This window comes from Hippopotamus amphibius, chromosome 12, assembly GCF_030028045.1.
Source record: "Hippopotamus amphibius kiboko isolate mHipAmp2 chromosome 12, mHipAmp2.hap2, whole genome shotgun sequence".
Classification (NCBI taxonomy): Eukaryota; Metazoa; Chordata; class Mammalia; order Artiodactyla; family Hippopotamidae; genus Hippopotamus; species Hippopotamus amphibius.
Window position 1 is genome coordinate 73,501,757 of NC_080197.1, and position 72,089 is coordinate 73,573,845.

General features: G+C 41.3%; 1 protein-coding gene across 2 annotated transcripts; it reads right to left on the bottom strand.

Moving 5' to 3' along the window:
* Positions 1 to 9,815: 9,815 nt before the first annotated feature.
* A2ML1 (alpha-2-macroglobulin like 1) lies at positions 9,816 to 50,216 on the bottom strand. Of its 2 annotated transcripts, none has more exons than XM_057702277.1 (36): positions 50,082 to 50,216; positions 49,413 to 49,596; positions 48,943 to 49,125; positions 47,946 to 47,998; positions 43,360 to 43,380; positions 42,476 to 42,635; positions 41,783 to 41,867; positions 41,172 to 41,298; positions 40,577 to 40,691; positions 40,133 to 40,242; positions 38,973 to 39,140; positions 36,717 to 36,944; positions 34,601 to 34,661; positions 34,205 to 34,350; positions 32,936 to 33,085; positions 32,198 to 32,392; positions 31,700 to 31,793; positions 31,198 to 31,306; positions 30,361 to 30,589; positions 30,067 to 30,193; positions 28,796 to 28,917; positions 27,862 to 27,913; positions 27,413 to 27,496; positions 25,844 to 26,020; positions 25,599 to 25,680; positions 25,082 to 25,238; positions 22,730 to 22,804; positions 22,393 to 22,555; positions 20,630 to 20,844; positions 17,851 to 18,066; positions 17,322 to 17,449; positions 17,066 to 17,156; positions 16,693 to 16,761; positions 13,184 to 13,286; positions 12,625 to 12,666; positions 9,816 to 12,118 (listed from the first exon to the last, which is right to left on the bottom strand). In XM_057702277.1, exons 3-35 carry the CDS (start codon positions 49,016 to 49,018, stop codon positions 12,626 to 12,628), a joined length of 4,029 nt encoding a protein of 1,342 aa, XP_057558260.1. In that variant the 5' UTR covers positions 49,019 to 49,125; positions 49,413 to 49,596; positions 50,082 to 50,216; the 3' UTR covers positions 9,816 to 12,118; position 12,625. The 2 variants fall into 2 exon arrangements, with proteins under 2 accessions (XP_057558260.1, XP_057558259.1); XM_057702276.1 differs by having other exon boundaries at positions 48,943 to 49,105; positions 50,082 to 50,210.
* Positions 50,217 to 72,089: the final 21,873 nt, after the last annotated feature.

A 72,089-nucleotide genomic window follows, 5' to 3' on the forward strand; every position in this document is an offset into this window, starting at 1 on the left:
AGGTTCTTGCCCCAAAACTAATAAACAGGCACACAGAGATAAATTTGCTTATAACTTCATTTTACTTTTTCTTAACACTATTTGCAAAAACCAAATTCCTATTATAATTATCTTGAATTTTATGCCTCAAAATTCAGCTTAGAAAAGTATTGGCTTACACAGTGGTAGTTCAGTGGCATTGAGAAGGAGCTCCTCAATATTATCAAGGAGAGAAAGTTCATGAAATCAAGGAATCCTTCAACATTACTGAGAAAGGGGGCTGGGGTAGAGAAGGAAGGAGAGCATCTTGATGGAAACTCTCCTCTCAATGTCTTTTTTTCTACTCTCTAATGTATTTCCTTATATATCCTTTCTACTTTTCAGCTTTTTTTTTTTTTTTGTACTTCTCTTTTTCTTGTATTTCCTTTATCCCGACTAATTTCCTTTCTCAACTATTCCATCAGGGAACTTGAGAGAAGACAAAGAAATATTAAAGTAGCAGCATATATGAAGATAGACCAACCATGGCTATTTCTTGATAGAAGGCAGTACTGCTACACACATAGACTGACGTTATTCTTATCCCTGACTTATTGCACTAATTGCCTAAGGCATTTATAGTCTAAGTCACATGCTTCTAGCTTGAATACACACTAGAGTAGTCCCATAACTTCTTATGGTGGGGGGCAGCTTCATTTTCCTTTTCTATTTTCTCATTTCCCTCCCACCTCAACTTATTTTCCCTTCTATTCACTTTCTCCTTAATGGAAATTCTTCTTAAATCATGACTATCTGAAAAGACACCTCAACTAACCACTTCAGATTTAAGTGTGAAGGGGTAGAGCAGAAAGGGGGATAAAACCTAGAGAGATTAGGTTGAAGTTTAATGGCCATTTCCTATTATTTATATCATAGTTACTGTAGTACATATATTTTGGTACCTCTCATCTGAAAAACACAAATGTTCCCAGTGCTGGTCATTCATATTTGACCTTGGTTAATATGTGGTACACATGTTTCATTCATTAAGTAAATATTACTGAACACATAGCATGTGGTGGAAACTTGTCAGGCACTGAGGGGTCCAAGATGAGTAAACCTGACATGCTTCCTGTCCTGAAGGGTTTGTAGTCTAAAAGGAAGCATCATGAAGGCAAACACAAAGTACAAGAGACATAAACAATGCCAAAGATGTGGTCGAAGCTCTAAGTAGCCTAAGGGAATACTTGTAGTCCTGAAGATCAAGGGTGTCCTGGAGGAGGTGGCTCCTGAGTTGGGTTTTTGGGAAAAAGAAGGCAATAGATGACATTTTAAGATGCATTGGAGGAAAGTTGGGTGACTTCCACTGCTGAACGAACTTGATTGTCTCAATAGGGTTTATTCAACAAATATTTAGTTAGTTAGTTAGTTAGTTGCACCAGGTCTTAGTTGAGGCAGGCGGGCTCCTTAGTTGCAGCTCACTGGCTCCTTGGTTGTGGCATGCGGAACTTTTAGTTGTGGCATGTGGGATCTAGTTCTCTGACCAGGATCAAACCCGGGCTCCATGCATTGGGAGCTCAGAGTGTTATCCACTGCGCCACCAGGGAAGTCCTTCAACAAATACTTATAAAACATCTATTTCAAGTCTGACAATGTGGAAAATGCTGGGAATGAAATGATGACGCAGTCACAATCTGTTTACAGTACAGATGCACATTGGTTTTCTATTGCTGCTGTAACAGATTATCACAAATTTGGCAGCTTAAAACAATACCCATTTATTTTCTCACAGTTCTGTAGGTCAGAAGTCTGAGCTGGGCTTGTCTAGTGCAACTGTTCCAGATTTCACAAGATGGAAATCAAGGTATGGGCCAGTTCTGGAGGACACTCTGCTTCTACATTCATTCAGGTTGTTGGCAGGATGAAGCGCCTTGTAGCTGTAAATGCAGGTCCCTGGTTCCCTGCTGCCTCATCCCTGTCATTTTGCCCCCTCCATCTTCAAAGCCAGCACCAGCTGGTCAAGTCCTGCTCACACTTTGCATCTCTCTGACTTTTTCTGCTGCTGTATCACTGCTGCCCCCAGCTACAGAAAGTTCTGTTTTTAAGGTTCATGTGATTAGACTGAGACTACGTAAGTAATACAGGATAATCTACTTATTTTAAGGTATATAAACTTAATCATATCTGCAAAATCCCTTTTGCCATGAAGCTACCATATTTAGTAGGGATTAGGGCATGACCATCTTTGGGGGCCATTATACCTACCACAAGATAAGGTCAGATAAATACAGAGACACTTACAACACACTGTAATTGGTCCTCTGATACAGGTGAGTATAGCATTTTATGGGACCCATAGCACATCTAATCTTGAAGGGGGATTGGGAAAAACTTCCTCGTATTAATTATCTACTGCTGCATAACAAATTGCCCCAAAATATAGTGACCAAAACAATGTATGCTTATTATTTCACAAGTTTTCTGTGGATCAGGAATTCAGGAGCAGCTTAGCTGTTGCTTCCAGCTCAAGCTCTCTCCTAAGGTTACCATCACGATGTCAGCTGGGGAAATTCCCTGGTGGTCCAGTGGTTAGGACTCCACACTTTCACTGCTGTGGGCAGGTTCAGTCCCCAGTCAGAGAACTAAGACTCCAAAAGCTGCGTGCAGCACAGGCAAAATAAAGCAAAACAAAACAGAACAAAAAAACATGTCAGCTGGTACATTCATTTGAAGTCTTGATTGGAGTTGGATTATCTGCTTAGAGTTTACTCAGATGACTGTTGGTAAGAGTTCCTTAATGGCTGGAGGCCTCATTTTTTCACTATGAGGGCCTCTCCATTCAGCAGTTTGAGTGTTTCCATAACATGGCAGGAAACCATACTGTCTATTATTTCCTGATCTCAGAGGTCATACATCATCACATCTGCCTTATTCTATTCATTAGAGGTGAGTCACTGGGGCTTCCCTGGTAGTGCAGTGGTTAAGAATCCACCTGCCAATGCAGGAGACAGGGGTTCAAGCCCTGGTCTGGGAAGATCCCACATGCCGCAGAGCAACTAAGCCCAAGTGCCACAACCCCTGAGCCTGTGCTCTAGAGCCCTCGAGCCACAACTACTGAAGCCAGAGTGCCTAGAGCCTGAGCTCCACAACAAGAGAAGCTACCACAGTGAGAAGCCCGTGTACCGCAAAAAAAGAGTAGCCCCTGATGTCCTCAACTAGAGAAAGGATGTGCACAGCAACGAAGACCCAACGCAGCCAGTAAATTTAATTAATTAATTAATTAATTAACTAAAAAGAAAAACAAGAAGTGAGTCACTAAGACAGCTGACATTCATGAGGAAGGAAATTAAGGACCACTTTTTAAAAGGCGAGCTCAAGAAAGTTTGGACATATTTTAAACCATCACACCATCTATCCAGTCCCTAGGGATATTGTATCTGTTAATCATTTCCATATCTCCCTATAGGTTAGTGTCCACTAGATTCCATGCTGACTGGCTGTTCTTTTTTTTTTTAAATATTTATTTATTTAGGCCGCACTGGGTCTTAGCTGCGGCATGCGGGATCTTCGTTGCCACATACAGGATCTTTTAGTTGCAGCATGAGGACTTCTTAGTTGTGGGATGCATGCAAGATCTAGTTCTCCAACCAGGGAACCAGGGATTGAATCCGGGCCACCTGCATTGGGAGCATAGAGTCTTACCCACTGAACCACCCAGGAAGTCCCTGACTGGCTGTTCTTTATGATAAATGTACTCACCTTGCTTCTGATGGTGACATGCCAACACCTGGCTTCTATTATTTGAGGAACCCATCTTTCTCAGTGCTATCAGAGGATCCAGTTTTGTACCAGTCGTCTCCTATCTTCAACCCATGCCTGCAACCACAGCCACCACTTCGTTTCTCCGTGATCCTGGTGCCTCACTCAGCAAAGCATTCCTACTGCTTTGCTAAACGAAATGTGCTCTGTGTCTTCCCATGAAACACCATAGCACGGCCACTTCTCTGAACTATCTGATCATTTTTTCAACTATCTACCATAGCAATTCTGTCATTTTTTTATGTAATTTTTTAAAAATAAATTTATTTGCTGCATTGGGTCTTCGCTGCTACACATGGGCTTTCTCTAGTTGCGGCGGTGGGGGGGCTACTCTTCATTGTGGTGCGCAGGCTCTTCACTGCAGTGGCTTCTCTTGTTGTGGCACACAGGCTTCAGTAGTTGTGGCACACAGGCTTCAGTAGTTGTGGCACACAGGCTTCAGTAGTTGTGGCACACAGGCTCATTAGTTGTGGTTCATGGGCTCAATAGTGGTGGCTCACGGGCTCTAGAGCACAGGCTCAGTGGTTGTGGCGCATGGGTTTAGTTGCTCCGCTATGTGTGGGATCTTCCTGGAGAAGGGATCGAACCCATGTCCCCTGCATTGACAGGTGGATTCTTATCCACTGCACCACCTAGGAAGTCCTGTCACTTCTGCTTAGGGTGGGCATCACTTTTCTCAAGCTTCTTAAGAGCCATGCTGGTGGTATTTTTGTACCATCTCTTGGGGTCCTTGCCTGGGTATAAAATCCTGTATCCTCGGAAAGTCCCACCATATTGATAGACTCTCCCTTATTAGACCTATGTTCTAGATCCCTTGATTAAGCACCTCAGAATTTATCTCCTACGCACTCTCCCGGCTCCTGTTGGTGTATGTGGCTAGATCCCATGGCTTCTTCTGGGTGTAAACTTTTTCCTCCCTTAGCAGGCCCAGCACTTTCCCAGTCAAACTGTTATGTGACTTACTCCTAGTTATTGGGCAGAAGAGAAATAAGGGATATAGTATGAGAGGACCACCTGCTGTCTCATAAGGTAGAAGCCTCTGCCTCCTCTTTAAGCAAGGAAGAAATGATAGCATTTAACAGAGAGTAGTAGGGGAACTTCCCTGGTGGTCCAGTGGTAAAGAATCTGCCTTCTGGGCCTTCGTAGGTGGTGCAGTGGTTAAGAATCCACCTGCTTATGCAGGGGAGATGGGTTTGATCCCTGCTCCAGGAAGATCCCACATGCCGCAGAGCAACTAAGCTCGTGTGCCACAACTATTGAGCCTGAGCTGTAGAGCCCGTGAGCCACAACAATTGAGCCCATGTGCCGCAACTACTGAAGCCCCTGCACCTACAGCCCGTGCTCCACAAAAAGAGAAGCCATGGCAATGAGAAGCCCGCGCACCACAAAGAAGAGTAGCCCCCACTCACCACAACTAGAGAAAGCCCATGAGAAGCAACAAAGACCCAACACAGCCAATAAATAAATAAATAAATAAATTTATTAAAAAAAAAAAAAAAGAATCTGCCTTCCAATACAGGGAATGCCCAGGTTTGATCCCTGGTGGGGGAACTGAGATCCCACATGCTGAGGGGCAACTAAGACCATGTGCCACAACCACTGAGCTCAAACACTTCAACGAGAGAGGCCCACGTAACACAAACTACAGAGGCCATGTGCTCTGGAGCCTGTGTGCCTCAACAAAGATCACGTGTACAGCAACTAATCCCTGATGCAGCCAAAAAAGAAAAAATAAAGAAAATAAATTAAGTGAATAAATTTTTTGTTAATTAATTAATTACTATTTTATTTATTTATTGGCTACATCGGGTCTTCGTTGCTGCGCACGGGCTTTCTCTAATTGCGGTGAGTGGGGAGGGCTACTTTTCATTGTGGTGAGCGGGCTCCTCATTGTGGTAGCTTCTCTTGTTGCAGAACATGGGCTCTAGGCGCATGGGCTTCAGTAGTTGTGGTACATAGGCTTCAGTAGTTGCAACACATGGGCTCAATAGTTGTGGTTCACGGGCTCTAGAGAGCAGGATCAGTAGTTATGGAGCATGGGCTTAGTTGCTCCGTGGCATACGGGATCTTCCCGGACCAGGGCTCAAACCCATGTCCGCTGCATTGGCAGGTGTATCCTCAACCACTGTGCCACCTAGGAAGTGCTAATTAAATAAATATAAGAAAAGAAAGAAAGAAAAGCAAACAGAGAGAGTAGGCAATTTTCAGGCCCTGAAAATTCAGGGGCATCTAGAAACTGAAAATTTTTTTGGGCATCAGTTGTGATCTCCCCATTCCAATGTCTCAGGGTCCCAGTCTTTCCCAAACAGTGTTTTGACCTTGGCATACCAGACCTGCAATGGCTGAGAGTTCAACCTTCTCTGGAGCTGTTCAGCCTTCCTCTTGTCACAAAGCCAATATTCAGATTTTCTTGCCCTAGGGCTGCAGAAATTGAGAATTTTTGTATCTTGCCAAGAGGTCTTCTTATTGCGGAAATCGAAATCGGACTGTTGAGAAACCAAGCACCACATTCGGAGGGTTGGAGAACTCAGGTTTATTAAGCCGGCGGTCCCAGAAGAGGTAACACTCTAAAGTTCTGGGGCCCCGAGCTCAGGGTGAGCTTTACTTTTATAAGGGTCAGTGCACATGGTTACAGTTAGCACTGGTTGATTGGTTACCTGGTTACTACAGGTTACGGGCAGTTACAGAGCGCTCTGGAGTTGCTATGGGTTACGTACAGGGGGTTTCCAAACAGAAACTTGCAGGAGCAGGAGCAGAACATTCCATACTTATCAGAACATCTTAAGGTTACAGTTGATTGCTAGGTCATCTTGTTCTTATCTTGGCACAAGCAAGCAGATTTTACAGAAGCAGAGCAAGCATGAAGTTATTTCTAGCTGAGTGCAAACTTGTAATTTTCCTCTTCATTCCGTCTTCATATTTGGCATTTAATTGCTTATTAATCACTCTCAACATGTAATTATCTCTCTCCAAAACATCTATTGCTCCTCATCAAAAACCATCCAATTCCACTGCCCTTGTAAATACTATTTCCACTGTGCTTCTCAGGTCCCTGATACAGTACCAATGCTAAGGCTTGGGTGAACCTTGAAAACACTATGCTACGTGAAAAAAGCCAGTCACAAAAGTCCACATATTATGTGATTGCATTCATATGAAAGTTCAGGATAAGAAAATCTATGGAGACAGAAAGTAGAATAATGATAATTAGAAAAGATATGTACACCCCTATGTTCATTGCAGCATTTTTAAAATAACCGAGAGGGCTTCCTAGGTGGCGCAGTGGTTGAGAGTCTGCCTGCCAATGCAGAGGACAAGGGTTTGATCCCTGCTCCAGGAAGATCCCACATGCCATGGAGAAACTCAGCCTGTGCGCCAAAAAATAAAAAATAAAATAACCGAGATATGGAAGCAACCTAAGTGTCCATCGATAGATGAATGGATAAAGAAGATGTGGAAGGCACAAGCACTGTAGGAACAGAGAAGATTTCTTGGGGACACTTTATTGACTAGAATAGAAAATACAACTTGAAGGCCACAACTTGTAGGACTAGTGGAAGTTCTCCAGGCAGAAGAGATAGAAAGGCTTTCCAACAGCATAATAAAAAGCACATATCATGGGACTTCCCTGGTGGCACCATGGTTAAAACTGTGCTCCCGGTGCAGGGGGCCTGGGTTTGATACATCATCAGGAAACTAGATCCCACATGCATGCCACAACTAAGGAGACTGTGTGCCACAACTAAAACCCAGAGCAACCAAATAAATTAAAAAATTAAAAAAACATATATCAAAATTACCAGAGAGCATAATAAGGGAAATGAAGGTTGTCCGATATTCCTGAAGAAGGAAGTGTTAGGTTGGAAGACCAAAGATGGAGTAGAGGGGCAGGAAGGGAAAGTCTCCTATGCCACAAAAATGAACTAGAACTTTATCCCTAGGAGTCCCTAAAGGATTTTAAGTGAGGGAATGATATAGTCAGATTAGGATTTTAAATAGATATTTCTGGAAGCACATCACCTGAAACAATTAGACACTCAGAAGGCTTGGTTGAATGAATGAGGACAGCCATGTGTATAGAGAACATACAATATGTAATAGTACACTTAGTGGTGGAGGGATGTTTGAAGATGGGAGAGCAGGAACGGGGTTTTTCCCAACAACAGTCTGGGTGATGTGATACAAATTTGAATCAGGGCTATAGGAAGAGGGGTGGAAAGTTCTCTGTACTCCAAATCTGCCTCTTGTATTTTTTGTTTATTAAGTATTAAGTAGGGCCCTTTCCTGATACTGCTTCCTTCTCACTAAATCCGTGATGAAGAGTAAGAATTAAGGGAGGAGAAGGGAAATCCATCCTCAAATAACCGTTGTCAGGAGAAGTGTTGGTGAACCTGGGTTCTGAATTCCTTTCCCTTCCTTTGTCAGTTAAGTGCTGACCCTCCCTTTCCTTCTTTCCCCGACTCTTGTCAGTTCTTGGCTAATCCTTTTTCTTCAGCTGTTGACTTGAGCCTTTATATCCCATGGGACTCATAAATCCTCAAACTCAGTATATGAAACTGAACGGGCAATTTTCCTTTCTTCTATATCTCTGCCTAAATCGGTGGAACCACCCACATAGTTGAAGAGATGCAGAACACACCACCCAAAATATGCCACTTTGGCGTAAGGATTGTTTTGAGCCGAAGGCAGTTAAGAAGCTGCAGGTTCAGGAGGAACTCTCTGCCCTCCCCCTTTCTGCCTAAAAGCAGGGCATGAATTTCCCTTTGTGGAGGTGCCTCCTCTCCCCTCTCTCATACCAGGAGGAGAACAACCTACATCACAGGAGATAGCAAGTGGCACTGACTTGTATCTGCATAAACAAACCTTACTAAAATAATCCTCATCTCCTGTTCCCTTTGCCCATATATTTACTTTCCCACAACTGACAACCCCTGGAAGTCCCAGCCCTTCTCCTTTGTTTTGTCACTTAAATCAGGCTTGACTGCTTCTTTGGGTTTTCCCTTTTTTCCTGTGAAACAATGATGTGCACTTCAAATAAGCCTTTTCTCCTGTTAATCTGTCTTTTGCCAATTTAATTCTCAGGCCCCACTCACTGAATCTAAGAGAGTAGAGGAAAAGGTTTTCCTCTCTTACAGTCTACAGCCTACAGTCTAGAATCCTGACAGTTTCCCAGACTCTTCCTTGACTCTCTTGCTTTACATCCAATTGGTCATTGACAGGAGTGAGCTTTATCTGAGCTCTGGATTCCTGGAGAATAGGCCAATTAAGAAATCATGCCATACCTTTTGTTTTTCAAACCCCCATACCTTTTGTGTCAGGGAAAGCAGCTAACTGCAAAGGATCACACTGCTCTTGTATATTCTATGAAAAGACTCATGTCCGCCCTTGTTCACGACTGCAATAAGATCCAGGCATGACTCCCTAAGTTCTCCTACCTCTGTAAATCCTCAGATCCTTTTTCTTTACCATGAGAAGTTCTTCATTAATGAACATGTTCTCTACTGCAACGGCCTGAGTAAAAACCATCTGCTTAATTGTCTGGTGCATTTTGTCTTTGATATCACTTTGTCTTCCTGAGGCTATCTGCTCAGTAATTCTGAATATGTCGCCTCCTCTTTGTCCCCACTGCCAGTTCACCAGCTCTTACCTGGACTGCTGCAGTGTCTCCTAAACCGCATCAAGGACTTCAGCTTTACTCTTCTCCACTCCTTTCTTCACTCTGTTGCTAAAACGATCTTTTATTTTTAAAATATACTTATTTATTTACTTATTTATTTATTTGGATGCGCTAGATCTTAGTTATGCCACGTGGGATCTTTTAATTGCGGCATGTGGGATCTAGTTCCCTGACCAGGCCCCCTGCATTGGGAGCATGGAGTCTTAACCACTGGACCACCAGGGAATTCCCTAGAATGATCTTCCTAAAAAGCAATTCTTGACCTAACTTCTCTCTACTTACACACACACACACACACACACACACACACACACACACACACACACACCATCCAGGAGTACACTGAACTACTCTGGTGAAATACCGTGCTTCCTTCCACCTCTTTGCTTTTCACATGTAGCTCACTTTGCCAATCTTGCTCCTTCTTTTTCTTGTTGTTGTTCATCCAGCTCGGGGAACAACCTGGAGAGACCGTTCCTGACCACCCCATCACCTCAGTCTGGGAAGGTACATCTCCTATGTACTCCCATAGCTTTGTGTACTTTTTTCTATCATTTTTTTTGTCACACTGTATTGTTACTGTTAATTTCTTTGTGTTTTCCCTCCACTGGTCTGTGAGCTCCTTGAGGATAGAAACCTCATTTTATTTATCTTTATTTTTCCAGGCCTGGCAAAATACCTGGCGTATAATAATTAATTATAAACACTAGGACACTGTCACTTTAATGCTAAATGCCACTTAAACCTTAAAATCACCTTGCTTCTTAAATACCCACAAATGTTTCTATTTCAGTAAGTTGAACAACTTGAATTTTCTCATGAACATTCCTTTATTCAATATAGTTGATAATCTTAAATCATATGATATTCTTTCAACCCAAAAGATACAAGAATAATTTTTGTAATCATTTGATATGTTTTTTGCCCAGATATAACTTATTAAATCTTGAGGACTACCACATCCTTCCATTGCAAGAAAAGGTGAAGTTTTGGCAGGAGCTACAGACCCAAAAGTACAGGGTGGTGGGGCTTTCATTGTGTGGGAGGAGCATTCATGACTGTCCTCTTTTCTCTAGAGTATTCTGCTCTCTTCCCATGATACCAAAGGGTAAGGCAGGCTTAGGGATGGCCTCTTTTGGGTACGTTCTCCATCTTCTCTCACTTTGGGAACTCCTAGGAGGAGCAGGGCAAAGTCCAGGGAGGAAATAAGGAACGAATAGTTTATGCAAGTGTGGCCTTGGGTTTAGGGAAATATCTCTATATCATGAATGTAATTTTCCCCGACTCTTTTGGTCAGTTTCCGATTTAGAGGGGCAAGATCAGAGTGTGGACATCCAGGGTAAAAGGGTGTAATTACCTAGAGGATCTTCTCTGTTTAAATATCACTTATCTCCCCACATCACCCCAGCCCACTGCCTCCAAATTTGTTTCCAAAACAAAAACATTGCCCTGAGGAAGAGTTTATAGCATGACCGGTATCCCAAGTGGGAAAAGGCTGGGGGAATAAGGCTGGAGAACAGCAGAGATGGGGAATTCTGGACAGCCACTTTTCATGTTATCAGTCACTGCTTGCCCTGCAGTGACAGACTGGCTGAACACAGACACTTAATTAGGATTCTCTTCAGACCTCTCTCTGAATACTTAACTTGATTCTTTGCGAAGTCTGGGTCAAAAGGTTTAAGGAAGAAGCCAAAACGTGAGTTTTTGTTAAAGAATGATCATCGTCTTTAAACAGAACCTTTGGTATCCATGGAAATATGCACAGATTTTCTTTTCAAAGAAAAGAAAAAAATCTTTTCATCTATTCCTAAAGCCCTAAATTATGTCTTCCCTTAGAAGATGTAACCTCCAGGAAGACATTTGTATCTTCCCTGGGACACCCTCTACCACCATCTCCTCTCTGGAGAGTCCGCTAAACGGCTCAACAGAATGGTTAAGCCAATGACCCTACCCCAAAGAGCTTTCCCATATAATTCCTCCTTCGTGTGATGCGTCCTAACCCATCTCCCCCAGCCCTTTATTCTGGCACCCATGCGTCTGTGAAGTCACAGGTTCAGGTCTGCCCATCTGTTACCTGCTTACTAGTCAGAGTGTTAAAGGGAAAAACCACAGGCCCAAAATGGTGTCACTTTTGCTAAAGCCCCTGATACCAAACCTAGATTTAATTCCTGACCTAATTGCCATTTTGACCTTCCCCAGGAACGTAATCTTAATCAACCAGTCCGGAGTTTTCTGGTCAGCACCAACGAGGTCATCAGTCATGTGGGCCCTCTCCATGCCCCAGAGGCAGAACAGGCAATCTTCTTCCCTTGGCAAACCCTTGCCATGCCCCTCCCCTTCCCCACCCCTCCCAAAAAAGATGTCCTGACCTAAAAAATAATTCTTTTCTTTTGCTAATAGCTCCCTTGCCCAACCCTTTTTCCTATAAAAACCTTCCCTTTTGTACAACCCTTTGGAGCACCCTTCTGGTTGCCAAATGAAACGCTGCCCAATTTATGAATCACCTAACAGAGTCAATTCAATCTTCAATTTTACTTGGTTGCTTTGTGCTTTTTAACAAGAGAAATCAAATTGTTTGATTGAATGAGTTCTGCTTTCAGAGACAGAAGAATGTTGTCCAATAATGTCATGGAGGATTCATTTAGTCTCTTTCTATCTTCTATCCTGGGGAAAAAAACAAATACAGAAGACATCATGATACTCAGAAAGTCTTCACAGTTATACAGGAGGTTTATTTCTGTCTAGAAAAAAAAATTCACAAAACACATGATGGGATTATGAGTAAGAGCATTATTGCAGGGAAATAGAATCAGGTAATCTTTACTTCTATCTTAGTATTCTTATATAAAAAGATATATAATGTAATAATTAGGAAAATTTTCAGCTAAAAAAATTACTGTTTTTAAAAGTCACACAGAACCCCTCATACAAATGCCACTATTAACTTTTTCTGATGTGAACTATGGAGATGATTATTCTCTCTTCAAGAATTTAGGACATATGTTACAATAACTATGCCTCATTTTTTTTAATGAAAGAGTTCAGGACAAAAAAGGAAAGTGCACTTTATCAAAAACAAGCTTCCAAAAGATAATACCAGTAACTCAGAAGAAGGTCTTCTTAACTGCCACTCTACCCCCAAAGCCCACCCTTCTGTCTTCTGGGCTTACCTCATTCACAGGGATCAGAATACTGAATTGTTGCCTGTTCATCTGTAAAATTAAATGACATATATTATTATATTGCAGGCCTCATACATTCAGAGAGAAAATACTACATAAAAGTTACTGCCTGACGTCTTTGGGCTCTAAAAAACATTCTCCTTCTTCCAAATTAAAATGCAGCTGAATTTATAATTGCATTAAAAAAAAGTTACTGCTTTAACCCTCTTCAAAAGATTTCTACAGGTTATAAACATATTCAGAATTATAGCAAGTTTCCAATGGCTAATATTTGCATGCTTATTGTAAATTATTCAGCACAGCAAAAATATTAAGAATTGTCTTTAGAGAACATTGTTCTTTTGGTCTATGGAACATGTTGTATAAAGTGTGTCTAGTGCAGAAGACTTTTTAAAGTGGCATATAATTAAATTAAAATGTTTTAGGAGATCTGATAATGTAATTATGTGCACTTGGCTTGGAAAGATGTATCTGTAAAATTAAGAGAGATATCATGAAGAATGAGGCAGAAGTATTCTGGGAGATGCAGGTCAATCTCAGCCCTCACCTGGCAGGTAGTAGTCGTAGACTTTGATGGTTGCTGGTTTGAGGTTGGTGACCAACACGCTTTGGCTGATGGTGAAGGTATAGGTCTGAGTCTCCTTACTGAGCTGTGGGGAAGACAGATCAACATCGCATTAATAGATGTAGAGAATGGACTTGAGGACAGGGAGCTGGGGTGGGGGTGGGGGGGAGAAGGGGAAGTTGGGATGAAGTGAGAGAGTAGCATAGACATAGATACACTACCAACTGTAAAATAGATAGCTAGTGGGAAGTTGCTATATAACAAAGGGAGATCAACTCGATGATGGGTGATGCTTTAGAGGGCCAGGAAAGGGAGGGGGGGACGGAGTCACGGGAGGGAGGGGATATGGGGATATATGTATAAATACAGCTGATTCACTCTGGTGTACCTCAAAAGCTGGTACAAGAGTGTAAAGCAATTATATTCCAATAAAGAGCTTAAAAAAATCGCATTAAAACAAAAGTAAAAATAACATCTCTGTAATGTGGAGGTTAAAAGACTCTTGCTGTCGTCACACAGATTTTCTGAAACTCTTCTACCTCTGCTCTGTGCCACTCCTAATATTGCCTCCTGTTGTCTTCCTGGCTTTTTCCTCTTAGCATCTTAAAACTTCCTGGTCCTTCTGTAAAATGGGTCCATTCTTGGTCTAATCTAACCCATGGCTCCTCCACTAAATTAAGTGAAGTGGCCAAAGGAACAGAGGTTTCTGTTTTACTCCAGCAGCTCTGTGTTCCCGATTGGTTTTCTCTCTTCATTCAGGTCTCTGATCCAGTGATATCTCCTCAGAGAGGTCTTTCCTGACCACCTTACTTTAAAACAGTCACATCCTGGGGACTTTCCTGGTGGTTCAGTGGTTCAGAATTTGCTTTCCAATACAAGGGATGAGGGTTTGATTGGGGAACTAAGATCCCAAGTACCTCGGGGCAACTAAGCCTGCATGCCACAACTACCGAGCCCACGTGCTGCAACTAGAGAGAAACCCAAGCACCGCAACTAAGACCCGACGCAGCCAAAGAAAGAAAGAAAGGAAGGAAGGAAGAAAGAAAGAAAGAAAATTAAAAAGAAAACAGACAAACAAACAAAAAAACAGCCAAAGGGGAGATTGGAATTACCATATATACATTACTAATAAGAAAAAAAATATCCAATTGTACACTTTAAATATATGCAGTTTATTGTAAAAAAAAAAAAAGAAAAAGAAAAGAAAAGAAACAACTGACAGAATTGCATAGGTAAATGGATAAAGGACAAATCAACAATTGTAATTAGAAATTTTAACAAGCCCTTTTCAAAAACTGATAGATGGAGGAGAAAAATAAGCAGCGATAACTGAGACATGAACAACAGAAATAATCATCTTGGACTTTTATATCTAGATCAAATCCGCACCCAAAAGAAAGGGAATGGACATTGTTTTGGAGCACACAATGAACATTTCCAAAAAAGACCACACATTAAGTCACAAAAGAAACTTCTGTGCATTTCAGAGGCTCACTATCATGATCTCAGACCATAATGCAGTAAACTTAGAAATTAGTAACAAAAAGATGGCTTTAGGGAGCTCCCTCATGGCCTAGTGGTTAGGATTCTGGGCTTTCACTGCCATGGCCCAGGTTCAAACCCTGGTCAGGGAACTGAAATCCTGCAAGCCATGCAGCCGCAAAAAAAAAAAAAAAAAAAAAAAAGGCTTTAAGTATCCCATGAATTTCCCCCCAAATCAAGATATAGAAGTAAATAGCAATAAAACAATGCTTGTCAAAAATTGTGGGACACAGAATATACTTAGAGGGAAATTTATAGTTCATATTCACCAGAAAATAAGAAAGACTAAAAATAAACAAACTCAGTATTCAACTTAAGAAGTTAGAAAAAGGGACTTCCCTGCTGGTGCAGTGGTTAAGAGTCCACCTGCCAATGCAGGGGACACAAGTTTGATTCCTGGTCCAGGAAGATCCCATATGCCACTGACCAACTAAGCCCATGTGCCACAACTACTGAGCCCATATGCCACAACTACTGAAGCCCAAGTGCTTAAAGCCCATGCTCCGCAACAAGAGAAGCCACCACAATGAGAAGCCCACGCACCTCAACTAGAGAAAGCCTGCACACAGCAACGAAGAAAGCCTGCACACACCAACGCAGCCAAATTAATTAATTAATTAATTTTTTAAAAATTGCTTACTGTTAAAAAAAATTTAGCAAAAGAATGACAAAAAATTTCCTTTCCCCTTCCCTTCAGCCCAAAATAAAGAAAATAAAGGAAGAAATTAATGAAACAAAACCCCCAAACCAAACAAGCAAGTAATGAAAAACAGCAGAGAATAGGAATAAACCTAAAAGTAACTTTTACTAAATGTGACTAAGATTGTCCTCTGGTGATAGTGCTCAAGAGAAAAGGGGAGAAGATACATAGAAAAAAGGAAATAGTCACAGATATAATCATGACTACTGGCTTTTAGACTGTTAGACTTGATGTCTCAAGTTAGAAGCTGACTGACAAAGCTGGCTGGATGCACTGATGGGCCAGCCATTGCCACCTCAGGAATGGTGTCATGGAAATTAGAATCCCCAGGTTCTACTCCCACCTTGGACACTTTCTTCCTTGTGTTAAATAGAGTGTGTTGAAATCAGCATTGTAACAATTTTTAGAATGCTACTAGTCCTTGAGAACTTATTTGGTTGAAATGAAAAGTTACATACAATGTCTAATGAATATTAATTAACATTAATATTACATTATAAAATAATAACAATAATTGCTAATGTTTATTGAGGGCTTACTCCATACCAGGCATAACTCTAAATAGTTTTTCATGTCTTAAATGACTTAATTATTTCAACTGCTCTGTGAGATAGATACCTATTTTTACCACTACCCGCCCTCATTTTACAGATGAGGAAACAGTCATCCAACAACTTGCAGCCAATGCTAGAACCAGGATTTTAGCCCAAATACTCTGACATCAGAGCATCAGCTAGTAACCACTCTGTTATTCTCTAGACCTGTCATGCTGCATGCAGGTATTGAGCACTTGGAATATGGCCAGTCAGAAGTGAGATGTGCTGTCAGTGTGCTAGAGTTCAAAGATGTATTTAATAGTAAGAAGAAAAAAAAGAATGTAGATACCCCATCAATACCTTCGTATATTAATTACATGATGAAATAAAACATTTTGGGTAAATAAATTTGAACAAAATATATAATTAAAATTTAATTTTATCTGTTTCTCTTTAATTTTTTTAATGTGGCTACCAGAAATTTTTAAATGGCACAGATGGCTCCCATTTTGTATCTGTTAGACAGTGCTGCCCTGGCAATGCAAAGAGGTATTTTATGATACACCAGCATGGGGAGTTCACCTCATGCTTGTGAACTCATTCTCTCAGGTTCCTCGTCCTCGTGTATGTGACACTAGTACACGTGCATTAGAAGGGAAGTTGGAAAGACACGTAAGCAATCAAGCTCTTTGCTTCAGCCTGCTGATCCCTACCTCTTCCAAGTAGATGTTGAGTGTGTCAGTTCCAGATTCAACCTTCTTCACCAGTGGTTGCCAGATAAGCTGAATAAGAAAGAAGGAAAAAAAGGAGACTGAGACCCAGAGCCTTCCTTATTCCCTAGGGTAACCTTCCAAAAGCTCTGCCATGGTCACAGAAACAATATACACTGTGGAAAAGGTAAGAAAAAGGAACCAGAACTATAGCAGCTTCCGTATCATATATCTGATGCACATTTGTAGCCCATTTAGATAATACAATCCTGAGTTGTATGTATAAACCTTGATGCCCATCTCACCAGCTTTTTAATGATAATTAAAAGCTATGATAATTAGCCCCCCTCAAAGCTAGAAAACAGAAGCGACTTACTAACTGATTGGTGCCCTCCATAGGACTGAACCCGGAAAGCATCTTTACTTCCACAATAGCCATATTGGAAGAGCTGCGACTCCCCACGTAACTGAGGGCAGATAGAAGCAAACCTGTGTGAGTCCATTATTTTCCCTCTCAGCACACTGTGTATTCACAACAGACACACACAGACAAACACACACACACATTCACTCACTCTCCAGCTCAGCTACCACGTCCTAGGTGCCCCCCACGCCACCTCCACTCTCCTCACCTGGTGTGGATCGTCAGAGTCAAGGATCGAGGTGAAGTAGCTTGCTCACACCCAGCTTTGCCTACTTCCACACTGAGACTAAAGGCCTCCACACTCTTAGGAGGGAGAATATTATATCTCAGCACCATCTAGTTGGAGGAAACAGATAACCAAATCAGAGTTGGGGAGAATTTTAAACATTGTGCTGTTTGATAGATAACTGATGAGAACCTGCTGTATAGTACAGGGAACTCTACTCAGTGCTCTGTGGTGACCTAAATGGGAAGGAAATCCAAAAAAGAGGGGATATATGTATACACATAGCTGATTCACTTTGCTGTACAGTAGAAACTAACACAACATTGTAAAGCAACTATACTCCAATAAAAAAGAAATAAAAAAGAAAAAATTAAAAGTTAAAAAAAAAGATTGTACGGTTTGAATAACTTTCCTTACAAATAAGATAGATGAGAGAAGGTTCTACTGGAGTCAGAGATGCCCTCAGACTCTCCTTCCCAACACACATGAGTCCTCCTGGAGCTCTGCTTACCTGCACATAGACACAGCCCTGGCCCGAGGCCTCCAAGGTGTACACCCCGGGGATATCGGGCAGAGTCTCCTGCTGAAACACCAACCGGTTGGCAGCTTGGACACTGAAAGTGCGCTGGAAATTCTGGGCGGATTTTACAGTCAGGCTGACCTCCTCAGATGCCACATAAGCAGTAGCAGCATACTTGGCAAGAGCTTGGAGAGCAACTACGGTGTCCTGAGGAAAACAATAAGGCATCAGGCATAAGCTTACTGTTTCTTGAGTCATTGGAACTAAGCTCCAACAACCCGGTACCCTACATACATGATTGTTTTTACTAGCTTGGATGAAACCTCCTCTAAGTATCCACATTCACCAATGCCGGGAAAGCTGACACAGAAATCATACTATCATACCTGCACAGTAAATCACCATCAAGTTATTATTGAACATCCATAGGTCATTAGGCTAATCTCATAAATTCATATTCAGCAATGAAACATAGCTTCAGAACAGGCTATTGTCAGAAGTGAGTGGATCAAAGGAAATCCAAAGAAGAGTACATATATCTATACGTATAGTTGATTTGCTTTGCCGTTCAGCAGAAACTAACACAACATTGTAAAGCAACTATACTCCAGTTTTAAAAACTTGATAAAAAAGATTTTTAAAAAAGTGAGTGGATCACTGTTCAATATATATTTTGCACTTTCCTTATTTGGGGAGAAAACAGCCCTAAAATTTGCATATTCTTCAAAGTCATTTAATTGCGTGATGGTCTTCTGTGGCTCAGGCTATCAGGGGATCCTTGGAAAATCCCTCCTTGAAAGACAAGGTTTCTTAGCCATTATGACAAGTGACAATTTTTCTTCATCTGGGAATAAGATAGATAAACTGTCTCTAAGAGAGCATGGCATCACATAGACAGTTTGAGCCTTTCCATTCTGAAAACATGACATAAAAATTACAACTGGGGGAAAGAAAAAAAGAATGGTATATTCAGAAAGATTATCATATCGCACTCTGCGTTATGAGAATTTCTATATGCTCGAAACTTTGTCAAATATCTACTACAGAATAAAGGAACCCCACTTCTTCCTATCTTGAGCAAAAAAGAGCAGTTGTATTTGGATATCGCACTGTCATATAAATATGGGAAGACAGTTCCCTAACCCAGGGGAAGCTGTGAACAAGTTATATCTGTGCAGCTTGGCCATCTACAAACAACTTTTTGTCCATGCTCTGTGACCTGGAGCCAAAGAAGGCTTTATTTCTTGGACATGTGGAAACAATTCAAGGAATGCAACCTCACCATCAGCTGAAAACCAAAGTGAGTGGTATGTGACTTCTTGTAATAGCCAATGAGGATTTTATTGAAAAGCAACTCTGATAAAATATCTGTCACTGAGAGTTCTAAACATTTCATCCACTGCTTTCTAAAATTATATATTAAAATTATTTAGGGCTCAGCAAGAAGAAGAAAATCTTTCCTGATCTTTGGCCAAGAATTTCCCTGAAATAAGGAAGCATCGTATTATAATTTTTAAAAATTCCAATTAAGTCATTGTCATATGCAAGGTCAGCGCTCTTAAAATTTCTACCAGACACTCCATCTATTAAAATCTGTTCTATCTTTCAGGTCTACTTTACATGTTACATCCTCAGTGAAACTGGCCCTAATTTCAACAAGTCAGACTACAATCATTATGAGGACAAAAAATATGTTTTCTTGTTTACTTCTGTATCATCAGCAACTTGGAAAGAGTAGGGATTTAATACTATTTCCAGAACAAATGAATTACTGGCTACTCTCTTTGTGATTATCTAAGATGATTTTTATGAGGTTATTGAATTTATCATACAATTCCACCTCTTTTTTTCCCTACTGCAACCCCTCTAATTCAATTTCTTTTTATCCCAACCTAACCAAGACAAATGAAATAGTCTCCTGATCTCTTCATATTCAGTGTCTTTCCTCTAAATCATCCCATACCTCAAGGGACAGATTAATCTTTCTGAAACAAAGTTTAAAAAATTAATAGCTCCTCAAAATTAGGCAGAAACTGAGTCTGACTTGCAAGGCCCGTCACAATATGAAGCTACCCTCCATTTTCAACTAAGTCCCATTACACTTCAGCTAAACCAGTTTTCCCAATAGCCATTCTATGGTTTTGCAAAGGGGTGTCTCTTCTCAGACTGTTCCCCCTTCTTTTCAATAGTTGCCTACAATTTTACATGTCCTTATAGATCTCCTTCAAGCGTGCCATTCCCCTATGAAGACTTTTCTTGTCCTTCAAGCTGATGTGAGCTCTCTCTCCCGCTTGAAAGTCAATATTTTGTACTTTTTATATCTTTGTTCTGTAACCAGATCCTGCTTAGTAATATATACAACTTTTTCTAGCTTTCCTTCTAGATTGTAAACTTTTTAAAGACTGTATCTTACCAGCTTTCCAATACCTGAAATAGAAGGAGGTATGCCCATGAAATCTTGCTTTTATACTTACAGACCCCATAATTGGCTTTCTAATTTGTGACTATGTAAATTTAGCCATAATTATACATGTCCTCTTTACATGTAAAACATAGATCTCATGATATTTCATACTCTACAAAGAGAGATTTAAATGCATATAGTACTATTTATGTGCTCAAACGACCTAATTTTATGAGTCCTTCTATATATTTTTCACATGATTTTCTCCCTTTCTATAGAATGAGTAGTGCCTGGACCTAGAGGACACTCTCTCTCCACATGGGATCTAATCCTACCTGATGAGTGGCAGGAGAGCAGGCTATTTACCTGAGTGGAAGAGAAGCCTCCATATGCATTTCTCTGCTTGGCCAACCAAGCCACTATGCCAGTGGCCTTGGCCAACTCCTCTTGAGTCAGGTCGGCTTTGGTAAGCCAGGTCAACAATATATATGCTGTAAGTTCCACATCTACAGGCTCAGGCTCAGACCAAGGGCTGGCATCCGATGGCCGATCAGGTTTGTGGCTCCAGTGAATGGACTCTCCTATGGAGAAAAACGCATAATTAGGAAAGTCTTACAAGAAAATGACCCCCCCATATTCACTTTTTAAATAGTACACTTTAACTCAGAGAAAGTACCAACCAAGACTTAATCATGAGTTAGAAAAAAATATTTCTCAAATCTTTTGATTTGTTGGCCATAATGTATATGCAAAGATGTGTGTGTGTGTGTGTGTACCCACACATAAATGCCTCCAGCAATGATATCAAAAGCACCCTTGTTAATTTATAAATTCTTATGTTAATGGAGATAGGTAAGTAGAAACCTCTTTAAGAATTTTATGTGTTTGGGGACTTTTTTTTTTTTGGTTTACAAAATTTTGTTCACTTTCAGCATTTATTGTCCTTAATCAAATGTCTAACATTTTAAGAAGAGTAAAAATAGCAGAACATGCATAAGAATTCTGAGCAACCATAGAAGAAATGCCAATGAGATTGAACAAATAAAATATGAGACCAAATCCCAACTCTATGACAGCCACGATGGCAGATAACTTGAAGACAAAGAACAGTAAGTAGAAATGAAAAGAGTGGAAGCTAGAAGTCTAACTAAATATAAGTTTAGAGATGATAAATACATAGCCCACAGGAAGCAATCTAAGTGGAAGAACAAAAGAAAACGTGAGCTTGCAATGCAAGGTAATGGAGAAGAGATAATCACATTAAACCAATGTACACCTGAGCAGGTAACCACCCACTGTCTGAGATCCCCATTCCATGACTAAAGTTGCTCATACACAGGCCAAAAAACTACCCAGAGCCCATACGAGAGGACAGCTCAGCAATGACATTCATATAAATGAAAGCTGAGGTTAAATTTCTCCCTGGAAGTATAATTTTAAATAAACAGCTAGGTAAATAAAAAGCATTATTTTATTTACAAGATCTGTTAGAATATAAAAAAAATTTTTTTTGGCCACACTACGTGGCTTGTGGGATCTTAGTTCTCTGACTAGGGATTGAACCCGGGCCCACAACACTGAAAGTGCCGAGTCCTAACCACTGGACCACCAGGGAATTCCTAGGCTATGGAATATTATTCTAAATACATCCAAAAGTTTGAAAAGGACCTTCAGAAATCTCTAAGTTCAAGCCTTATCCCATCAACCTCAGTGATTTTACACCAAAGAATCGTTAAATACCTGCCAAAGGGTGATTCTCCAATGCCAATACGTTTTCTGATAGCTTCTACCATTTATTTTCTCTTCAAGTTAAAAATATAACATGCCTTTGAGGATTTTCAGGGGCTTCCCCATAAAATTCCTAGCAATTCTTTTGACTTAACTTTTACTAAAATTAATCCTAGAATTGACTATATGTGGGACTACGGAGACTAGGGAAATTTTTCACGTATGTCAAAAAACTCCTGGGTCTTCCCTGGCAGTCCAGTGTTTAGGACTCAGCGCTTTCACTGTCCTGGGCCTGGGTTCAATCCCTGGTTGGGGAACTAAGATCTTGCAAGCTGCATAGCACAGCCAAAAAATTAAAACAAATAAAACACCACAGACAACTCCTAAGGTGGCCAACATACCTGAGGCAATCGCCTGTTGATCTAGTTTTTCAAGAAGACTATTTCTGATGTCCATTTCCTCAGCCAGAGAGAACGTATAAGCTAGTAGGGCCTGTGTGTAGAGGTTGGTGGTGGAGGAAACAGACTTCTTGAGACACTGCAGACCCTGACTCACCATTGGGTCCTAAAAAGTGAAGATGAACAACTGAATGTGTAAGGCATTCCTTTCAAAAGGGGAAGTGATAAGGAAATCATCCTCTTTTGAGTTTAAAAGGCTGGATAGGGACAAGAATAGGTGACTTTTCTCTAGAAATAGCCATGATCAGGAGTGTCAAGGGGTGGAGCTAGAGAAACTCACATCTGTGGTCTTTCCCATCTCCAGCAACGCAGCTGTGATGTAGGCAGTTAAGGAGACCTCGTCATCAACTCCACCCTGGAGGGAAACAGGGAGACAGGAAGTCAGGGCCTCAGTCAGCATATGAAGAATTGTGTGCATGTTGCAAAAAGGTATCCCCTCTGAACAGATGAATTATTAAAAAAAATAAAAATAAAAAGCGCTCCTGGGACTTCCCTGTTGGTCCAGTGGTTAAGACTCCGCTTTTGCAATGCAGGGGGTCAGGGAACTAGATCCCACATGCATGCCGCAACTAAAGAGCCCTCATGTGGCAATGAAGATCCTGCGTGCCACAACTAAGACCCCGTGCAGCCAAATAAATAAATAAGTAAATATTAAAAAAAAAAAAAGCTCTCCTTTCCACAGGATGACTGCAGCCCCAAGCCTCCAAGACACACAATGGATGGAGAGAACTGGCTGGACTTCAATAACTGCACAGCCATGTAGGGTAACTTGCAAGAAATAACATGAGGTCTTCGTCTCCTAGTGGGTATTTAGGAAACCCAAGAGAGGGTGTTAGGAAGGATAACAGGTTTTAAAAAAAAGAGAGAGGGGGGATAAGAAGAAAATCTCTTAATTCTCAGATTTTTTACTGAATCGGAGCCTCTCCGTGGTGGACGTTCTGCTCAAGTGGCACAAAGCTCAGCTTCTTCTCCGGGGGAGAATAGGTAACACCTTCCGTGATTAATGCCTTTCACAGAAGGATATTAGCAATTTAAAAAAAAAAATGTAATCTTAATTACTATCTTTGTTCTATAGATAAGAGAACAAACACTTAAAAAAGTTAAATAGTTTGTTCAAGAATACACAACTAATAAGCCAAAGGACTGGGATTTAAACGCAGTGAGTTTAACTCTGGAGCTCCCGATAAAAACCCAACCACCAAGCCTGACAACATAAATGATGGGTTTCTTGGGAGAGTGTCTGGCTCTGGGAAGACAGGAGGAGGAAAAACCTCTAAGATTTTGTTCTAGTCACATCCTGGCTTGTACCACTCCCCCGTATGGGGGACACTGGGAAGATCCTTCACAAGGAAAACTAATGAATCATGTAGAGATTTTGTTTTCAATGCTCAAGATTTTTTTTAATTGATTTTTTTTTTTTTTTTTTTGGCTGCAATGCATGACATGCGGGATCTTAGTTCCCTGACCAAGGATCAAACCCGTGTCCCTTGCAGTGGAAGCACAGTCTTAACCACTGGACCACCAGGGAAGTCCCAATGCTGAAGATTTTTAATCCAAGTCTGGAAGAGCAATAACGATTCCTCTAGGAAAGTTGGTACAGTTTTTCTTTCACCCAGTCAGCTCTAAGTTGAACAAGCTGCCTGCATCCCAACATCTTGCCGTGTTTGGGGAAAGGTCAGGCAGTGCAGTGAATGGGCAAGAACCGTGCTTCTGGGGTCCAAGAGCTGTGGTTCAAACTACAGTCCTGCTGCCCACTAGCATTCATCTCAAGCAGTTTACTCAACCCCTGCACTCGTTTCTTCATCTGTAAAATGGAATTAATAATGGTATGCCAGTACTCAGCGTGCTAATTTGTTGTAAACATTAAATATGAATATCAAATACAAGAGTACTGGGACTTCCCTGGAGATCCAGTGGTTAAGACTCCGAGCTCCCAATGCAGGGGGCCTGGGTTTGATCCCTAGTCAGGGAACTAGATCCTGCACACATGCCTTAACTAAGAGTTCACATTCCACAACAAAGGAACCCGTGTGCCACAACCTAGGAGCCTGAGAGCGGCAACTAAGACCTAGCGCAACCAAATAAATAAGTAAATAAATATTAAAAAAAAAAACAAAAACAAAACCAGAGTGCCTGGCAGAGAGTAAACCCCTTACAAAAGACACTAGGCTGCCTAGGAGTTCCCACCAGAGCAAGTGGCTTTGCTTCAGACCTAGGGAGATAGTAAAGGCTCAGAGATCTTCTAGTCCAGCGATTCTCAAACTTTGACAAGTATCGGAATCACCCAGAAGGCTTGTTAAAACACAATTGCTGGTGTATACCCCCAGAGTTCCTCAGTGTAGGTCTGGAGTGAGAGCTGAAATCTGCATTTTAAACAAGTTCTTAGGTGGTGCCCATGCTGCCAATTTGGGGACCACACTTTGAGAACCGTGTTCTAGTACATATTCTTATTTTACAGATGTCGAAGCTGAAACTCCGACTGGTTAAGAATATTGACCAAGGTCACCCAGAGCCAGGCCTGAGACCCAAAGAACCGACTCTCAGGCCAGTGTTCTCTTGATTCTGCTCACTCAGAGGTACAAATTTCTCCCAGACACAGTAGTGGGCTGCGGGCCCCTGGGCAGGTCCACACCTTCATAGCCGTGTGTAAGAGTTTTCCCACGTTGGCATAGCAGCCGCTGGGGAGCTGGTTTCCTGCCATCCACTTGAGAGCATCCTGGACGTTCTTGTCATCAATGAAGATGATTTTCTGAGCCTGGCCAAAGCATTTGGTGACAAAGGCTGTCAGCCTATATGGGGAAACAGGGAAATGTGGCGTGAAGACAGATTTCCAGGTGAGGGTGAAATAGTTCTACAGTTTATTCTGGTGTCTGGTTCCAGAAGGGGAGTTGAGGAAACATAGTGTCATAGGAAGCTTGGAAAGGGGAGGCATTAATAGGCATTAAAGGGGACAAGAACTGGGAGGTACAAGGTCAGGGAGAAGGGTAAGGGGCTTGACCGTACCTGAGGCTGAAATGAACAGTGTTAAAGTGGCAGAGGATAGAAAGCAAGAAGGAAGGGGATTAAGGGGAGAGGTGGAGGAGTAATTCCAGAAGGTTCAGGAATTATGCTCTGGGGTACAGAACTCACGGGGAATTGGGCAACATTACCATGTGTTTCCATTTTCATCCTGTTCCCCAAAGGCACTGTAGGAGCCATTGCTGTGTTTGTACATCAGCTCCCTCTGGTACCCTGGGAAGCCAGATGTGGTTTTAGATGACAGTGACAACTTCAGAAAACACCCCCATGGCTTTTAAGGGTGAGGGACACTTCAGAGACTGAACTTCCCTGGGTCTTATCTACCGATCACAGGCCCTAGACAAGGTCTTCAAGAAGAAAGCATGAACCAACTCACCCAGCTTCAGGAAACCCACTGCTCGAGACCTGATTTCCTCAGTCAGCAGCCCTGTCTTCTCCAGGTACTGCCAGACGTAAATGATGGGAGCAAACAAGACCATGTTCTGCTCCCCACAGCCGCTTGGCATCTGTACCAGACTGTCCAGGTTCTGCAGGGCTGTGCCCATGATGTCCCCTGGGATCCAAAAGAAGAGGGAAAGAAAGTGGCGATAGAAGAAGGAACCCTTAGGAGTTATTACCATTCATTTAACAAACATGTATTCCCTATCATTTAGCGAGCCCCTACTTGTGGCCTTGAGGACAACAGTCTCTACCTTGAAGAGCCCATAGTCAGGGAGGCAAACAATTACAATACACTGCAATTTTAATTTATTATAACCAAGTATAACCTAGTGCTATAACATCGGGTATGTACAAGGTGCTGGAGTACACAGAGAGGTATGTAGGCCACCTGAGGGAGTTCAGGGCTTTTAAGAAGACATGTCACTGGAGCTGATGAGGGATGTAACAAAGCCTACAATACTTAGTCTCGATCTCTAATTGCCTCCACTGCATATAAATACAACCTTCTGCAAATCACCAAGTCTCTCCCAAACACGCATGCACGCCTGATAAACTTTTCCGCCTTACATCTCCTGACCCCTCCATACACTTCACAAGCCAGTAAGCCTGACATAAATGACTCATGAACATTTGCATTTTAGTCATGGAGTTTAGTTCAAATGTATAAATGTGTGCTGAATGTCAACTGCAGGAACTGTACAAAGAACAAAAATGAAAAAGACATGGCCCTTGTCCTCAAGGAGCCCTCAATGCAGGGTGGAAGACAGAGATAGAGAGCTATAATACAGCAAGGTGAGTGCTGTACCAGAGGCATGGATCAGATAGAGCCCAAACAGAGACATTTCAACCTGGAAGGGATCTGTGTAGGGGGTAAGAGTAAAGAAAGAACCTAACATGTATAGGCCTTCTATCTATGTGCTAGATATTGTGCTGGGAAATTTATTATATTTAATCTTGATACCAGTCCTGAAAGGCAGGTTATTATCACTGTCTCACAGAAGGGAAAACTAGGATTGAAATTGTTCATTAACTTATCCAAGGTCACACGGCTATTAAATGGCAGAATTGGGATCCTAACCCAGTTTGATACAATTTTCAAGCTCATATTTTTCTATTTGCTCCCTCTCTTTGCCTAAAGAAGTGGCATGTCCTATGTAAATATGGTTGAATCTTCCCAAAACTAAAATCAAATAGATAAGGTCCTCATTTTTAAATGGTTCCTGCAAACACTTCATCTCCCCTCCAACCAATTTATAGACCTAAACCTAAACACATATCAGACTTCAACGACCTTTAACTTCCTCCTGGCCAGAGTCTTTCCTGTTTTTAACCAGAGTATACCGTCTGTCTAATCCCATCTCCACTTTATGAAATAGGTTCTTCTTCCTCCGTCACTTCTAATCTACCACACCTTCCTCCAGGCTATAGGCCTCAACCCACGCCACACCTTGGCAGACTCTGGCCCCATTTTTCCTTTTTGAGCCAAGAATCTCTGGTTCCTTACCCAGAACAGTAACATAAGCCTTGGTCGAATCAGGAACCACATCGTCAGGGACCTCCAGGGTGATGGATTCTGAGGCCACTTTTCCTGTAAGGGGCAGAGAAAAGTTAAAACAATAGAAAGGTGGAAATAATGGGGATTCTCAAGTCCAAACCATAGAAAAACTTGCTACAATCCAGGGTTTTCTGTACCCAGTGATTTCTGTGGGTTGGAGGTAGATTTTTTTTTCACCCTATTCATAGTGGTCTTTGCTGAAAATAAATTCCAACGAGAGCCATAATTGTGCTGTACATTTTCTCTTCTTCATCCTGCCTCTCAGCTAGTTGGCCCCATTGGGAATGGCACCCTAGACTCTCCTATTTCTTCTTGTCCTGTGTATTCCTCCTTTTGCCTAAGTAGGTCTCCTGCTGCTAAGAGAATTCTCACAGCAACCTCTGTCTGCGTTCACCCACCTTTTGGGCACAACAGTGAGCTGTGTGTCTTCTCCACAAGGACTCCTTCCGGCTGACATGAAGAGAGACAAGAATGGGTGAAAACAACATAGATGAATATCAGGGCAGATGGCACTGAGGAATAGGAAGGGGAAGGGAAATGGGGATATGAGGCCCTGCCTGTGCCCCCAGAGCTTTGCTTAGGACTGGAGAGAACAGAGGTTTCCTTTGACATTCAGAAGGACTCCATTTCAACCCAGGGAGGGGCCTCTCAGGAAAATTCTATTGGGCTAGAGCTAAGGATAAGTTTAGGAAACTTCTGGGGACTTCCCTGATGGCAGAGTGATTAAGAATCCGCCTGCCAATGCAGGGGACATGGGTTCAATGCCTGATCTGGGAAGATCCCACATGCCATGGAGCAACTAAGCCCATGCGCTACAACTGCTTAGCCTGTGCTCTAGAGCCTGCGAGCCACAACTACTGAAGCCTGCGTGCCTAGAGCCCATGCTCCACAACAAGAGAAGCCACCACACTGAGAAGCCCACACACTGCAAAAAGAGTAGCCCCTGCTTGCCACAACTAGAGAAAGCCTGCGTGCAGCAACTAAGACCCAACCCAACCAAAAAAAAAAAAAAATTAGGAAACTTCTAAGAGACAGGATTGACGGTGGAGTTCATGATGACAGGAGGGAGCTAATGATGATATTAGGGATTTTCTTAGGAGAAACTAACACTCATTGAGTGTCTACAAAGTGCAAGGTACTGTCATAGACCATTAGAATGGGTTAAGCAAGTAGTTAAGGGCAGAAAGGGGTCAGGGAAGGATGAAGGTGAGCTGCCTGATTGGAGCTGGAGTAAGACTGCTGCAGGAGACTAACTGACATGGTTAGACACACTGACGGTCCCTGGCTTGGTCGCTGCCTCTACCTCTGAAGCTAAGCCTGCAGAAAACTCACCTTGACCAGAACTGGTTTGATGAGTGTGTCACTCCGGCCCGTTCTTGGAACAAACCCTTTCTGGTCCCCACAGAGCTCATTGCTGTCCAGAATCTTAGTGCTGATAGTGAAGTTTACATGACCTGAGAAGAAAGAGGGAGAAAGGAAGACATCGGCCTTATTGGCAGAGGTACCAATGAGGTCTCCTCCCCCCCTAGACTAGTGCTTCTTAAACTTAACAGCATACAAATCACCTGTGGATCTTGCCTGTTACAATACAAACTCTATTTCAGTAGATCTGGGGTGGGGCCCACATTCTGCGGTAGGTGGCCTCTAAGGGACGCCAACAACCCCTGTATCCTGATATTTACACTGTTGTGTAATCACCTCTCCTTGCATGTGGGCTGGATTTAGTGATTCACTTCTAATGAAGAGGATAGGGCAGAAGCAATGAGATGTCATGTCTAAGATTAGGTTATAAAAAAGACTGCAGTGTCTGTCTCAGGTGCACTCTTCCTCTCGAGCCACTCACTCTGGAGGAAGCCAGCTGTCATGTCACAAGGCAGCCCAGGGGCGAGACTCATGTGGTAGGAAACTGAGGGAGGCCACTAGCCAACACCTAAGACCAAGAACTGCAGCTTTCAGTCTAACGGTCCATGAGGATCAGAGGTTTCGGAATGAGCTTGGACGTGGGTTCTCTCTTGGGCACATCTTTAGATGAGAACACAGCCCTGGCTGATAGCCTGACTATAACTTCATGAGAAACCTTGGTCCAGAGGCACCCAGCTAAAGTGCATCAATCACTGACCCACAGAAACTGTGTGATAATAAATGTTCTTTTAAGCTGCTAAATTTTGGGGTAATTTGTTAAGCAGCAGTAGATAACTGACACATCCAAAGACCGTACTTTGAGTTACAAGGATTTAATCCAGGAGCAAATGACATCTCATAGGACTATTGTGATGATTAAATGACTTAATTCATGTGAAACAGTTAGGACAGTGCCTGGCTCATAGTAAGTGTTTGGTTAATAACATGAACCTATATCCCTTGTCCTGGCATAAATATTAAAAGCTCCCCCTTTAACACTCAAAATAGTCCAATGTGGATAAGGTTTTGGTCATCTATCAAAAAATATTTGCTATTTATTTATAACATAGACTCAGAAGGGAGGAAAAATAGAGGCAGATACAAAGAAGAGGAAAGAGAAAACAAAGCAAACGTAGTTGAGGAAAGGGTAGAGTTCTCAATCTCTGTGCTTTCCTTGCCCATCTGCCACTTCCTTCTCTTACCCAGTTTGACAGCTGTGATAGTCCAGTGATAGGATTTTGATTCATCAGCACAGAGACAGCTGGAGGCCTCAGAGTCTATCTGTGATTCCACCTGGTACTCCTCTGATTTAGCCAGGTTAGTCTGAACCTGAAGAGGACATTTGAGTGATAAAGGGTCTGAATAAAGGAGACAATACACAGAGGTTTAGGAAGACACAGGGGCAGAGACACTGACATCTCATCTCTTTCTCAGGGAGAATTGGTATGCTTCCAGTTTAGGGCCTGACACCTGCTTTTTGTATCCCCAGCTCTTACCCTGATGCACTGCTTCAGATAATTGAAGATGGTGGCAGTAAGACGAAAGGATTCTCCACGAACTACTGAGTAAGGGAGAGTCAGATCAACAAAGAATGGCTTGAAGGCAGTGAGTCCAACAGTGGGTGAAAGACCAAAGCCTCTGGACTGGGAGGTGCAAAAAGTCATGGCCTTCCATGTGGTGATGGTATCAGGAACGGTGACACGGATGGACTCCTTCCCTGAGTTACTGTGAGAACACAAGAACCCAGGTGAAATAGGTAGCAGGAGAAGGGCACTTGGGAATTCAGCTACAAATTTGTCTGCAGAAGTGAATATTTTGTTGCTGTTGTGCGTGGGGGGAAAAGTAAAGAGGGAACTAAACTGGAGGTCCATGTGAGTCTCAGAGTGTGAGTCTTCAGGTGAGGATGTACAAATATGGGAGAAGCGGGGTGTCTGAGGATGTGACAAGGGGGAGTAGGTGTGGGTGGGCACCTGTGTGCAAACATATCTGTAAGAGAGCTCAGCGCCCTCTGAATCTGTGAGAATATGCCTGCTTACGACTTGTCAAAATGAGCAGATAGCGGTGGGCAAGAACCAAACTAATGTCAAGATGTACCTTTTCATTTGTGTGGCCCTGCAGTGAGAATCAAGTTTACACTGTGCAAATGTGAAGATGTGTGAATTTGTTTTGAGTGATTGTATATAACTGTTTAAGAATCTGGGAAAAGAAACACGTTCTCATATCCCCATTAAACTTTCTTGGCTTGAGACTTAGGTTCCTTAGAAATGATCTGAGTTCTCTGCTGACTCCACACTGTACATACAATTTTGTTACACCTTTGAGGCAGCACTTACCCAACAGGAAACAGATCCCAGATCCAAGTCTCAGGGAAGTACTGGCGAACATGAGAATCCTCTGACTGAACTGATGAAGTTGGATTGAAAGCCTTCGGAGAGCCGAAACCTGAGGAGACCAAGCATAAGGGAAAAAGCAGAAGACTTATGTCATGCAATAAACTGAGCTGGAGGGACTACTAACAAGAAATTCAGAGGGAAGCGGAAAACACCCAGTCAGAGATGAGGAGGAAGGACCACTGAGGAACTGACTGGTCACGAGGCCATCAGGTGAAATGACAGACTAGGACATCTGGCCAGGGAATGGACAGATAAGGGTTTCAGACTTCCAAAGCCCTCCCCAGAGAGAGAGATCCTAGGGAAATTGGCTGCATCTATAACCCAGCATCCATTATCATTCTGGCTAGAGGCTCTGTGCCAGAATAGGAGGCAAAGAGGGAGCTTTCAGAGTTCCATGATTCTAAATATCTCAGTGAATCTGCAAGCCACAGAGGCAGCTTACCTTCACCCCGTGCGACGCTGTATTCTAAAGAGCGGTGACTGCAATCTATTGGCTTCTTGATTTTGGCGTTGGACAGTATTTTCAGGCCCACGTCCTGACAGGCAGCAAAGAGACCAGAGAATGAAGTGTTAAGGGGGTCCTCCCCCTTACTACAAGGGCTACTAACTTCCGCGGATAAAACAGGTGCAATATCTTTCATGATAATAAGAGACTTCTGGTCTACATTTCTTCATTTTTTTTTTTTTTCCTTCTTGACTGATCCCGTGGAAGTCAATGTTTGGAGACCCCAGAGAGAGGACTAGTGTATAGCCTTACACAGTGGGTGACTTCTACAAGCATGAGGAACAAGAGAGGCTGCCTTACCCCCCAGGAGTTTCTTTCAAGATTTTGCCCTTGCCAGTGCCCATGTGAGTCTGCCTGCTTTTTTAGAGATGGACTTTCCTTCCCACCTCCCACCTCCATTGTTTCTATGAGAATAAAATGGGTAAGAACATCTACCTGGAAAAAACGGAAAAGGTCTGTGCTTCCAGAGAACCAAGGCCTCCATATGGCAGGACGCCCGCCCCAACGCTCCTCAGGCACTGGAACCATGAGGGGCTGTGGAGAGTTCCATGAGCCAAACGCTGGACACTCATCATATTCAGCCACCTGATAGGGGTAGTGACCATACCAGAATGGGAACATCCCATAGACCTGAGAAAAGACAGAAAAGGAAATAAATATTTTTCTAAAGAAAATAAAATATTGACACAGTGAAATCAGTTGAGAAACTTCTCTTGTATTCTGGTGGCACAGTTTACTGCTCCTGTATTATTTCTCTTCTCTACTCCAGAATTTCTCCCATCATAACCCCTTCCTCTAGTTCATCTTTTTTCATCATCTGTCACCCTTATCTCCTATTTCATCTTTCCTGATCACTCTGTCCATATTAACCATGCCCTACTCATTTCTTTCTTTTTTTTCAGCCGTGCCACGTAGATTGTGGGATCTTAGTTCCCTGACCAGGGACTGAACCCGGGCCCACGGCAGTGAAAGCACCAAGTCCTAACCACTGGACTGCCAGGGAACTCCCCATATCATCCTTTCTACCTTTATTTCCACACCAGCTTTGCTTGTGGTGATACACTATTTCCCTGAGACTCTCTTTCCCACTCCCTGGAATCCATCTCTTAATTCCGATGCAGTCAGTCTGTCTTCTCTGTCGACTCCCTCTTGCCCCATTAGCAGACCACTCACAGAGCTGTTGCTCAGCTCGCTCTCTGGTCTAAGCAGCAAGACACTCTCATCCACGGCCCGGACCGCACACAGGGACCGGGGAGCCGCCTGCAGCTGCAGGTCCACATCTGCTCCTGGAAGCTGCTGGGAAGGTGAGAAGCCAAGGGACACCTGAGGAAGAGAAAAGGATATGTGGGGATCAGGTCAGCCTGGAGAGAAGGAGAAACAGTCATCAGCCATATGCCCTAAGTATGGCCCCTAGCCCACTCCACTTTTATACTGATTTTTCTTTGTGAAGTCTTGCCCTTTAGAAGCAGTGTCTTGTGATACAGTTGGAAAAAATGAGCAGCATGGTAGAATAATATAGAAAGTTTAAAAGGCAGAAAGTAGAAAGAAAGGGAATTTGTGCAATAGTTCTACAGAACATGTGACTTCCCAGCATGACCTTTTAAAAGAAGCTGGAGAGGACTTCCCTGGTGGCACAGTGGTTAAGAATCTGCCTGCCAATGCAGTGGACATGGGTTTGATCTCTGGCCCGGGAAGACCCTGCATACCAAGGAGCAACTAAGCCTGTGAACCACAACTGCTGAGGCCGCATGCCACAACTGCTGAAGTCTGTGAGCCTAGAGCCCGTGCTCGGCAACAATAGAAGCCAACGCTTGCCACAACTAGAGAAAACCCGTGCACAGCAATGAAGACCCAACACAGCCAGTAAATTAAATAAATAAATAAATAAATTTTTAAGAAATAAATTAAGAAAAAAAAAAGAATCCACCTGCCAATGCAGAGGATATGAGTTCGATCCCTGGTCTGGGAAGATTCCACACGCCACGGAGCAGCTAAGCCCGTGTGCCACAACTACTGAGCCTATGCCTTAAAGCCCATGAGCCACAACTATTGAGCCCCATGCCACAACTACTGAAGCCCATGTGCCTAGAGCCCGTGCTTCACAACAAGAAAAGCCACGGCAATGAGAAGCCTGCAAACTGCAACGATGAGCAGCCCCACTGGAGGCAACTAGAGAAAGCCTGTGCGCAGCAGCGAAGACCCAATGCAGCCAATAAATAAATAAGTAAATAAATAAATAAATAAATAAATTTATTAAAAAATTAAATAAAAGAAGCAGGAGAGATAGAGGTCTATAAACCATGCTAAAGATACAGAATATGATATCCAGCTTCAATATTATCTCCTTCTTTCCCCACCCGTGTACTATCTCCAACTCCAGCATACACAGGCTCTCTCTCTATGCCCAGACCTTTCCTTCATCCTCCTCAACTGCCATTTTACCTGATTGTCAAAGCACATCTCCACTGAGAACTGAATTTTGTCCCCTATAACACCTCCACTGGGAAAAATGGCATACATCACCAGGGAAGGGTGAGGGGCTAGTCTGGAGTTGAAGGTCAGTGAAAGAGAGAAGGAGCCTTTCAGTCCTGAAAGGGAAGAGGGGATATATTCAGGAATGGGGAGTACACGTCCACCTACCAATGACATCCAACCCTGTGTTTGCATTCCTCCCTGAGCCAGCTGCAGGCGTCATGGTGCCAGTTGCTTCTCACTTTCCTGTTCTTCTGTGGTTATTGTTATGGTCTGTTCTCATCATTCCTCCTCTTACTTCTAATATAAGAACTATTTCTGGGAAGTTTAAAGTTTAAGTCTTCCAAGAGATGCATGAACACTCACCTTTCTTCTTAGACTTCAGGTGCTTCTGCCCCTCCATCAGCAAATTCCCTTTCCCTATTAACTAAGGAAGAGAAAAAAAATCATCAAAGTCTAGAAGTTAGGGGAGTTTCGCCTTGGCCCAATCCCTACATCTCTGTGTAAGGAGAGGCTCCTTTCATAGTTCCAGAGCCCAGGTCAGTACTTCATGGAGTATCCTTCAGCATGTCAAATGCTAGATGGTACCAAGAGTCCTGATGACTCTCCTCCCGTTGGAGGTCTACTGAGAACCAGGGGGTGGGTGGGAGGAAACAAAAGCGACCACTGCCTCGGAGCCAGACAACATAGAAACCATTCTTCACAACAGATAGCTGACACCATTTCTTGAAGATCTCCAGGCTTTATTCTTTTATAATCCTTGGAACATAAAGTTCACTAAAATCCATCCTTACAACCTTTCTAAAAAATTTTTTGCTAATGAAGTATAGTTGATTTTCAATGTTGTGCCAATCTCTGCTGTACAGCAAAGTGACTCAGTTATACACACATATACATTCCTTTTTAATATTCTTTTCCATTATGGTTTATCCCAGGAGACTGGATATAGTTCCCTGTGCTACACAGTAGGACCTTGTTGTTGACCCATTCTACATGTAATAGTTCGCAGCTACAACCCCAAACTCCCACTCCAACCCTCTCCCTCCCCACCGCCCCCTTGGCAACCACAAGTCTGATCTCTGTGTCTGTGAATCTGTTTCCGTTTCTTACAATCTTTTAAAAATTATCACTCAATTCAAAATTTGGTGGAGAGTAAAGGGGCTGGGGATAAATTAAGAGTTGGGGATTAACATATATACACTACTATATATAAAATAAGTAACCAAAAAGGACTACAATATATATATCACTTTGCTGTACAACTGAAACTAACACAACACTGTAAATCAACTATACATCACTAAAAAAATTTTTTTTTTAATTCAGTGGAAACGAGTATACCTTGAACTGTCTTGTGTCCTTCTGACATTTGGCTTTCTGGAGAAGAAATCTCTTTTTAACTCTACCTTCCTGTTCACTCTCCCTTGAAACTGAATTCAGTGAAACGGTTTCTAAGCATGCAGGCATCTCAGGCTCCACTCAAGGGCTCCATGGCCAGTTCCTCAGACTGTCTTCCACACTGACCAGCCTCAGCTCCACTTTTCTCCTAGGCCTCCCCACACTTCTGTCCTAAAGACAGCATGTGTATTAACATATTAACCCGCAGCCTTATTATTTCCCACCTACCCCTCCTTATTCTGATACTAGGATGACTGTTTTAGCTTTATGAAGACCCTGGAATAATTCAGGGGGACAAAGTCTCTCAGAGACTTTAAGAAGATGATAAGGGAATAAAGAGACTCTGGACCATCCAACCCGAGGTTCACATAAGTCTAATTCCTTACGATTATCAGAGTGACCAGTAACGCTGCTTGTCTATACATTTCTTTCAGGATACAGGTTGTGATTTTATTTCCCCATCAGAGCTGCTACCAATGTTAATTTTTAACCCTGTGTCATCTATTTAAAAATACTGACCAATGAAACAGAATGAAATTTATTCTGAGTCCCCATCCTCTCTCTCACCCATCCACCCGGCTCCCTTTCAGCCCTGGTCAGCAACATTTTCTCATTAACTCCTAGTTTTATTTCCCCACCCAATTTCCCTGGACTTCTACTCAAAATCTCTTTATTCCCCATCTCCCCCCATCTTTTTTACCTATGTAAACACAGTAGCCACTGGCCGCGTGTGACTACTGGAGCCCTAGAAATGTGACTAGTCCAAATTCCTTTAAGTATAAAATACATACGTTGAGTTTCAAAGATTTGCAATGTGGTGGAAACAAAGAATGAAAAACAGCTATTAATGATTTTTTCATGTGGAAATGATCATATGTTGGATATACTGGGTTAGACAAAGTACACTTTAAAAGTTAGTTCCCCCTATTCTTTTAATTTTTTTAATGTGGCTTCTAAAAATTTAGAAATTACCTATGTGGCTTGTATTATATCTCTATCCAGACTGTTCACCCTGTCCAACTCACTGTCCTTATTCCCTTTCCTTCCCGACACACTCTCACCAATCCCCATTTCCCAGTCTCACATAGTAGGAGAAGATGATTTCCTGGTCCTGTTTCACATCAGCTGGATGGATATAGTAATCCACCAGCACCTCCTGGGGCCGGCCGCATTTCAAGATGTCAGTTGGCCTATGGATGCCAAGGAAGCTGCGAGTTGTGTTGTAGAAGGGCTGCAGATGCAGGTAGGCATTGCTGTAGTAACGAGGCACTTGTTCTGGATTATATACCATTTCTTCCATTTGGAACTTGCCCTGAGAAAGAGAAAGAGAAAAAAACAGGCCTTAAAAGACATGTACCCTGAGACTTCCCTGGTGGTTCAGTGGTTAAGAATCTGCCTGCCAATGCAAGGGACACAGGTTTGATCCCTGGTCCAGGAAGATCCCAGATGCCGTGTAGCAACTAAGCCTGTGGGCCACAACTACTGAACCTGCACTCTAGAGCCTGTGAGCCACAACTACTGAGCCCATGTGCCACAGGTACTGAAGCCCGTGAGCCTAGAGCCCGTGCTCCACAAGAGAAGCCACTGCAATGATAAGCCGGCACACCACAACGAAGAGTAGCCCCTGCTCGCCACAACTAGAGAAAGCCCGCACACAGCAATGAAGATCCGATGCAGCCAATAAATAAATACATAAATAAATAACTTTTTTCTTAAAAAAAGGCATGAACCCCAACTGTACTGACCCCTTGGACTTATGATTCTCAAATCTGTACTGCCTAAGAGTGACATGCAGATATTTCACGAGAGGTCCAACGAAGAATGTTTGAGGAGTCCATAATAGTGGTTACATGCAGCAGCATGTTGGTATGTAGGGGAGTAAAATAAGGGCTGAATTATAGTTGTCAGGTAATAGGAAACTGTGGGTAATATACCTTCACAGACTGATGCAGGAGAGAGATAAGTATGACTAAGAAATTAAAGAATATATCTCAGGGGTAACAAAACTAGGTATGGAGGATAATAATCAGGTCTAAGTGGAGTGGCTGAGTGACACCTAGAGTACAGAAATAGGTAAATTAGCCACAACACAAACAGCAGGCATTTGCTTGAGCAGGGTAGCTGAAGGATTGCGTTAAAGGCTCCAATTCTTCATCCCTCCCCATAGCAACATCCTTTACCATGTGATCTTAGTGTGTCCTTATAGTCTAACTGTGGACCCACCATGTGACTTGTTTTGGGGAGTGGGCATTAGCGTATGCGAGATAAGTAGAGGCTTAGAAAAGCCCTCGCACATCTGCTTTTGCTCTTGTCTCTTCGCTGCCATGAGAACACACCTGGGCTGGCTCGGTGGACCATGAGACGTGTGGAGTGCCAGCTTATAGTCAGCTGATCCTCGGGCATAGGAAGCCCACCAAGATCGGCAGATCCGCCTTTCTGACTACTCAGCGACCGGAGCAATAAATGCTTCCTGTCGTGTAACACTACAGGTCTATAGTTTTACGGGGGCGGGGGGGGGGGGTGGTTTTTTGGTTTATCATTTTTTGCCTCACCATGTGGCTTACAGCAGGGGTCCCTGATGCCCCCACCCCCCACCCAGCCAACCAGTACCGGTCCGCAGCCTGTTAGGAATCTGACGCACAACAGGAGGTGAAGCGCGGGCAAGCAAGCAAAGCTTCATCTGCAGCTCTCCATCGCTGGCATTACCACCTGAACCATATTCCCACCATCCGCCGACCCCCCCCACCCCAATGTCTGTGGAAAAATTGTCTTCCATGAAACCGGTCCCTGGTGCCAAAAAGTTTGGGGACCGCTGGCTTACAAGCTTGAATCTGTTGCCCTCCACAGTGAAAGCTCAAAGTCCTAATCAGTGGACTGCCAGGGAACTCCCCTGCAGCGGTTTGTGAAGCAGCAGCGTATGCCAATGGAGAAGTGATACAAGTAACCTTCCCTATACGTTATGCAAAAAAACCTAGAATTCTCTTCTTTGCTATTTCTAAGAGTATAGGAAGAGGGAAAGGGGGCACAGGAAGAAGAAGATGACTCTGAACCACTTTTTCCTCCCTAATTTGATTTCAAATAAAGAATTAGATAGAGATGGAGATAAGTTATAAAATGAATTGGTAGAAATAGCAATTTTTATCCCAAGAGTCATTTATTTGATTGGCACGAAAAATGGGATCTAAGAAAAACTTTTTGTCAACTGAAGGGCAGGACTGGTGAATGGGGGAGATGGAATTCCCCGGGGGGGTGGCGGAGAGGTGGGGAGAAACAAGAACATTTTGAAGTTTTCCTTCAGGGAGGCCTTCCTTGCTGGAAAGCTGGGCCTCCCAGTGCTTACCTCCAGAGAAATGCTTTTCCCGTCCCAATTAACTGTGTCCAGCTTGAAGTGAGCGAGGCCTTCGCTGTCAGTAGTCAGGGTCTTGTGGATGATTCCATTTATCCCATTAATCACCAGGAACACTGAATGATGCTTGAGCGGGGAGCCGTCATGGCCCCTAACTCTTATCTGAGGGGTGAAGGTCATTAGGGCTTTAGAGTCAGGTTTGGAGTAGGTACGAAACTCTAAGAATACGTTTCAGGAAAGAGGACAGAAAAAGGCAAATGTGTTTCAGGAGTCGGAAACTAGGACCTATGAAGAATTGAGAAATACACAGAAGTAGCTTGGCCTGGAGCAGAAGTAGATTTGTCACGTGGCTTATGAAGCGTCAGGGCCCTTCATTTGCATACACCCCTGCCAAGGCTCTGTTTTTTGCTTTCATTTTCCTACAGAGAGTCCCCTTCCACTCCTAAACTGTATAATCCTTAGGCTCTAAGAAAGTCTGGGTCTACTCTTGGTCTAGAGAAGAGATGACTGAGGAATAAATAAATATGTACAATATTCTTGTGTTGGGCAGTTGTTCCGGAAGTGAAGAAGGCTAAGCTGGAGAGAGCAGTAGATTGCTAGGAAGCAGAAAGAAGACACTACCAATTTTTTAATCTCTAAAGACAACGCTTAAGGAGCTATAAATGGCTCTCTGTCACAGGAAGCTTGATATTAACCTTGCCTAGATGCAGAAGCTCAGACTAGATGATCTCTCCAGATAACGTGCAGCTCTAAAATTCAAAGATTTAAGCATGAGAATGTGAACCCCTGGCATTAGGAAGGGCACTGAAGTCACATGAATATTCAAGGCACATCTCATGTGAGATTGAGGACACAGTGCAAGGAGTTAAGTATGTACTCTAGAGGCAGGCTGCTTGGCTTTGATCCTAGTTACCACTTACGAGCTGTATAACCTTGGGAAAATACTTAACCTTTCTGTGCCTCAGCCTCCTCGTCTGTAAAACGGGGCCAACAATAAAGTCTAACTCAGGATTGTTGTAAAGATTAAATAAGTGAATACACATAAAGTACTTAGAATACTGCTAAGTTAGCTATTATCAAATGTGTACAGGAAGGAGACGATGCAGGATGGGTAAGCATTTTTTTTGTCTGTGCAGGGACAAATTTTAACATACCTTCCCACTGAAGGGGAAATCAGGGTAATAATAATCATTGGTGTCTTCAAAGGTCATGGATCCCACTTGTGAAGAAATGTAGATATCCCGAGTGGTATTGGCCTCCACTCCTGCAGAGGGAAATCAGGTGTATGATGATTTAAAAACCTGACATCTTCACCTTCATATTTAAGACAAAATCCCTGAAAAGATGGTGCCACTGGAAGTAGGAAGCTGAATACATTTCTGGCCAAAGATCCAAACCAACTCCTCCTCCCCAGGCTTTTGGGGAAATAGGGAGTGGATGCGAGATTGGAATTTGGCATTTCCCTCTGATGGTGAACTAGGAACAGAATCCTTCCAAACACTGATGAAGGTGGGTCTTGAGTCCTCTGAGTAGGTCTGTCTCTGGGACAGCTCTTCTCTTTTCTCTTTTCTTAATAAACCAAGGAACATCCCACTTACCTGTCCCTTCCTCCACCACAGTAGCCACAATATTGATGTCATGTCTGTAAGAATACCCAGTGAGGTTGAAGGTGGACATGGACACAGAAGCTGAGATGCAGCCTGATTTGTCAGTCTAGTGAGGCAATCAGAGAGAGAGAGAGGGAAGGAGAGGATGAATAACCTAATGTCTACCTCCATTTCATGATCTCCTGTAGAAGAAAAAAAGTTCTTATCTCTATACTTTTGTTTCTCCATTTTTAAGATAGAAAAAACATCCCATAGCATGAAGTATGCACCAGCACATATATAATCATGAAACAACTTGGAAGGTCCAAGATATGAGAAGGAGAAAAGAACCAACTTCAGAATAGGAAAAGTGTATCTCCCAAAGCTTTAGGTTAATTTCTTGATTCCAAGGCAGATTCTAAAAGACCTTATCTTTTGTGGGGATGAAAAAGACTGCCTTGCTCTTTGGAACTGGGATAATAATCATGTGAAATGTTTTCTACTTTGGTTTTTATTTTATTTTATTTTTACCACTTTTCTATGTTGGTGCTTACTTACTCTTTAGGACATAGGAATAAGGTTCCTTTTCTACATCCCATTTACTCACCTGTCCAGAGATATTATTGCATCTGTCAGGTAGGTGTTCGCCTTCTGGCTCTCGAAACCGGTAATTATATGCCTTCTGACACACTGATGCCTTTACTGCCCCTAGCACGGGCTTTCCATAGGTGTACCTAACCCAGAAAAGCATGAGAATTCAGAGTTGGGCAATCTACTTATGACCCAACCCTCCTCCCACAAACACCACTTCTCCTTCCTTTCTTTCATTCCTACCTCTGAAAGACCTCTGACCATCCTAGCCTTTTCCAGCTCTCATTCATGTCCTGCTTTACTCAAAGCCTTAGAATATTGCCACTGCACAATAAATACCATCCAAAAGACAACAGTGTCTTTCTTTTTCCTTACTCCTATTTCCCCACGAGATTCAATATTGTGCTCTGCACACAGCAGACATTAAATCAATAATGCTGGCTGAGAGAGGAGTGGAAAGTAAGGACAGAAACACAATTAGAAAATGTGTTTTTGCAGAACTTGTGACTCTGGACTACATAAAACATCCCAAGGTTTAACCTCCACAATCCCTCTCCCCATAACACTGCCTGACATCATCTCTCTACAGAGCTTTAATCCTCACTGGATCCAGAGCTTTATTCTTACCTACAACAAATCTTCACTAAGAAAGAGTCTTCCAATGTTGATAACTGTTTGGGTTCCACCACCTCCACCTTAAACTTAGGCAGCACTGGAGAGAGATGGAAAATGAAGAGGAAGAAGCTTTGACCATACAGGTAGTGAACAGAGGGGTATAAAACAGTGATAATTAATTAGCTAATTAAATGAAGGGGGCATTATTAAGGTAAAATGCTCCTGAAGTTATTAGATGGTTTAGCACTAAAATGAATAAATACCCCCCCCCCTTTTTCGGGGGAGAGGGGTAAGAAGTGGATTTATTCAGACAAACACACTGCGCAGCAGACCTTGGGCCATCTCAGAAGGCGAGAGGCCCTGAAATATGGTGCGGTTAGTTTTTACGGGCTGGGTAATCTCATAGGCTAATGAGCAGGAGGAGTATTCCAACTGTTTTGGCGATGGGGCAGAGATTTCCAGGAATCGGGCCACTGCCCACCTTCTGATCTCTGATGGTCGGCCTGGGAACCGTCATGGCTCTGGTGGGTGTGTCACTTAGCTCCTGCTGATGTATTACAATGAGCATATAATGCGGCTCACGGTCCATTGGAAGTCAAATCTTCCACCATCTTGGACCTAGCTCCATAGTAGATTTTACTTGACCTTTGCTGATTTTGACACAAGATTAGTCCAATGCTTTGACCTACAAATTCTCCCACCTACCGTATTCTTCCACGCTGAAGGTGGTAAAGGTCTTGCCCTCAGCCACGGCCACGCTGTAGGTGCCCAGGATCGCCTCTGGTGCCAGTTGGAAGGACAGATCTACAATGCCTTGCCTGGGCACCACGTTGAGCCACTGCGCAATCCTATTGTTATTTGGATCCTGTGTCCATTAAAAAGAAATCTCGTGACGTGCCTGCCTCTTTGATTCCCACCCTGCACTGCAGAAAGCAGGTAAAGAAGCAAAAAGCAGGTAAAGAATCCCACCCATTGCTCATGACCTCCATGGTCTGTGTCCAAGAAAAAAAGGGCCCTTGTGGATTCAAATGATCAGACTGAATCCTTTAAAATGTTATCATGTTTCAGAAAGTGGGCTTTAGGATGCGCTTTATAAAGAGGGTTTATCCTTGGTCCCGTAAGAGGGGCAGTGCTGAGGGTATTGATTGTAAGATACCTGAATGATAGGTCATTTGACGGGAAAACAGAGGGGAAGCTGTGAGGAATTCTCACCTTCTTAACACTTCTCACAGGTATTCTTGTCATGTTCAATGGTTGCGTGTCTGTAGTAATAGCCATCCCAAAGACTAAGAGGAGTATAGAACCAAGCCTCGCTGGATTGATATAGCCCAAAAAAGTTACAGGAATCAGAGTAGGAAGATTCAGCATGATAGAGATTGGTGTCCTTATTTACAGAGGTTTCACACTGAGAGGGGCAGGGTGGGCAGAGACAAGAGGACAGGCACAGCTTAGGTGGAACTGCAGGTACTTGGTGCTGGTGCAGAGTCATAGGCTCTGGGCCAAGATCTCAGAGCTGTTGCTTGCTTCAAGCTTGAGCACCAACCACCTTCTCCACAACTGACAGAAAAGTAAAAGAAACTCCTACTTACTTGCAGTTCCACAATGGAGTACTGAAAAGGAAAACCAGATAATATGGGTTAAAGAAGAACTAGCATTAAAGATAGGCTTGCTGAAAGCGTAACATTCACGAAGGCCTCTCTCTTTCTCTGTTGCCTACCCCTTCCTTTCTGAATGGCTCTTTTGTGCCCTGGTAAGAGTAACAGTGGGGCAAAGGCTTATTGGCTGGGGGAGGAGAAAAAAGAGCTTTCCGAAAGGGATTGCCAGTCTCCAAAAAATTTGAAGAAATGGAACTTCACGCCCTCAGCATCCCTCAGTGCTCTGTGACTGAGCTCTTCCACAACATGCTCTAAGACAAAGTATTAGTGTCTGGAGGCTCCATCATGTTTAAACCTCTTCTTGGGAGCCAACGGTCTCCTGGCCTCCTCCTCTACTTTCTGAACGCCAGTGGGCAGGAAACTTTCTTTCAAGCATTGCAAAATAATTTCTTTAAAAAAAAATGTTTAAAAGAGTTCCATCAAAGGATCATGTATCATTTCCTCAAGCAAATGGATATTAAAACCTAGACTAAGTTTAATTAGAGAATGGGTCATTGTGCTAGGTGTCAAAGTGTCACCCCAAAATTACTTGCTAATTTCAAAAAAAGGACCCACCTTGCCATTAGAGAAATTAGGCTGTCATTACCTTAATTAAGTAATCAAACTCACCATCACTGATAACGGGACAACCTGACATTATGTGCCTCCAGAGATGTATTTGAGGTTCACAGCATTACCTATTTTTTTTTTACCAAATATTTTTACCAAAAGTTTAGCTTAAACCTAATTAAGACTTCAGAGTTACTTCCAGAAGATAAAGGAACAAGATATATTACACAGTAAGGAAATAAGGAGGCAAATCAAGAATATTGAATATTCCATAAGACAGCTAGGCTTCCTCAAAAGTCAATATCATATTCCAGAATGGGGACATTCTACAGGTCATCTAGCCTGATCTCTCTGCCACTCTCTCTCAAAAAAAAAAAAAAAAAAATCTAATAGGAAAATAAGGAGGATTAGTTTAGATTAAGAGAAATTTTTTCAATGTAACAATCAAATGTAATGCATGAATTTGATCATATCCTGGTTTGGAAAAAAAAAAAAACCTCAGTTATTTGGAAAACTTAGATATTAAATAATATTAAGTAATTATTGTTAATTTTCTTAGGTGTTATAATAATATTATGATTATTTAAGATATTCTTTTAAAAAGATGCAGGCACCTAAATAAAAAAAGCAAATATTAACAGATGGAAAGGGAGAAATTGACAGTAACACGATAATAGTAGGGGAATTTAACACCCCGTGTACGTCAATGGACCAGTCATCCAGAGAAAAACTCAGTAAGGAAACACTGGCCTTAAATAATTTATTAGACCAGATGAACTTATATATATATAAAAGAAAATTACTCAGCCATAAAAAAGAATGAAATCTTGCCATTTGTGACAACATGGATGTTATGCTAAGTGAAATAAGTCAGAGAAAGACAAATACTGTACGATTTCACTTATATGTGAAATCTAAAAAATAAAACAAATGAACAAGCATAACAAAACAGAAACAGTCATAGATACAGAGAACAAACTAGTGGTTGTCAGAGGGAAGTGGGGTGCAGAGAGGAAAGAAATAGGTGAGGGAGATTAAGAGGCACAAACTTCCAGTTGCAAAATAAATGAGTCATGGGTATGAAATGTACAGTGTGGGGAATATAGTCCAAATCTATGTAATATTTTTGTGTGGTGACAGATGACAACCAGACTTACAGAAATCAGTTTGAAGTGTATAGCAATATCAAATTATTAATGTGGTATAACAGGTACTAACACAGTGTTGTGGGTCAGTTATACGTGAAAAACAAACTCACAGAAAAAGATCAGATTTGAGAATTCCCTGGTGGTTCAGTGGCTAGGACTCCACCCTTTTTCTGCCGGGACCCCGGGTTCAATCCCTGGTCAGAGAACTTAGATCCCTAAGCCATGTGGCACAGCAAAGAAAAAGATCAGATTTTTTGTTACCAAGTCAGTGGGTGGGGGATGGGGAACTGGATGAAGGTAGTCAAAAGGTATAAACTTCCAGTTACAGGATAAGTACCAGAGATGTAACATATAACATGATAAATATAATTAACAGTGCTGTATGTTATATATATTAGTTGTTAAGAGAGTAAATCCTGAGTTCTCATCACAAGAAAAATTTTTTTCTATTTCCTTAATTTTGTAACTATAGGAGATGATAGATATTCGCTAAACTTATTGTGATAATCGTTTCATGATGTATGTAAGTCAGATCATTATATTGCACACCTTAACTTACACAGTACTATGTGTCAATTATATTTCAATAAAACTGGAAAGAAAAAAGTTATCGCTGGTAATAGCTCTCTTTCTAAGCCAATCCCATCCACACCCCACCCCACCCCCGCATCTATATTCTTTCAGGCATTTAAGAAAGAAGTAAATGTTTTTCCTGACTTTCCTGGATCTTGATTGCCTTCAGCTCAAAATAATCCACATGTCAAAGTGGCACATTTGGGGTGGGGTGCGAGTGAGGAGCATATTCTGCCCCCCTTCCTGAAGGGAAGACTAGGACATGCACAAACCGGGCTATATACAAAATAAGGGGGCAAGTATCACTGAGATTACTGTGGATTGCTATAAATTCTAAAAAAAAAAAAGAAAAGGCAATAACAGCAACAACAAAAACAGGGATTTCCCTGGTGGTGCAGTGGTTAAGAACCTGCCTGCCAGTTCCAGGGGACACGGGTCCAATCCGTATTCCGGGGGGAAGATCCCACATGCCGCAGAGCAACTAAGCTCCTGCACCACAACTACTCAGCCTGCACTCTAGAGCCCGCGAGTCCACAGGTACTGAGCCCACGTGCCACAACTACCAAAGCACACACGCCCTAGAGCCCATGCTCTGCAACAAGAGAAGCCACTGCAATGAGAAGCCTGCACACTACATCAAGAGTGGCCCCGACTCACCTCAACTAGAGAAAGCCTGTGTGCAGCAATGAAGACCCAACACAGCCAAAAAAATAAACAAAAACAACAAACAAACAAACAAAAACAGTTCCTCAGATAGCAATGTACTTTTCTCACACAGGGAGTCAAGAAGCAGATTTGGACACCGGTCAGGCAGAAGCAGTCTCTGGGAGGAAACAAGTATTCAACTAGGAAGATAGCATTTCCACTGGAACCTGCCTGAGCTTTCTGAATAAATGGGTATAGCAACCAAGCCAGACAGAATCAGTTAGCATCATGTATACTTCAGTTGCTTGAGGATAAAATATTGAGCTCTGTAAACTCTCAATTTTTGCCACTCTGTTTCTTAGCAAAAAAATTTTAATTTCAGTGTTTCAGCTTAGAGTTTCAAATTCAGTGTTTTAATTTTTCAGAGTTTCAAGTTAGAACTTGGAGCGGGGGCTGACTAGAAAAAATAGTAGGGGGAGAAAGGAGTAATTTGACAACAGAAATAGAGCATAATTATGGAAATCAGAGCACCTTTCAGTAATAGGGCATCATTTGAGCAGACGAAAGATAATGTAACGGGGGTAGCTAATGAAATCAACCTCCAGGGGGCAGTAGAGTCTAAAATAACTCCTACTGTGGCCACACTTGGACCCGTGCAGACCCTCTTTCCAGCTCTACAATCAACATTCTAAGAAATAAGTACTTAATATTACACCAAACTGATAAAGAAAGAAGACAGCTGATAGGAAGGAGAAACTAAAAAGAATTCTAAATCGGGAAAGAAAGTCGTGGTTGGAGGAGGCTCCCAATTAACAATAAGCTTATTATAGCTTCCCTGTACATTGGGAAAGGAAACAGCAGCTCTGAAAACATGGAGATGGAAATATAAGTAATGCTTTCTCCAAAATTATCTTTGAGGTTTTCATTTGAATACATGGGGTGTGACTGAAGGAGAAAGAAGACAGCCAGAGGTGTCTGAGAGGTATTTCAAAAGCAATTAGAAATGACACAAGCCCTAAATTGAGAGCAAATCTATCATAAGGCTTACGATTCTAACGGTCTAGTTGTTCAAGGAAAATCTGAATATTCGCTAAATGTTACCACATTTTTACCTTTGGCAGAGAACGTTGGCTTAAGAGAATTGTCTACTCTATAAATTACCTTGCCTCATAATAAAAAACAAACAAACAAACAAAAACATGATGGGGGTGGATGTTCGTACTTCTTTTCGTTAAATATACTCCTGAATTATTTCTTAGTATTTGAACTGCAAAGCCACTAGGTGTCACTCCTGGAGGGAAAGTCTTGAAGTGTGCAAAAGCTCTTTTCAAAAACAGCAGCTAATGGAACCATCTTTCAGGAATGTTAACCTAACTGATATTCTCAGCTATCAAACCTGAGAACTAGATGCCTCTGCCTGTTTTCAGCCAGACACGGGTGGCGACGATTTGGACCTGTGCCCTGAGTCTAGAACTCTGATTCCCACAAGCGTTCTGCATCTAGAGGGCCTCCTCCTCCCCTGAGAATAATCTCTTCTCCTTGTTCTGTCTCAGTCTGCCCTACCCCTTTACATTTCCCCATCCCTCTTCCCAAGCAAATTCTCACCTTGTCATTCACTGGAACAAAGTTGCTGGTGAGGGTGACAATGCGGAAATGCACTAGAAGGGAACAGGTATGATTAGCAAAGGGTGTTTCTCCCCCTCTCAGAATCTTTCTTTTTTCCACCCTTTCTGCTTACTCAGACATACTTCGGAGTCAGCAAAATCCCATCAGGTTTTACTTTTGTAATAAAAAACCAAGTCTGAGAGAGAGCTAATGCCCCAAACGGTTTTTCTTCACAGCTCCTGACTTTGAAACCTCAGAATGGAATCCCCTTCTAAGGCAGGAGGGACAAATAGAAATCACAGGGCTCGGGCCAAATGCCCTTGATGTTTTCTGATTCGTACACAAGCAGCTTGCTGGGACCCAATGATCTAGCTGCACCTGCCAAATTCCATTTTAGGAGAAATGTGTATTTTCATTTATTTACTTTTTTAATTTTTAATTTTTTAAAAATTTTTATTGGGATATAGTTGCTTTACAATGCTGTGTTAGTTTCTACGGCACAGCAAAGTGAATCAGCAATACATATACATATATCCCCTCTTTTTTGGATTGCCTTCCCATTTAGGTCCCCGCAGAGCATTGAGTACAGTTCCCTGTGCTATACAGTAGGTTCTCATTAGTAATCTATTTTATAGAGAGTATCAATTATTTTATTTACTTGTTGGTTTTTTTGGCTGCACCATGTGGCTTGTGGGATCTTAGTTCCCCGACCAGGGATCAAACCTGGGCCCGCAGCAGTGAAAGCACTGAGTCCTCATCACTGGACTGCTGGGGAATTCCCTGTATTTTGTTTTAGATACACACCCACAGTAGCAAATCCACCCGCTAGTTGTTTGTGTGAGTAGTACTGCATGTGTTCAACACCCATAACTGTTCATCACTCCAGACCTTCCTCTCTTTCTTGGTCCGTGGGCCTACCACCAACCCCGCAAAGCCCCTCTACCAGTGAGTGCAGATTTCCTGGGCTTTTGTCTCATTCCATCTGTGTGCCTCTTACCTTCCTGCCCCGGGTTGTAGATAGGTTTGTCCGTTTGTATAAAGATGCCATTCTGCTGCCTCTGAATTAGAACCATTTTCTTCTCCTCAAAGTTGATTTTATTTCCAGTTCCTCTCACCCGGACTGTGGCTACTTCTTCTGTGCCACCAGAAGGAAGTGGTACCTGGCCAAGACAAGGGAGCGCTGGGGAGGAGTAGGAGATTGGGGGAACAGAATCAACCGGTCGCAACCCAAGAGGGAGAGTAAAAGGAAAGAAATGAGTTTGATGGGGGCAGCAAGGTTAGGACAATTAAAAAGTTGCCAGAGAATATCAGAAGTTATGGCCAGGAATTGAAGTTTAGGAGAGATACGTTTAAAGGCCGTGGCAAAAGTAAGATAACAGAAAACATACTTAAAGAGAAATTACAGTGAGTACCCAGGGAGGAGAATAGGAAAGCTGAGGACTAGAGTTGGGCTGAGTCTGTACTTACCAAAAAGGACTTGCAATGTAAGTGCCTCGTCTTCAATCCATAGTGTTCTAGCAATGTGTGGGTTTTGCCTTTGGTCTCCAGAGTAATAGTGAATTTTACGTTATGGTACCCAGGGCTCAGATCCAAACAAACCTTCTGAGTAGAGGGGAACTTAAGCTGGGCGGGTAATGTCACCAGGTAGTTTCTGTTAAAGAAACAAAAGGATTTCAGGGCAGTAATGATTTATCTATTCAATACAAAATTAATTCCTCTCCTGAGCACTCAGCATATAGCAATGAATTAAATAGACCAAGCCCCTGCCTTTATGAACCGTATTTTCTACAGGGAAGAAGCAGAAAAGTAACAAATAACTCAGTGCACAGCCTTAAACCTCCCACCAGTAGGTCATCATTGAAAACCTGGACCTAGGGTACCAAGGAAGAAATAAGTTCTATTACAGAGAACAGGGTACTGGGAGGCTAGTATATTTTAATATTGTCTTTTTTTAAAGCTTCTTCTTGGCATCAAGCTTTTCTCTCTGGGTAAAGGAGAAATGAAATCAAAGAAGGGAAAAGATGAGACGGAAATTAAAGTAAACCAAAGGTTATCTCCTGTTCTCCATAGTTATGCTTGAGAAAGATAGACAAAAAAACCACCTGCCCTAAGTCAACTCTGACACCAAGCACTTACCGGAGGGGATTTTCTGCTGCAGCTGGCAATAGGGCCAATATTCCTAGGAGGAATCGAACCCACATCTTTGTGGGTGGGACAGATTCCTCAGGACCAGGAACCAGAGGTCTGCTCACCCACTGCAGCATATATAGGGAGCTCTGGCTGGTGTCCCAGCCAATCGCCTTTTAGGGCCGCAGGCAGAGGTGGTATACCAGGGTAGGGCTTCTACTCACTTCCCCAAATTTATTTCTCCCTGAAACATTCATACAGGCTCAGCCAGTCTATAAAACCTGTTTGGGGGGAAAACCCAGGCTGAGTATTCATAGCAGTAAAGCTCTCAGAACATGTTTTAGATCCTTCCCTTTTTTCTTCTGGTTTCATTCCAAATTCCCATCCCCATTGGATCTTTTTTTTTTTTCTCTTTTATTATTCTATTAAGACATATTTGGGAACACAGGTATGGGAGCAGTTATCAATACAAAAGCAGTACACGTTTATCTAACTGGGAATTTTAAAAAATTAATACTACTCAGTATTATTGTGACTGTATGTAAATAGGAACATATACCCTCATAGAAGAAATACAAATTAGACAATCTTTCAGAGGGCTATTTCGCAACATACATCAAGAGCCTTTCAGATTTGCATATTCTTTGATCCAGTGACTCCTATGTAGGAATGTATTTTATGGGGAATGAGAGCAGGCACGTATGCAGAAAACATATCCACACTGAGTTTCTTCCCAGGGTTTTTTTTTTGTTTTGTTTTTAAATTTATTTATTTTTTTATTTTTATTGGCTGTGCTGGGTCTTTTTTGCTGTGCGTGGGCTTTCTTTTTTAGTTGCGGTGAGTAGGGGCTACTCTTCATTGTGGTGCCTGGGCTCCTCATTGCCATGGCTTCTCTTGTTGTGGAGCACGGGCTCTAGGTGCGTGGGCTTCAGTAGTTGCAGCACATGGGCTCAAAAGTTGTGGCTCACGGGCTCTAAAGCACCGGCTCAATAGTTGTGGCACATTGGCTTAGTTGCTCTGCTGCATGTGGGATCTTCTTGGAGCAGGGATCGAACCCATGTCCCCTGCATTGGCAGGCGATTCTCAACTACTGCACCACCTAGGAAGCCCTTCCCAGGGTTCCTTATCGTGGAAAGACTTGAAAGCCTCCTAAAGTATAAATTAGTGAGGATACTTTTTGAGACTGATGACCAACCCAAATCAAGTCAACTTAAACAAAAAAGAGTTTTGAACAACTGGGGAGGATCAGACATAAAGAAAGAACAGAGTCAGAGAAACTCTGAAAACTTTATGACCTGGAATTAGAGAGTTGATGCTGCCAGGACTCATTTTTCCCCCAGTCTTTCTGTTTTATTTGCTCATCTCCTACCGCACGTGGGATTTCCTTCAAGTGATGGGGAAGATGGCTGCTGTGAATCCTCAAACCACATTCCTCCAGCTCTGGGACCCCAGTAGATTTTCATCTAAGTTATAGAAATTTCTGAAGAAAGATTTTGATCCTCCTTCTTTCACATGCTCGCTTCTGAATCAATCATTGTAGCCAGGATACTGTGATAGGGAGTTCCTGGGTCATTCTGAGACCAGAGTGATGGGCTACTGAGATTGACAGCCCCATAGACTCACATGGAATTGGGGAGGAGAAATTCTCTAAAGAAAGAAGTGGGTTGGAGTAAAGATGCTGGAAAAATACAACATTAAGTCCATTACAATGCCCAATAATATGAGTTTGGTTGAATAAAATTGACATATTAATAGAAAGCCATCATAGAAGCAAGTAAGAAGAATACAGCTAAAATTTTTTATAATTTCTTTTTTTGATTATTATTTACTAATTTATTTTTATTTTTGGCTGCATTGGGCCTTTGATGCTACGTGTGGGCTTTCTCTAGCTGTGGTGAGCGGGGGCTACTTTCACTGCAGTGTGCGGGCTTCTCATCATGGTGGCTTCTCTTTTTGCAGAGCTCGGGCTCTAGGCTCATGGGCTTCAGTAGTTGCAGCATGTGGGCTCAGTAGTTATGGCTCAAGGGCTATAGAGTGCAGGCTCAGTAGTTGTGGCAGCATATGGGATATTCCTGGACCAGGACTTTAATCCGTGTTCCCTGCATTAAGCAGGCTTAATGAATTGCTAAAGGACTATGTGGGCTTGAGTAACTACCAAAAAAAAATCTTTCTTTGCCACAGAAGGAAGGGAAGTTTGTACTTACTCATAGGGTCTTTTCCAAGACCTTGACCGGGTGCTCACAAGAAAGACTAGGTGAGGATGACAGACTAAATTAAACCTCCCTTAGTAGTACAGGCATGGAGGATGATATTATCTATCACTACAGGAGAGGACCCAGCCGCCTATACACGTCTCTCAAAAGTCTTAAGCCTCTGAGGAGGAGCAGCAAATACTGTTGGCCCCATTGTTGTACAGGTAAAAACCCATTGTTGCCAGGGGAAGGACAGAGGGAAAAACATCTACCCTGGGGGAGGTAAAAGAAACAGTCCTCAGCCAAGAATTCAATGTCAGTACTTTTAGAGGTCTCTAAAACTAAAGGAGGGGTGGGAAAATCTCTCCCACACAAGACCTGCCACAGATACAAAGCAGAGGTAGAGGCAGGAATCCTGAGAAAATCTCATTTTCCAGTGCCCAGGTGCACAAAAACTACCTACGACTGAAGATGAGGAAGACCACAGAGAACCACCCTATCCCCTCACCACTACCCTAGCAAACACCAAATAACTAGTAGCAGCAGTCTGCCACTGGCAGAGGAGCAAGAACATGGAGAGAAACTACCTCTGCATATACCTACAAGGAGCATAAAGAAGGTTGAGAGTTGAGGGTGGAGAACAACCCCTGAGAAATCTTCCCAGCATTCCAGACCCCACCCTAAGTGTAAGACACCATAAGAGGAATTTGAAGCTTATAGTACCCTGGAAATAATCTTGGCAATAGCAAAACTTAACTCCACCTTACCTTTTAACTAGATTGACTCTATCCACCATGCTAAACTTCCTGAGAAGAGGCACAAATAGTATTTACCTAAATCCCTCCCATTGTACACTAGATGCCTGGCATTCAATCAAAAATTATATGATCTACCAAAAGGAGAAGAACAAAGAAGACAACCCCATGTCTTCAAAATACAAAGCAATTGACAGAGCCAGGTTCAGAGATGATCTACATGTTAGTAGTATCAAAGAAGGACTTTAAAATGGCTAGGAGCAATCTTATAAAGGATCTAATGAAAAAAGTGGACAACATCCATGAACAGACAGGGAATTTGAGAAGAAAGACATAAGTGATAAAATCAGATTAAAATGCTGAAAATAAAAAATATGGTAGGGCTTCCCTGGTGGCGCAGTGGTTAAGAATTTACCTGCCAATGCAGGAGACACAGTTTCAATCCCTGTGCCGGAAAGATCCCACATGCCATGGAGCCACTAAGCCTGTGGGCAACAACTACTAAGCCTGAACTCTAGAGTCCTCAAACCACAACTACTGAGCCCCATTTGCTGCAACTACTGAAGCTTGCACACCTAGAGCCTGTGCTCTGCAACAAGAGAAACCCGAGCACTGCAACAAAGAGTAGCCCCGGCTCACCACAACTAGAGAAAGCAGCAATGAAGATCCAATGCAGCCAAAAATTAAATAAATAAATAAATAAATCTTTAAAAAAATAAATAAAAAATAAAAACTATGGTATTAGAGACTAGCTAGCATCTCCTCCTAAAGCCTCATTAGTGAACCTGACACAGCTGAGGAAATAATAAACCAATATCTACCTTGAAGATAGGTCAATAGGAATTACCAAAACTGAAACACCAAGAGAAAAGAGGAAAAATGAATAGAACAGAGTATCCGAGAGCTGTGAGACAGTATCAAATGGTTTGATGTACATGTTATGGGAATCCTAGAAGAAGAGAGAAAGAACAAGCAGAAGAAATGTTTGAAGAGATAACAGATGAGAGTTTTCCAAAAGTAATGAAAACATCAAACAATAGATCCAGGAATCATAGAGAAGTCCAGGCAGGATAAATGCCAGAATAAAACACACCTAATCCACCATGTTCAAACTTCTCTAAACCAGAGATAAATAGGGAGTCTCTGAGGTGGCCAGAGAGAAAAAGACACATTACATATATAAAAACAAAACAAAACAACAATAAAAAATAAGAATTACAAATGAACTTGGTGTACCCCCCCAAAAAATAATAAGTAAATAAAATTAAAAAATATATATAAGAATTACAGCAAACTCCTCATGAAAAACAATGGTATCCAGAAGACAATGGATTGACATCTTTAAAGAAATAAAAGGGGGGAAAATTGGAAATCCAGCATTCTGTACCCAGCAAAAATATCTTTCAATAAAGAAGAGGATAAAGAGTTTTTCAGACAAATGAAAGCTGAGAGAATTTATTGCCAGCAGGTCTATGCTACAAGCAATATTAAAGGGAGTTCTTAATTAAGGCAGAAGATAGCAGGGGTTGACAAACTATGGCCCGCTGGTCATATCCAGCCTTTCACAGGTTTTATAAGTAAAGTTTTATTGGAGCACAGTAATAAAAAAAAAAAGTGGCTGTTTTGTGCTATAGTAGATTTGAGGGATTATTAGAAACCATGTGGTATGCAAAACCTGCATTATTTACTATCTGATCATTTTATAGAATAAATAAATGCCAACCTCTGGAATAAGACACCATACAGAAACTGCACAAATAAATGAAGACCTCTGGAAATGATATCAAACAAAATATAAAAGGCATTTAAATCAATTTTTAATCACTCTAAAAGATGAATGACCACCTAAAGCAAGAAAAAAAAAAATTCATTCTGAGGTGTAACATAAGGGTAGTTTTACATGTCAAAACAAAGGAACTAAAAAATGAAGAAAGAAATTTTGTAGAACCTGCTTGGCATACTTCCTTTGGCACATTTTCCTTCTTTCCTCTTACTTTGAATTTTCTGATTCTAAAATTTTCTCCTCTTCTTCCCTTTGTAATACATTCAGGGCCCACCACTACACATCTACTTCTCTCAGCTTTTCTAAAATCCCAGGAATACACCTCCATTATCTTCAGCCAAGAATCTTCTTTTACCCTGGCCCTTTGATTTTAGTAGATAAGATTTTTTAACTTTGGGATCCTGTTGAACATTTTCCAACCATGTGGATCTAAAAGAGAAGTGAGAATGGAGACAGGTATGGTTCTAGCTATGGGGGCTATCTGCACATCCACTAACATATTAGCTGTGCAATGAAGAAACAGTCATGCCTAAGCTAGGGAGGGGTGCTTATTTACATTACATGTATTTAATTTGGATACCCAGGAATTTAACTTCTCTGCTAAGGGAGATTTAAAACAGCTACTTACTGCCCCAAGCAACCAGAAGCACCGGTCTTGCAGAAGAAAGATAATTATGCCAAGAATCTGTACAGAGGATGCCATTTATTACTTGTGTGACTCACGACAAATTTTTAACCTCTCTGTACTTTGGTTTCCTCACCTATAAAATGAGAACAATAAGAGCACATATTTTACAGAGTTGGCATAAAAATCAAATGACTTGATGAGTGGAAAGTGACTAGCACAGTGCCTGGCACATAGTAAGCTTCCTGCAAATTTTTCTTTAGTTTTATTAAAGATTATGATGGAGCACACTTTCATAGGGTTAGCAACTTTCAAGCAATTAGCATTTTGCAGAGTAAAACAAGGCAAGCTTTGTGGACATGTGACAAAACAATGTGAATATACTGAACTGTGTACACTTAGAAGTGGTGAAGAAGGTACATTTTATATTATGTATTTTAACACAATTAAAAACTAAAATATAATAATTTATAATCAAGAAAGATCTGGAGGTTGGAAAAAAATGGACAAAGTAAATTAGTTCACTTCTTAAATTTAAAAACTTGCAATTTTCATTAAAACGAAAAAGATTTGTGGACAGATGCTTACTTCTGTTTGGGTGCACTGAGGGTTCCACATGATCAGCAAAGGCACAGAGTGACAGAGCAAAGCAGATGGAAAAATCCTGAAAGGCTGCTTCTTCATACATATGCTTTTTTCCATGACATTCTCTTTGCCTGTATTGGCCGAATTCTCTACCTGGAGAAGTTCTCATTGTCCTTCCAGATTTGACTAATACCTCTATGAAGGCATTTCTAATCACCTCATATACTCCATTGCTCCAGATAGAGCTAATTCCTCTTTCTTCTGTACCCCAAACTTCAGTACCTAGTGAACTTGACCACAGCACTATCCATCTTGTCTTGTCACTTTTTACTCACATGCCTCTTTTCCCCACCCATACTGTCAAACTCTTTAGAGTGAGAATTAAAGCTTATCCATCTTCCTTCCCCTAGCCTGGATACTCAGTATGAATGCATAAATGAGGAGCAAAGGGCAAAAATTATCCCTCATCCTATCCATCTCTTCATTGTCTACAAAATAATTCACTTGGCTCCTGTTGTACCAAACCCTTTCAATGTTCCTTCCCTCTTTGGGGCTCTTGTTTAGTATGAATTTATGATTTATGGCATCATTAACTAATTATTCCTTTTATAGATAACTTCACATACTTCATATACTATAGGGAGAAGAACCCATCTTCTGTCTTAATTGATTTATTAATAACAGAGACACAATGAAATGTTTGTTGAAATACATCTTGCTGGGCCCCAGTCCACTAGTTTTTGATTCATTGGTCTATGGTGGGACTTGAGAATTTGCATTTCAAACAAGTTCTCAGGTGATGCTGATGCTGCTGGTCCAGGGACAACACTTTGAGAACTGTGCTGTAATGTTGGATCTAAGAGTAATTAGTCAGAAAGTTTGGAGTTTAGAGTCAGTCTGGAGTTTAGAGCAAAGTTCTGATAATACAAGCACAGAATGTCAACTCCTGTTCTGCATTTCTCCCACCAAAGTCCAGTAGAAAGAGGCCATGAGACTTGTGGTTGCCAAGGGGGAGGAGGTTGGGGGAGGAATAGAGTGGGAGGTTGGGATTAGCGGGTGCAACTATTATATTTACAAGGTCTTACTGTATAGCACAGGGAACTATAGTCAATATCCTATGATAAATCATAATGGAAAAGATTTTTTTTTAAAAAAAGTATGTGTGTGTATATATATATATACACATATATATATCACTTTGCTGTACAGCAGAAATTACCTCAGCATTGTAAATCAGCTATACTTCAATAAAAATTTAAAAAATAAAATTTTTTTAGTCTAAAATTTCTTTTAATTAAAAAAAAAATAAAAAAAGAAAGGAAGAGGCCATGAAACTGTCTTCCTTCTCTCTTCATCCTCTGTCTCTTGTAGTCTGGTCCTCCCAGGCGTTCTCTAGTTTGGTACTCTGCTACCTGGAGTAAAATGAAAATGGTAACCATATGGGATAGAAGAAATAAGATGCCAACATTGATGAGCTCTATATGAAATGAATCCAGATGAACTCTCCCTTGATAGGAAAGGAGAGTTGCTCAGAAAACATGAGGGACTGCCTCTGTGTTTTATTGCTTACAATTTTCTTTAAAATATATGCATACAAGCAATGATATATAAGTAAAATAGTGAACATTAAGTTAAACTTGCACACTGGAGTAGTTAGCATTCAAAGGCCCAGAATGTAAGATTCACATCTAAATTCATTTGTAAACCTCTCCAGTGTGCACAAACTATATAAGCTGTGAGGGCAGGGACTTTGTTTTGCTAATTATTGTATCTCTCACATTTATTATAGTACCTGGCACCTAGGAGTCTTTCAGTCAATCAGTCAATACTGGTAGGTATTGGTGAGATCATGATTGGATCTTTCATAAATATCCCATCAGAGGCTTGTTAGGAGGGCACTAGGGAACTCCTTTCTACAGTGTAAAATAATCCAGCCATGTTTCCCTCATTCCTACAACAAATATACATAATAGATATACACATACGTGTACATGCCAAAGCTCTTTGTTAGGTATGGAACACATTGTGGTTGACTCTTGGAGGCTCTGATTGATGCAGACAGAAGGGAAAACCAGTACATCCAATTTACATTTTATTCTACATAAAACAAATTCTTAAGTAAATAATCAGTTTTATTACAAATACAATCATAGTCTACAGAAAGTTTACATGAAAATGAATACCAATTTAGAGAAACATGAGATCAGAATTTTGAGATATCCTGAACTATATTTCATCTTATTTCTATTGTTAATAAGTACTTCTCTTTATTTTTTTAAATTTATTTAATTTTTATTTATTAGCTGCATTGGGTCTTCATTGTTGCACAAGGGCTTTCTGTAGTTGTGGTGAGTTGGGGCTACTCTTTGTTGCAGTGGGCAGGCTTCTCATTGTGGTGGCTTCTCTTGTTGCAGAGCACCAGCTCTTGGCATGCGAGTTTCAGTAGTTGCAGAACATGGGCTCATTAGCTGTGGCTTGGAGGCTCTAGAGTACAGGTTCAGTATTGTGGCACATGGGCTTAGTTGCTTTGTGGCATATGGGATCTTCCTGGACCAGGGATCAAATCTGTGTCCCCTGCATTGGCAGGGATTCTTAACCACTGTACTACCAGGGAAGCCCTACTTCTCTTTAAATATATGCTTCTATCCTAAACCAATCTTTCTCTTTTCTATCTGCCCCTCCCTGAGGTGACCATGAAGGGTAGCATCAGGTAGCTTTTTAACTGCTGATAGGGCCAGTCTTGATTTGACAAACTTCAAACAACAAACTATCTAAAAAAGAAATCAATCCCATTTACAACAGCATCAAAACCAATAAATAAAATACTTAGCAATAAATTTAACTAAGAAGGTGAAAGATCTGTACACTGAAAACTATGACATTAATGAAAGAAATTGAAGACACAAATAAATGGAAAGGTAGCTCATGTACATGGATCAGAAGTATTAATATTGTCAAAATACCCATACTATCCAAAGCAACCTATAGACTCAATGCAATCCTTACAAAATTCCAATGGCACTTTTATAGAAACAGAACAAACACTCCTAAAATTCATATGAAACCACAGAAGACCTGGAATAGCCAAAGCAATCTTGAGAAAAAAAGAATAAAGCTGGAGGGATCACACCTTCTGATTTTAAACTACATTACAAAGCTATAGTAATCAAAACAGTATAGTAGTGACATAAAAACAGACATATAGACCAATGAAACTGAATTGAGAGCCCATAAACCCATGCATATACAGTCAACAAGTATTTGGCAAAGGATCCAAGAATACTTACCGGGGAAAGATATAGTCTTTTCAAATGGTGTTGGGAAAACTGAATGTTCACATGCAAAAGGATGAAATTGGAACACTATCTTACAATACTCACAAAAATTAAAATGAATTAAAGACTTAAATGTAAGATCTGAAGCCATACAATTCCTATAAGAAAACATAGGGGAAAAGCTCTTTGACTTTGGTTTTAGCAATAATTTTGGATATGACACCCAAAGCACGAGTAACAAAAGAAAAAATAAACAATACATCAAATTAAATAGTTTCTTCACAGCAAAAGAAATAGTCAACAAAATAAAAAGGCAACCTATGGAATGGGAGAAAATATCTGCAAACCATATATCTGATAAGGAGTGAATATCCAAAATATATAAGAAACTTACACAACTCAATAGCAAAAAAGCTCAATTTTAAAAATGGGCAAAGAAGGGAATTCCCTGGCAGTCCAGTGGTTAGGACTCCATGCTTCCACTGCAGGGAGCACGGGTTTGATCCCTGGTCAGGGAATTAACATCCCCCAAGCCATGCAGTGTGGCTAAAAAAAAAAATGGGCAAAGAACCTGAATAGGCATTTTTCCAGACATAAAAATGACCAACAGGTACATGAAAAGGTGTTCAACATAACAAATCATCAGGGAAATGCAAATCAAAGCCACAATGAGATATCATCTCACACCCATTAGGCTATTATCAAAAAGACATAGCAAGTGTTGGCAATGATGTGGAAAAATGGGAACCCTTGTACACTGTTAATGGGAATGTAAATTGGTGCAGCCACTATGGAAAACAGTATGGAGGTGCCTCAAAAAATTAAAAGTAGAGCCACCATATGATCTAGCAATTCCATTTATATATATTACATACATCAAAAGGAAATAAAATCCCTATCACTGAGTCATATATGGACCCCTATGTTCAGAACAGCAATATTCACAACAGCCAAGACATGGAAATACTAAGTGCCCATCAATGGATGAATGGATGTAGACAATGTGGTGTGTGTGTGTACACACACACAATGGAATACAATTCAACCATAAAAAGAAGGAAATCCTGCCATTAAGGTGTCATGGATGCATCTTGAGGGCATTATGCTAAGTGAAATAAGTCAGACGGAGAGAGACAAACACTGTGTGATCTCAATTATGTGTGGAATCTAAAAAATGCAAACTCATGGACACAGAGTAAAATGGTGGTTACCAGGAGCTGGCAAGTGGGAGAAGTGAGGAGATGTTGGTCCAAGGGTACACATTTTCAGCTATAAGATGAATAAGTTCTGGGGATGTAATGTATAACATGATGATTATAGTTAGCAATACTGTATTGTCTATTTGAAATTTGTGAAGAGAACAGATCTTAAATATTCTCACCACAAACATGCAAAATGATAATTATGTGAGGTGATGGATGTGGTAACTCACCTTATTGTGGTAACCATTTACCAATATACACATTTATCAAATCATCACCATACACAATGTTATTTGTCAATTAAATCTCAAAAAGGGGAAAAAAAGAAACTTCAAAGATGCTTCACTAGTTAAATATTATATTTACATTAATCTAGCCCAAATACTTTCCAATCAATTACCGTACTGACCTAATAGCTATTTTGAGTTAAAATCAGGAAACCTCTCCATTTCTGCTCTCAATTTGAATCAAACTGCAGTTGAATTTGAAGAAACTCCAGGGCATAAATGCTCCCTGAAGTCCCCATGAATATGGTTTGCCAGTAACACTAGCATGTGATAGAAACATGATTGAAGCTTGATATTGGCAAGTTTTGTCTCCATTTTGTCCATCATTCTGTCTCTGCTTTCTGAGTAAGGAGAATCACCCAGTTCCAGTAATACCACCTCCTTTGTAGAAGACTAACTGTTCTTCCACTGGGAGTTGTTTACTTTCCTTTACCACTCTGTGAGTCAAATTGACCCACAAATTATTTTTTTCTTTTCTGATCCATTTCAAAATCTATTTAAGTATAGTTATCAACCTGCTAATATGCCTGAAATTTGGTAGGGGAAGATGTCTGGGATTTAATAGTCTCCAAAAGTTAGGCTGTATAAAGCCCTGTGGTTGGCATATTATGCAGCACAAACAGATAAAGCAGCTGTGTTAAAGGGTATTTTGTAAAGAGTTAGCTCACTTGGTTTTGTTTGGGTATTAGAATCCTGACTTTAGGGTTTTAGCCTAAATAGATGTCATAATATATTATCTGAAAGGGTTATTGTCCACGGACCTTTACTGTAAACAATAAAAGTATTTCTGGAGTAAGAATTATATCAATTATATAATTATATATTATCTTATTATCTTATCCTAATAGCTTATTATAGTATTCTATTATCTTAGGCATAACTACATGTAAATAATTGTTATTCAGGGATACTCATAAAAATTCATCCTCAAAAAAACAAATAGTGGTAATAAGTACTCAGTTTACTAAGGAAGAAATCTGTCCTGGTGTGTTTGGAATTTTTGTTCTTTATGTTATCCCAGCTTTCCTGATCCTTTTCTATATATTTTATATTGTGTCCCACACCCTTCTGCTCCAGGATGTTATTTTCTCATTTCCAGATTATTTCCATTTTTTCACACATATTTTTTGGTCTCCCATCTGCTAACATTTTCTTTGAATACTTTGCTGTCCAAAATGTGACTAGCTCCCTTTACTTGGTAGTCTCCTAGGAGACATGTTGGTACTATGATATTCTCAGCAAGCCAGCTTTCTGCTCTCCACATTCCAGAGGAAGCCAGCAAAGAGGGGTGTGTTTCTTTCCCACTGTAGGCCTGCTGACCTGAGTTTCCAGCTCTGGAGAGCAGGGACAAATCAAATCAAGTCATATTATTGGGGAAAAGGAAGGGAAAAACCACCTGGAGCTGGGGCCACTCCTTGTTTGCCTCTGGATCTCCTCCACCCTTCTCTACTAATTATATGCTCAACTCTTTCTTTTCCAAATCCATTCGCATGAACTATGCAGTGAGTCAAAGTACAAATATGAACGCATCAGGGCAAATGCTGTTGCCACCCAACCTCACCCAAGCTTTGACAGTAGCTGAACCAACATTTAGTTTCCTAAAGTAAGAAGTGAAAGAAAACTGAAAATTCCTATTAAGAGGCAAAAGAGAAGCAGAGAGATCACATGCTCAGATAATACTCAGGAAAAGGGGTTTTTTCCTACAAATATCTATTTATCACTGTTACAGGATGAATTGTGTCCCTTCACAATTTGTATGTTGAAGCCCTAACCCCAATCAGTACCTCAGAGTGTGACTGTGTTCAGAGCTAGGGTCCAGACTGCCAACTGACCCTGCAGATTTTGGACATGTCCCCACAATCACATGAGCCAATTATAAATTGTGTGTGGGTGTGTGTATATTTGATTTATATACATAAAATACCATCAGCATGTTAGACATAATAGGGGAAATATCTGAAGACCCTTTCTTTGACTTTAAAGAAAATATTTCATAACATAAGATACACATGAAAAGTCTAATAACAAATAAAAATACTAAAGAAATGCCTTGAACAGCATATTATTTAGTACCTAAAGCATGCTACTGATATTAGAAGAGAAACCTGTGGGCTGGGTTAGAGTTGTAAGGAAAAGTTCAAAGGAGTACAGCATGTAACTGAGAAGTTTCAGGGAACCTCTTTCATACAGGTTTTCATTATGCTTTTCTCTCTCTTACTTTTTAACTTTAAAATCCTTTACCACCACTGTCCCCCACCCCCCGCAAAAAAAAAAAAAAATAGAAAGAGGGACTTCCTGGTGGCAGAGTGGATAAGAATCCAAGCTCCCAGTGCAGGGGACCTAGGTTTGATCCCTGATCAGGGAACTAGATTCCACATTCATGCTGCAACTGAGGGTTCCCATGCCAGCACAAAGGAGCCTGCCTGCCACAATGAAGACCTGATGAAACCAAATAAGCAAATAAATATTTAAAGGAAGGAAGGAAGGCAGGAAGGCAGGAAGGCAGGAAGGAAAGAAAGAAAGAAAGAAAGAAAGAAAAAGAAAAAAGAAAAGAAAGAAAGAGAAAGAAAGAAAAAGAAAGAAAGAAAGAAAGAAGGAAGGAAAGAAAGAAAGAAAGAAAGAAAGAAGGAAAGAAGGAAAGAGAGAAAGAGAGAAAGAGAGAAAGAGAGAAAGAAAGAAAGAAAGAAAGAAAGAAAGAAAGAAAGAAAGAAAGAAAGAAAGAAAGAAGGAAAGAAGGAAAGAGAGAAAGAGAGAAAGAAAGAAAGAAAGAAAGAAAGAAAGAAAGAAAGAAAGAAAGAAAGAAAGAGAAAGAAAGAAAGAAAGAAAGAAAGGAAAGAAAGAAAGAAAGAAAGAAAGAAAGAAAGAAAGAAAGAAAGAAAGAAAGAAAGAAAGAAAGAAAGAAAGAGAAAGAGAAAGAAAGAGAGAGAGAAGGAAGAAAGGAAGGGAAAGAAAATCTTCCTTTTTGAAAGTCCTGACCTTCCTCCTCAGTCCTAACCATATTATTTTGACTATGAAGTACTGTCATCCATATTAAGTCACTCTTTTTGAATCTGATTGGACTATTTTGGTGGTGGAGGAGGGAGAGGTAGTGGAAGAGATGTAAGTGCTTCCTGTGAATTATAACCTTCCTTCTGGAGAAGTGGACTGTAAGGGATTGATGTGCAAGTGGAACAAAAGTTTTCCTAGAAAGTCAGCAATGCTGGGCACATAAGTAAGCATTTGATATGCTTCTGTTGACTGCTTAAGAGAACCAACAGGACACAAATTCTTCACAAGACACTAGATAAAATTACAGTATACCACCAACCACTATGTTATTATGGTGGTTATATAACATGTGAGCCTCAGGGAAGAACATGCTGTATCCTCAGGCCACTTAGAACAGCATCTGGTTGATAGGCATTTAATAAATAGGAATGAATGAAAGGAAAAAAATGAGGGCATAAAGCCTAATTAAGGTGATTTCAACAAAAATCATACAGCAAGGGCCTCCAAAATTTGTACCTCCAAAATTTGTCCCTCCCTCCATAAAAGCAACCAAAAAAGCCTGGCAAAAATGGTCAGAATCAGCTCTAGAATTTGAAATTAACCCAAGGCTTTCAGCAACCCAAGGAACATTTAGCTAAGCAAAAGAGCTGAACCCTGGTAACAGCAATGAGCTTTGTGGCATTTTAACCCACCTTAGCTCCATCCCCTAATCCAGTTCCATAGCAGCCTTAAAAAAGCAGCCTGCATTTCTAATACTGAGGGGAGCAGAAAATATCTCATTCCCAAAGAAATGTAATTTTTTGATCTATCTGCTATGGGTTCCCTGGAAGACCACTGGAAAGTGTTTTTATTCAACTTCCCACAGCCTTGCCCGGTACTAAGCACCTTGAGGAAGGGAGGGACGAGCTTTTGCAGAATGTTTCCACATCACAGCTGCCTGAGATATTGGCACATACAATAGACTAACCACAAAGCTTAACAAGAAAAGCTGAGGCATGAGATATCCATAGAGACGGTGAAAAACTTTGACATTGAAAAATTCTTTGGAGTTATTTGAAAAAGCCACTGAACAAACAAATAACAAGTCTAAGAAGTAGCAAAGTGACAAACCCTGAGGAGGCAGGAAAATCAGCTTCCCAGAGTTGCCACATATTATTATTTGAGATGTTTAGTTTCCAATAAAAAAAAAATTATGAGAAACAAGAAATTATCGCCTATACGCAGGGGAAAAAAACAATCAATAGAAATAGTCCTTGAAGAAGCCCAGATGCTGTACTTACTAGGTAAAGCCTTTGCATCAATTAATTTAGATATGATCAAAGAGCTAACAGATATCATGTCTAAAGAACTAAAGAAAGTATGGGAATGATGTCTCATCAAATACAGAATATCAATAAAGAGAAAGTTTTTAAAGGACCTAAATAGAGATTCTGAAGTTGAAAAGTATCTGTTCTATCCTGGAAAATGTTTTATACCCACTAGAGAAAATGTATTTTGCTACTATTGGGTGTTGAAGTATTCCATGGATGTCTGTTAGATGTAGTGTTGTTCAAGCCTATTTCCTTGTTGAGTTTCCTTGTGGTTGTTCTACCCACTATTGAAAGCGGGGTATTAAATTCGACAGCTATTATTGTTGAATTGTCTATTTATTCCTTCAATTTTGTCCATTTTTTGCTTGTTTTTTGGACCTGTTCTTAGGTGCATACATTTATAATCGTTATTTCTTCTTCATAGGCTGACCTTTTGTCATTATGTCCTTTTTTTGGTCTCTAATAACAATTTTTGTCTTAAAGTCTGCATTGTCTGATATTAGTATAGTTACTCTAGCTCTCTTTGGTTACTGTTTCATGGCATATCTTTTTCTGTCTCTTTACTTCAAAACTACTTGCATCTTTGAATCAAAAACAACAACATATCACTGGACCACGTTTTTCCTTTTATATATCTATATGCCAATTTCAGCCTTTGCTAATTTAATCTACTTACATTTAATATATTAAAGGATAAGGTAGGGGACTTCCCTGGTGGTGCAGTTGTTAAGAATCTGTCTGCCAATGTAGGGTACACGGGTTCGAGCACTGGTCCAGGAAGATCCAACATGCTGTGGAGCAACTAAGCCCATGCACCACAACTACTGAGCCTTCACTCTAGAACCTGTGAGCCACAACTACAGAGCCCACCTGCTGCAACTACTGAAGCCGATGCGCAGCAACGAAGAGCAAATGCAGATAAATAAATAAATAAATAAATAAATATTTTAAAAAAAAACCCTTTGTTAAAAAAAAAAGTGCATAGTGAACGATTCCATTTAAAGAAAAAAAATAAAGGATAAGTTACAATTTATGTCTGCCATTTTGCCATTTGTTTACTATATGTCTTTTTGTTCAGTTCCTCCAATACTGCATTCTTTTTTGTTATAGTATCTAGTGTACCACTTAAATTTCCTTGTTTCTTTACTACATATTTTTATTTTATTTTATTTTTTGGCCACTCCATGCAGGTTGTGATATCTTAGTTCCCCAACCAGGGATCGAACCCAGACCCTTGGCAGTGAAAGCACAGAGTCCTAACCACTGGAGCACCAGGGAATTCCCTACATATGTTTAAATTTTGTCTTTAGTGGTTGCTCTGTGGATTACCATTAACATTTTAATTGGTAGCAATCTAACTTGGGTTAATATAAATTTCATTTCAATAATTTACAAAAGTTTTGCTCTTACAAAGCTCCACTCCCTCCTACCTTTCTGCTGTGTAGTCTCGACCTATTTTCAAATTTGCTGATTCTTATTCCTACTCAAATTCCTTTAGTGCTTGTTTCATTTCAGGTATTATATTTTCCAACTCCAGAGTTCCTGTTTGGCTCCTTTAATAATTTTTATCTCTTTATTGATAGTCTCTATTTGATGAGATATTGTTCTCAAACTTTAGTTCTCTAGACAAAGTTTTCTTTTAGTTCTTTGAACATATTTTCATTAGCTGATTTAAAGCATCCTAATACTTTGTTGGAAACTAGGCCTTTCAAATAATATAATGTAGCAACTCTGGAAATCAGATTCTCTCATATTCCCAGTTCGTTGTTGTTGCTGCTTGTTGTAATTGCTGACAGTTTAATGACTCTTCTGTAGTTATTGTGTAAAGTCTTTTTAGTGTGCAGCCACCCAAGTCCTCATTCAATTAGCTTAGTGGTCAGCAAATAATTGGAGAGAGATTTCCTTAAACCAGTAAATTTCCTTAAACCAATAAATCTCTCAATCTTGCTAAGGAGCTCTGTGTTTATATTGAAGTACACCTTCACATTTAGCCAGGCAGTTTCCAACTCTACCCTAGCCTTCACTTCCTGCTTGTGTAGCATTTTGAGGTTAGTTAGAGGTGAGAGCTTAGGGCTTTCTTAGGCCCTTCCTTTTCTTCTCTATTTTTTTTTTTTTTTTTTTTTTTGGCCATGCTGCATGGCTTGTAGAATCTTAGTTCCCTGACCAGGGACTGAACCCGGGACCACAGCAGTGAAAGTGCCAAGTCCTAACCACCGGACTACCAAGGAATTCCCCTTTTCTTGTCTTTTTTTTTTTCCCTTAGGGTGTTCCCTGAGCATGTGCACACCCTGACTCATGCACATGCCCTCTTAGATTCCAGGAATATGCTGAAGTGTTCAAAGCCCCTGTGGTCAATTCATTCTTAAGCTTTTCTCTTTTAAGCTTTTGGTTAATCTATTGTTTGCCCCAGCTGTGATCAAGGCTTGCTTTTCTTTGTTTAAATATTTTAATTTTATTTGAGTATAGTTGATTTACAATGTTGTGTTAGTTTCAGGTGTACAGTAAAGTGATTCAGTTATACATATACATATATTCATTCTTTTTTAGATTCTTTTCTCATATAGGTTATCACAGAATACTGAGTAAAGTTCTCTTTGCTATACAGTAGGTCCTTGTTGGGAAGGCTTGCTTTTAAGCTTTGTTAAGTGTGATTGAATGGCTTTTATTTATTTATTTGGCTGCACCGGATCTTTGTTGTGGCACACAGGATCTTTTAGTTGCAGCATGTGGACTTCCTAGTTGCAGCATGTGTGCAGGATCTAGTTCTCCAACCAGGGATTAAACCCAGACCCCCTGCGTTGGGAGCATGGAGTCATCCATTGGACCATCAGGGAAGTCCCTGAAACGGCTTTTAGTCTATGGCAATTTTTTCCCACTCCTGATGCAATACCCTTCTGAGTTCTCTCCTTTTTGTCCCATGATATATTTGGGTTTTCCACTCTGGCTGGTAGGAATACAAACAATTCCAGTCCTTTTGTGAGCCCCAGAGACTGTTCCTACTAATAATTTCAGGTGGTCCTTTTGCTGCCTTTGGGTAGTTTCTTCAAATACATGTGCTGGTGAGACTCCTCCAAAAACTCAGCAAGACACTCTGGAAATCCCTGTTTTCTCTCCCTGTGCATATCTTTCCTCTCTGGTACTCTGCTCTGAGAATTCCAGTAGGTTGGCCCTCTAACTCTCAACTCCATTGCTTCAACGCTGTGAGACCACTAAGCTCCTTTTAGATTGCCTTCCATGGGACTTCCCTGGTGGTCTGGTGGATATATATGTATAAACTACACAGCTAGTGGGAAGCTGCTGTACAGCACAGGGAAATTAGATCTGTGCTTTTTTTAAAAAATAAATTTATTTATTTATTTATTTATTTATTGGCTGTGTTGGGTCTTTGTTGCTACATGTGGGCTTTCTCTAGTTGTGGCAAATGGGGGCTACTCTTTGTTGTGGTGCATGGGCTCCTCATTGCCGTGGCTTCTTTTGTTGCAGAGCACGGGCTCTAGGCGCATGGGCTTCAGTAGTTGTGGCACATGGGCTCAATAGTTGTGGCACACAGACTTAGTTGCTCTGCTGCATGTGGGATCTTCCTGGAGCAGGGATCGAACCCATGTCCCCCGCATTGGCAGGCGGATTCTTAACCACTGCGCCACCTAGGAAGCCCCAGGTCTGTGCTTTGTGATGACCTAGAGGGGTGGGATGGTGACGCTGGAGGGAGGGTCAAGAGGGAGGGAACATATGTATACATATAGCTGATTCACTTGGTTGTACAACAGAAATGAACACAACACTGTTTTAAAGATGTAAAAACAAGAAAACAAACAATAGATTGCCTTCCCCCATACTGTGGCTTGGAAACTCCCCAGGTAGTGTGATTGCTGGAGCAATCACAGGGCTCACCTGAGTTGTTTTCCATCTATACGGGATCATTGCCATGGGCTAACTGATGTCCAGTGCTTGGGAAGTCCTCTTGCCAGCATGACTGCAGTAGTCTTCCTGTTTCCACCTGTCCAGAGTCTATTATCAACAACATAGCTAAAATGATCTTTTAAGTTAGATTGTATTACTTCTCTGCTCAGAACTGTCCAATGCTTCTCAATTTCTCTCAGAATGAAACAATGTCTGTACAGTTAGCTTAAGGCCCATTTAGTCTGGCCCTTAATTACCTTTCTTCTACTATTGCTCTCTGGGCTCCATCCATACTGACCTCATTGCTGTTCCTCAAACATTCCAGGCACACTTCCAGCTTAATAACATTTACTATTTACTATCTGTTTCCCCTACTGTACTATAAAGCAAATGATGGTAAGGATCTCTTTTTTTTTTTTTCTGCTGACTTAACCCAAACATCTAAAATAGTGTGTGACACATAGTAGATCCCTTAAATATTTGTTGGATGAAATTCCGAGCCCCATCATAGAGCATTTAGGTTATTAGGAAGGTTACAAAATAGGCAGTCAGCTGCAGGAGACAAAACAGAAATCCAATTATCAAAAATGGAGTATAATATCAGCGTTTTGCCAGTAACAAAGATCATTTGATGTCAAATATTATTGTTGGATGAGAGATACTTAATGTATTTTACCAAAGACCAGAATTTAACCTAGAGATTGGGCTGAGATGGGGATACAGTGACGCAAACTGTGGGAAACAAGACCTGATATTAAGCTCAGCCTGAAATGCCTCAAAAACATGACTTCAAAGGGCAAAAATATCTAATAGTGGAACTTTAGGAGGAGGTTGGATGTGTACTTGGAAAATATTATTCCTACTAGAATTATTTGAAGACACTGTATAAGACCATCATTCTTCTTTAAAAAAGGATTTATCAAGATTTTTAAGGCTGATGAAGAGGTGAAATGGGACTTAGAAACTAATGGTAGAACTGTATTACAAACTTTTCAAGTTTTAAAAAATTGTGGTAAATTATACATAATGTAAAACTTACCCTCCTAACCATTTTAAAGGGTACAGTTCAGTGGCATTAAATGCATTCACACTGCTGTGCAACCATCACCACAGTCCATCTCCAGAATTGTTTCAAAACCACTATTCATTTTTTTAATTTTATTTTTAAATTTTTTTGGCTGCATCATGTGGCTTCTGGGATATTAGTTCCCTGAACAAGGATTGAACCCAGGCCCTCACCAGTGAAAGCACCAAGTCCTAACCACTGGACTGCCAGGGAACTTCCTCAATACCACCATTCTGTTTGTTTGTTTGTTTTGTTTTTTTATAAATTTATTCATTTACTTACTTACTTAATTTATTTATTTATTTATTTATTTATTGTCTGCATTGGGTCTTCATTGTTGCACACAGGCTTTCTCCAGTTGCCATGAGAAGGGGCTACTCTTCATTGTGGTATGTGGGCTCCTCATTGTGGTGGCTTCTCTTGTTGTGGATCATGGGCTCTAGGCACACAGGCTTCAGCAGTTGTGGCACATAGGCTTAATAGTTGTAGCACACAGGCTTAGTTGCTCCATGGCATGTGGGATCTTCCTAGAGCAGGGATTGAACCCGTGTCCCCTGCGGATTCCTAACCACTGCACCACATAGGAAGTCCAATACCACCATTCCTTTTTTTTTTTTAAATAAATGTATTTATTTATTTATTTATTTCATTGGCTGTGTTGGGTCTTTTTTGCTGTGCGCGGGCTTTCTTTTTAGTTGCAGTGAGTGGGGGCTACTCTTTGTTGTGGTGCGCAGGCTCCTCATTGCCTTGGCTTCTCTTGTTGTGGAGCACAGGCTCTAGGTGTGTGGGCTTCAGTAGCTGCAGCACATGGGCTCAATAGTTGTGGCTCATGGGCTCTAAAGCTCAGGCTCAATAGTTGTGGCACACAGGCTTAGTTGCTCGGCGGCATGTGGGATCTTCCTGAAGGGATCTAACCCATGTCCCCTGCATTGGCAGGTGGATTCTCAACAACTGTGCCACCTAGGAAGCCCCCACCATTGTTAAATGAAAAAAAAAAAAAGTACAGCAAAACTTTTTTCTAAAAGTATCTACCTACAAAATTATTAACTTAGAAACTTCTCCCTTCAATATCCTGAAGATATTAGTTATGCAGTATAGGTAAAAGCAGGAGAAGCATGGATAAAGCCCAGAGGCTCCTCTCATTCCTTGTGTGTGCATTCAACCACATCTTATATTCTGTCTTTGAAGTAGAAAGGCTCACAGCTCTCTTTATTTAAGTTGAGGGGACCTCCCTGGTGATTCAGTGGTTAAGAATCCACCTTCCAATGCAGGGGACTCGGGTTCAATCCCTGGTCTGGGAACTAAGATCCCACATGCTCTTGGGCAGCTAAGCCCACACGCTCGAGTGCACCACAACTAGAGAGAAGCCCTTGAGCTGCAACAAAAGATCCCACATGCTGCAACTAAGACCTGACTCAGTCAAATAAATTAAATTTTTAAAAAGAAGAAAAACATATGTCCTAGACTCAACCCTCTTTCATAACGTCAGATCTCATTTTTCTTTCAAATATACCTTACTAGGAAGACTGCTTGGCAGTTCCTCCTTTCTTTTTTCTTTTTTTAAAATTTATTTATTTATTTATTTTATTTTTGGCTTCATTGGGTCTTTGTTGCTGTTCGCAGGCTTTCTCTAGTTGCAGCAGGCAGGGGCTACTCTGTTGCCGTGCTCAGGCTTCTCATTGCAGTGGCTCCTTTTGCTGCAGAGCACAGGCTCTAGGTGCTTGGGCTTCAGTAGTTGTGGCACGTGGGCTCACTAGTTGCGGTGCACAGGGTTAGTAGCTCTGTGGCATGTGGGATCTTCCCAGACCAGGGCTCGAACTCATGTCCCCTGCATTGGTAGTCAGATTCTTAACCACTGCACCACCAGGGAAGCCCCCCTCCTTTCTTTTATTCTGAGATAGCTGCTAATACCAATTCCCCTGGCCTTGAAAAGGGTGGAGTTCTACGCTGTGGACCACCTCATTTGAAGCTGGCAGCAGTCTGTGGGCTGAGGTCTCTGCCTGCCCAAGACAGAGCAGCATGTAGTACCCATAGAAGCTCTAAAACATA

What these genes read in the sequence shown, in the direction of transcription:
- A2ML1 (XM_057702276.1), bottom strand. Translation starts at nt 50,209, where the DNA reads ATGCTGCAGTGGGTGAGCAGACCTCTGGTTCCTGGTCCTGAGGAATCT. An exon ending in ACTCCATTGTGGAACTGCAA is followed by an intron (nt 42,636 to 43,359) that starts GTAAGTAGGAGT and finishes TAATGGACACAG; the next exon opens with GATCCAAATAACAATAGGAT. An exon ending in ATCTGAAGCAGTGCATCAGG is followed by an intron (nt 30,194 to 30,360) that starts GTAAGAGCTGGG and finishes TGTCCTCTTCAG; the next exon opens with GTTCAGACTAACCTGGCTAA.